Source organism: Pyrus communis, chromosome 10, assembly GCF_963583255.1.
Source record: "Pyrus communis chromosome 10, drPyrComm1.1, whole genome shotgun sequence".
In the NCBI taxonomy this organism is placed as follows: domain Eukaryota; kingdom Viridiplantae; phylum Streptophyta; class Magnoliopsida; order Rosales; family Rosaceae; genus Pyrus; species Pyrus communis.
The window spans coordinates 1-65,062 of NC_084812.1; the positions used below are offsets into that span (position 1 = coordinate 1).

At 38.2% G+C, this 65,062-nt stretch overlaps 4 protein-coding genes, 1 long non-coding RNA gene and 1 pseudogene across 9 annotated transcripts; 4 read left to right on the plus strand and 2 right to left on the minus strand.

The window, feature by feature from the left end:
* Positions 1–4,906: 4,906 nt before the first annotated feature.
* On the minus strand, positions 4,907–16,123 carry LOC137748879 (stromal processing peptidase, chloroplastic-like). 2 transcript variants are annotated; one of them, XM_068489070.1, is made up of 24 exons: positions 15,797–16,123; positions 14,832–15,075; positions 13,778–14,019; positions 13,438–13,636; positions 13,150–13,197; positions 12,813–12,920; positions 12,530–12,718; positions 12,140–12,424; positions 11,943–12,044; positions 11,327–11,461; positions 10,976–11,200; positions 9,900–10,103; positions 9,604–9,774; positions 9,195–9,344; positions 8,449–8,586; positions 8,035–8,262; positions 7,773–7,925; positions 7,561–7,687; positions 7,351–7,474; positions 6,328–6,448; positions 6,158–6,238; positions 5,905–6,006; positions 5,575–5,725; positions 4,907–5,338 (listed from the first exon to the last, which is right to left on the minus strand). In XM_068489070.1, exons 1-24 carry the CDS (start codon positions 15,973–15,975, stop codon positions 5,256–5,258), a joined length of 3,789 nt encoding a protein of 1,262 aa, XP_068345171.1. In that variant the 5' UTR covers positions 15,976–16,123; the 3' UTR covers positions 4,907–5,255. The 2 variants fall into 2 exon arrangements, with proteins under 2 accessions (XP_068345171.1, XP_068345170.1); XM_068489069.1 differs by having other exon boundaries at positions 7,351–7,480; positions 15,797–16,121.
* A 179-nt stretch (positions 16,124–16,302) lies between these two features.
* LOC137746831 (uncharacterized) lies at positions 16,303–38,349 on the plus strand (annotated as a pseudogene).
* LOC137748880 (uncharacterized) lies at positions 22,806–27,365 on the plus strand. Its single transcript, XR_011070125.1, has 8 exons — positions 22,806–23,486; positions 23,671–23,879; positions 24,494–24,594; positions 24,731–24,813; positions 24,995–25,045; positions 25,303–25,373; positions 26,165–26,352; positions 26,874–27,365. It is a non-coding gene; the product is annotated as an uncharacterized lncRNA (long non-coding RNA).
* Positions 38,350–42,343: 3,994 nt separating the features above from the next.
* LOC137748786 (uncharacterized) lies at positions 42,344–44,002 on the plus strand. 4 transcript variants are annotated; one of them, XM_068488970.1, is made up of 6 exons: positions 42,344–42,449; positions 42,637–42,720; positions 43,006–43,087; positions 43,211–43,422; positions 43,551–43,623; positions 43,738–44,002. In XM_068488970.1, the coding sequence occupies exons 1-6, from the start codon at positions 42,375–42,377 to the stop codon at positions 43,887–43,889; spliced, it is 678 nt and encodes a 225-aa protein (XP_068345071.1). In that variant the 5' UTR covers positions 42,344–42,374; the 3' UTR covers positions 43,890–44,002. The 4 variants fall into 4 exon arrangements, with proteins under 4 accessions (XP_068345071.1, XP_068345072.1, XP_068345069.1 ...); XM_068488971.1 differs by having other exon boundaries at positions 43,009–43,087; XM_068488968.1 differs by having other exon boundaries at positions 42,359–42,455.
* Positions 44,003–51,100: 7,098 nt separating this feature from the next.
* On the plus strand, positions 51,101–51,799 carry LOC137746832 (secreted RxLR effector protein 161-like). Its single transcript, XM_068486846.1, has one exon. The coding sequence runs from the start codon at positions 51,101–51,103 to the stop codon at positions 51,797–51,799; it is 699 nt and encodes a 232-aa protein (XP_068342947.1).
* Positions 51,800–55,978: 4,179 nt separating this feature from the next.
* On the minus strand, positions 55,979–61,294 carry LOC137747625 (E3 ubiquitin ligase BIG BROTHER-related-like). Its single transcript, XM_068487766.1, has 7 exons — positions 60,903–61,294; positions 57,431–57,770; positions 57,282–57,322; positions 57,121–57,162; positions 56,916–57,037; positions 56,721–56,829; positions 55,979–56,323 (listed from the first exon to the last, which is right to left on the minus strand). The coding sequence occupies exons 1-7, from the start codon at positions 61,161–61,163 to the stop codon at positions 56,276–56,278; spliced, it is 963 nt and encodes a 320-aa protein (XP_068343867.1). The 5' UTR covers positions 61,164–61,294; the 3' UTR covers positions 55,979–56,275.
* Positions 61,295–65,062: the final 3,768 nt, after the last annotated feature.

Consider the following 65,062-nt stretch of genomic DNA (forward strand, 5'->3'; position numbering starts at 1 on the left):
AAACCCTAAACCCTAAACCCTAAACCCTAAACCCTAAACCCTAAACCCTAAACCCTAAACCCTAAACCCTAAACCCTAAACCCTAAACCCTAAACCCTAAACCCTAAACCCTAAACCCTAAACCCTAAACCCTAAACCCTAAACCCTAAACCCTAAACCCTAAACCCTAAACCCTAAACCCTAAACCCTAAACCCTAAACCCTAAACCCTAAACCCTAAACCCTAAACCCTAAACCCTAAACCCTAAACCCTAAACCCTAAACCCTAAACCCTAAACCCTAAACCCTAAACCCTAAACCCTAAACCCTAAACCCTAAACCCTAAACCCTAAACCCTAAACCCTAAACCCTAAACCCTAAACCCTAAACCCTAAACCCTAAACCCTAAACCCTAAACCCTAAACCCTAAACCCTAAACCCTAAACCCTAAACCCTAAACCCTAAACCCTAAACCCTAAACCCTAAACCCTAAACCCTAAACCCTAAACCCTAAACCCTAAACCCTAAACCCTAAACCCTAAACCCTAAACCCTAAACCCTAAACCCTAAACCCTAAACCCTAAACCCTAAACCCTAAACCCTAAACCCTAAACCCTAAACCCTAAACCCTAAACCCTAAACCCTAAACCCTAAACCCTAAACCCTAAACCCTAAACCCTAAACCCTAAACCCTAAACCCTAAACCCTAAACCCTAAACCCTAAACCCTAAACCCTAAACCCTAAACCCTAAACCCTAAACCCTAAACCCTAAACCCTAAACCCTAAACCCTAAACCCTAAACCCTAAACCCTAAACCCTAAACCCTAAACCCTAAACCCTAAACCCTAAACCCTAAACCCTAAACCCTAAACCCTAAACCCTAAACCCTAAACCCTAAACCCTAAACCCTAAACCCTAAACCCTAAACCCTAAACCCTAAACCCTAAACCCTAAACCCTAAACCCTAAACCCTAAACCCTAAACCCTAAACCCTAAACCCTAAACCCTAAACCCTAAACCCTAAACCCTAAACCCTAAACCCTAAACCCTAAACCCTAAACCCTAAACCCTAAACCCTAAACCCTAAACCCTAAACCCTAAACCCTAAACCCTAAACCCTAAACCCTAAACCCTAAACCCTAAACCCTAAACCCTAAACCCTAAACCCTAAACCCTAAACCCTAAACCCTAAACCCTAAACCCTAAACCCTAAACCCTAAACCCTAAACCCTAAACCCTAAACCCTAAACCCTAAACCCTAAACCCTAAACCCTAAACCCTAAACCCTAAACCCTAAACCCTAAACCCTAAACCCTAAACCCTAAACCCTAAACCCTAAACCCTAAACCCTAAACCCTAAACCCTAAACCCTAAACCCTAAACCCTAAACCCTAAACCCTAAACCCTAAACCCTAAACCCTAAACCCTAAACCCTAAACCCTAAACCCTAAACCCTAAACCCTAAACCCTAAACCCTAAACCCTAAACCCTAAACCCTAAACCCTAAACCCTAAACCCTAAACCCTAAACCCTAAACCCTAAACCCTAAACCCTAAACCCTAAACCCTAAACCCTAAACCCTAAACCCTAAACCCTAAACCCTAAACCCTAAACCCTAAACCCTAAACCCTAAACCCTAAACCCTAAACCCTAAACCCTAAACCCTAAACCCTAAACCCTAAACCCTAAACCCTAAACCCTAAACCCTAAACCCTAAACCCTAAACCCTAAACCCTAAACCCTAAACCCTAAACCCTAAACCCTAAACCCTAAACCCTAAACCCTAAACCCTAAACCCTAAACCCTAAACCCTAAACCCTAAACCCTAAACCCTAAACCCTAAACCCTAAACCCTAAACCCTAAACCCTAAACCCTAAACCCTAAACCCTAAACCCTAAACCCTAAACCCTAAACCCTAAACCCTAAACCCTAAACCCTAAACCCTAAACCCTAAACCCTAAACCCTAAACCCTAAACCCTAAACCCTAAACCCTAAACCCTAAACCCTAAACCCTAAACCCTAAACCCTAAACCCTAAACCCTAAACCCTAAACCCTAAACCCTAAACCCTAAACCCTAAACCCTAAACCCTAAACCCTAAACCCTAAACCCTAAACCCTAAACCCTAAACCCTAAACCCTAAACCCTAAACCCTAAACCCTAAACCCTAAACCCTAAACCCTAAACCCTAAACCCTAAACCCTAAACCCTAAACCCTAAACCCTAAACCCTAAACCCTAAACCCTAAACCCTAAACCCTAAACCCTAAACCCTAAACCCTAAACCCTAAACCCTAAACCCTAAACCCTAAACCCTAAACCCTAAACCCTAAACCCTAAACCCTAAACCCTAAACCCTAAACCCTAAACCCTAAACCCTAAACCCTAAACCCTAAACCCTAAACCCTAAACCCTAAACCCTAAACCCTAAACCCTAAACCCTAAACCCTAAACCCTAAACCCTAAACCCTAAACCCTAAACCCTAAACCCTAAACCCTAAACCCTAAACCCTAAACCCTAAACCCTAAACCCTAAACCCTAAACCCTAAACCCTAAACCCTAAACCCTAAACCCTAAACCCTAAACCCTAAACCCTAAACCCTAAACCCTAAACCCTAAACCCTAAACCCTAAACCCTAAACCCTAAACCCTAAACCCTAAACCCTAAACCCTAAACCCTAAACCCTAAACCCTAAACCCTAAACCCTAAACCCTAAACCCTAAACCCTAAACCCTAAACCCTAAACCCTAAACCCTAAACCCTAAACCCTAAACCCTAAACCCTAAACCCTAAACCCTAAACCCTAAACCCTAAACCCTAAACCCTAAACCCTAAACCCTAAACCCTAAACCCTAAACCCTAAACCCTAAACCCTAAACCCTAAACCCTAAACCCTAAACCCTAAACCCTAAACCCTAAACCCTAAACCCTAAACCCTAAACCCTAAACCCTAAACCCTAAACCCTAAACCCTAAACCCTAAACCCTAAACCCTAAACCCTAAACCCTAAACCCTAAACCCTAAACCCTAAACCCTAAACCCTAAACCCTAAACCCTAAACCCTAAACCCTAAACCCTAAACCCTAAACCCTAAACCCTAAACCCTAAACCCTAAACCCTAAACCCTAAACCCTAAACCCTAAACCCTAAACCCTAAACCCTAAACCCTAAACCCTAAACCCTAAACCCTAAACCCTAAACCCTAAACCCTAAACCCTAAACCCTAAACCCTAAACCCTAAACCCTAAACCCTAAACCCTAAACCCTAAACCCTAAACCCTAAACCCTAAACCCTAAACCCTAAACCCTAAACCCTAAACCCTAAACCCTAAACCCTAAACCCTAAACCCTAAACCCTAAACCCTAAACCCCGAACCCCGAACCCTGAACCCTCAACCCTGAACCCTCAACCCTGAACCCCTAACCCTGAACCCCGAACCCTCAACCCTGAACCCTCAACCCTGAACCCCTAACCCTGAACCCCCAACCCCAAACCCTGAACCCTGAACCCTGAACCCTAAACCCTAAACCCTAAACCCTAAACCCTCAACCCTCAACCCTGAACCCCTGAACCCCTGAACCCTAAACCCTAAACCCTGAACCCCTAAACCCTAAACCCTAAACCCTAAACCCTAAACCCTAAACCCTGAACCCCTGAACCCTGAACCCTGAACCCCGAAACCCAACCCCTAACCCCCAACCCCTGAACCCTAAACCCTAAACCCTAAACCCTAAACCCTAAACCCTAAACCCTAAAACCTTAACCCTAAAACCCTAAAACCTTAAAAAAATTTCTCCCCTATATTGCGCCTATCGAAAAAATTGGGTTGCGTTCAACGCCAAAATGCGTTCACAAGTTTTTTTGATGAGTAGTAACCTAAACCCCCTAACGCTAACATTCCATTTGCATGACACGCCTTAACTTTATGATCCTTTGCAGGGTATAGCTTACCTTGGCCTCACCTTGGCATGACTTAGGAATAAATGGCTTTGATATGCCCTTGCAATCTATACTTGGCTTTTGGCATGCATGGGGGATTTCATTCTTGTTCGTGCCTTGTCTTTGTCGTGAATTTGCAAGGAATGATTTGCGTTTGGCTTGACATGCTTGTCTACGCCTTGCCCTAACCTTCGATTTTTAAGATAAGGGTTTAGGACGGTGGAATACTTCGAGGAATCTAACCGTATCCACCATCATCTCTTCCTTGTCTACCACCATAAATACCACCTCTACTACCACCTCCACCTCTATTGTCATAACTACCAAAATAAACTCTATTTGGGTTTAAGCTCAAGGGCTCCATTCTCTGGGTTCAAGAAGAGAAGAAGGAATTAGTGGTGGTTCAAATAAACCCTATTCTAAACCCTACTGCACGATCACCACCAACCCCTGAAGAAGAAGGCATGCCACACTTCCAATGACAAAGATAAAACTTGCTAAGGCATGATCGACTAAGCCTGTTCTCACTTTATCACACTTTGCCTTTGCCTCACTATGCCTTGCCACGGCATGCCTTACCCTTATGTGCCTTGCCATGGCACGAAAAGGCGCTTCCGTTGCTTATCTTGCCTTGTACACAGTTGTAATTTACCTTGGACACACAGTTGGGTTTGGGTCGCAATTGTTTTCTAATTGAATTACGTCTTTTACGCCACTTTAATCTTGTGTAAAATTGAAGGTTTAATATTCATCAAAAGTTGGGTCAAACAATGGTCACTGTTGCACTTGCATCACAAGGTAAATTTATCTGTTGCAGACAAATGTCGGGTGTTAACTGCATGGATTACACAAATTATGAAAGGCTCGTGAATTTACAATCTGAAGTGCCCAATGCTTTTTGATTTAGCCGCAACCATGTACAACACATTGATAATTATAACCGCCGTTTTAGTTCCTCATGCACATAGTTGTACAAGGAATGCAATCAGCATCAGTGGATGAGGCATTGTCACACCAGCTGCATACAATTTGTTCAGCCACAACTATGGCAATGAGGACATTTAACATCAAGTGGTCTGCAATTCTCAATTGGACCTACTGACAAATTTGTAAAGTCAAAATACAAGGGGAAATGCCATCCATTGGACTTTACTGCAACCCCCCGGCGGGATAAAATTTCAGCGCCTCAGAGAAGTGAGTACTTCGGTACTTTCCAGCGCCCTCCCCCCATAAAGGCCAGACTAGAAGAAAAATGAGAACCTCAAAAGCTTGTGAATATACCTTAGTGCTAAATATCTCTGTAATACATGCGAGACTGCGAGTATCATATAAGGTCATGTTGTAGGCCGTGTCATAGTTGATAAACCACGCCCAACAGGGAATATTCCTGGAAAGCCATCATCTGATTCCTCGACTTCTAAAGAAGCAGCATAATACAGGTTTTCATGAGATAGAGAAAGCAAGTAGAACTGATGAATGGAACTAACACTAAAATGATGAGGAAAAAGGTGAGATCTTTCGAGGTCTCATTGCCACTCTAGCTCAAGTAAAAATCATTGTTGATTGATTATATTCTACTGAATTTTTAAAAGTTTCAACTATGGTATGTGGATTGATAAGAGTAGAACAAAGTACAAAATATGTCTGACTCACCAGTTATTTCATCTACTGCTTGAGCTCCAGCAACTCCAATGCATAAGTACAAGGAATCATCACCTACTTTCAATTGATCATATGCAAGGTATATGTCCTCAATAGAAGCAACCTCATATAAATTTGTGAGATCTTTGATGCAAGATATGTCCTGGACCAAATAGCACTATGAATCAGAATATCTTCATGTACACACTGTTTATTTGATTATTGGCCATTATTTATTTGTATCTTTTGATCAACTGAACAGCCACCTATTATACAGGAAAAATATCAACTTATATTTTTTATGAGTATCATCTGTAAACACTAAAGAACCTTTCTGTTTACCTTCCTTGGAACAGAAGAAGCCTGCAAATGAGCTAACAGTCCAAGCCAATACGCATTTGACTTGATCTCAGCTTCATGCCTCATCAGAAGGGTCCGCTTTGCCTTAAATTTTGGGTAAATAAACAACAGATGTGGTCAAGAGAATCCCACTTTACTTAAAAAATGATAAAATAAAAAAATCTATTAGAATAAAAAATAAAAAAATAAAAAAAAAACCCAAAAGAAAAAAAAAAAAAAGGAAGAAGAAACTAACCCTGTCCAACTCCCTTTGGGAAATCTTGTTGCCATGTAAACCTCTAAGGACATTCTTGCATGCATCCACAGCTTTGTGAACCTGAATACTCAATAGACCTAAACATGTGAAGAGAGTGAAAAGTGACAGAACTTATTCTGCTCGAATATATACAAATAGAGCATACACACCTTTGCAGGGGTTGATGTTACAGATACGACATACCATCCAAGATTCAGCCTATCAAAAAGGTTCAACTCGAATGATACATCATATGTCAATCCAAGAGAGTCTCTGACAGTCGTAAAAAGCCTGTGCAAAACCACATAGAATATTTCACCACCAATAAAAATAACAAGAACCACACATTAGTCTTAAATAGCATCTTGAATTAATTATCAAAACCTGTCCATAAAAGAAAGGTTAGTTTCCAATTTTGTCCTTCAAAATCTGTCAATTTGGTTGTTCATTTTTTAGGTGAACGTTAACAGGCTTACGTTTTGATGTTGAGGGATTGCAAAGCTACAAAAGGCATACAACATAATATTACTGCCACATCCGTAACATGTAAAAGACAAATAATAAATTTGGTTTAGGTCAATAAATATATCCATATTTCAGCTTAGGTTGACGTATTTTAAATTACTTATAAGTTCCTAAAATGTGATGAACAAAAACAGGATTATCACCATCACCAACCCCAAAACACATCTGCCATCGTCAGTATCACCACCTCCATATCATTTCAATATCCCTCACCATCTCCAGCTTCATCCTTGCAAACATCTCCCAATTTCTTTGTAATTGGTTACAAAAGAGACTAGAACCCAACTCTCAGCCTACGCGGCTACGCCTAACCAGGGTATCTTGCGTAAGAAATTGTGCTATAATTTTGAGACTTCCATCCAAAGTAAGCTGTAATAGACAGTTGAGGACATGACATGGTGTCCACCCATTTTGTACTACTTCGGATGCTTAGAAAATTACACCTCCAAACTTATAACAGTATTCAGTACTGTTTTCAAGAAAAGTATAGAGTTCTTATTTTAACAATCATTTTGGTCAATGTGTTGTTGCCCAAGATGTGCTCCACCCAATAGAGGAAAGTAATACATTTTGCGCATAAATAGCTGACCATTCAGAAGGATGAACACATTCATAGATAAACTAGAAGTTCACACGCATGCTTTGTACCGAGCAAAAAAAAAAATTACCTAGAATTTATAATCTCAGCCAGGAGCCCCATTGTGATGCCAAAGAACAGGGGATGACCACGGAGTTTTCTTTGCACATCCTGAGTATCCTCATCCACTATAAGCAGCTCCTCCGATTTCAGTTCTGCATCTACATCAGAAATTACAGCTACAACACCTCTCTCAATAAAATGCAAATTCAAAACCTAATTCCAGATTTGATAAACTCACCATCGTGAGTTGAAATATGACTAACTGACTCAAACAGATCTTTGCCATCGACTGTAAAACCCCATCGGTTTGGTGCAGGGCCTGCAATATATGCACATGCTCTCTCATCCGTATCTTTCAAGAATACCTGCTTGGATGTAAATGAACCATGAGCACAATTCAAGGTTACAGAACTTCCGTCATCCAAAGCATCAAGCTATAAGTGTACTCACTTGCTGAGACTGCAAATCAGAAGGAGATGATCGGAATACGATAGGATTATAAGCATTCTCCATCTCATAATTTTCTTTCGATCTTACGGTTCCCAAGTAATCAAGAATACAAGACTCAACATCCTCCTCTGAGAAGTCCCCAACAATACTTACCTATACAACAAGCAGACACGGCCATATATAATGAGAAATGTTGTATATATTAAATTATTCGTCATGTGCATACTTTGTAAAACTACAACCAAATCAGCAAATTACGCACCTCCATGTTACTGCCTACAAATTGGTTCATCACTGCATCCTTCACAGATTGCAATGTCAAATTTTGCAATGACTTTGGTGTAGGCTCTACAAACCGCTCATCTCCGTCCATCATTGCTAACATGAGTTTGTGAGCAGTTGAGCGCTCCAAGCTTTTGGGAATGGACCGATAATATGACAAATACAATTGCCTTGCTCGATCAAATGCATCATCCAGCCAGACACTATGCTGCAAGTGAGAAAACATGCATTATAAATTAACCCATTACAAGGCATGCATTTCTAATGAGATGACTCCTATGGAGCAGGAACTACTACAACATTGTGCCCAAAACATGTCGACAACAACAATGACAAGAATCCCTCATGGAATCCACATACCAGAACAGAGAGACTAAAAGTTATGATGGGTTACCTCAAGTACCATATGAAGCAACTGGAAAGCCGCACGCATTCCATTATCTCTTAAAGTAAAACGGAATTCCATAGAAATAAATTCCTCGGTGGACTCCAATGAGCAGTTAATCAGGTGATTCACACAGAACAGTTCTACCTGATAAAAACAATTCGCACACATGATACATAATCTCAGCAAAATGAGGAATTAAAGATAGTGAAACGAATGGTGAGATCCTAATATTAAACAATAATTACAGACAGCATATGGATAATCTGAGTATATGATTAAGGATCTCATCTAATTAACTAAATGCAAGTCACAAATATTGCAACTCAATGACATCAGTTGGCAACAAATATGATAAGGAATAAGCTCATGAGCATGCTTCAAATTCACATTTCTTGGAGGGAGAATAAGTTTATAGTAATAAGTTACAATAACAAACATGCAGCACTCAGCTATTTACTAGATATTTATTTAACAAAGAATACAGAAGAAAACACCAGCTATTCGCTTTTCCAACAACCAGTGAAGGTGTGAATGCTTGTTTACACAATGAGCATTTATGATACCTAATTTACTTACCAAGAACCTACCTCAAATATATAATTTATAGAATTATTAAAGAGGAAACAAACTCCTATTTAAGTAGTTTAGCTATACTATAAAAATAAAAAATAAAATAAAATAAAAAAACCTCCATCCATCTGATATATGTACATATATATATATAATTGTGACAAAGAGAGGAATTGACATACCTGCTCCCTTGAGAAGTTGCCAACACGACCTCCCTCACTAAGAGTTCGTACACCCACAACAACAGAACCTCTGGACTCCGAACTTTCAGCTGCCCGTCCACCGCCAACTATAAGCCGCATTACGCCTCCCCTTGCCTCACTTTTTGAAATCTATAATGAACAAAGATTTAACTTGTTATTATTGGTAACAGTCTCCACTCTGCACAAATACACCTAAACACCATAATCATCTACAATAATGTATCTCGTGATTAAGCTCTGCTCACTTTTTCACTGATTCTCTGTCAATCTAAGATTTTACACAAAATAAGAACATGACTCACAAGACAAATGACTGACTTAAAAACATTACCAAATCTTCAATTACACATCAATGAACCCATTACCATATAAACATCAGATGAGATACCTTGTAATTTACAGAAATTCCATTTGACAGACGACATTTAGCGATCCCCGTTTCTTTGTCATAAACTTTAGTCACATTTATTTCTGGACTAAGGGGAATGAAGGATGGCATGCGCTGCTGCCTTAATTCCTGTAACTGCAATGAAGATATCAATTCCTTTGGCACCTCAAGCTGCACAAAATAGAAGAGAAAAAGAATCAGCCATAATCATAAATTTGACAGCATAGATATATATAAAAACTTAAGCCAGTAAAATTGAGAAAGCTAAGTTTATAAAAATAAAAATAAAAGGACACCTCTGGCTCAGGTTCAATGGGTTCCTCCAATCCAGCTTTCGTAGCAGCTATAATCTCATTAGAGGAAATGGTGAACTCAGTTTCACCTATTCCCTCTACATGCACTCTCTTTGGAACACAAGCAACAATCGCTGCAGGAAGAGGTGCAGTAGGATTTCCAAAATTAGAAACAAATTCCAACACCTTGGCGCCAATAGAGTTGACCTACACACAAAAATTTGAATTGTATGTGGTATAGTTCATCAATCTCAGTGCACATTGCCTCATAATATCAACTCTTTCTTTGCCTATAACCATAAGTTGGCAGGTAAAACTTGAACTCTATGAAATCTTGTCAAACTTTGAAAGGAGATTGAGTAATAAGGCTTATTAAGATTTTATCATCATGATCACTGTTTCTAGTTTTCCAACAGTGTGTGTTACCCGGATCACCACACATATACATATATGCTCAGGACCACTAAATTGACTCCAACTTTATCCTCTAATTATCTTTATGATTAAGAAAGACACAAAAAGTCATTTGTAATTCTATATTATAAAGTCTTAACCAAGAAAAGAACAAAAATATAATACACCATTACATTTATGATGAACCATAATACAAGATTCCATCAACAACGGAAAGCGGTCATTGCATTACAAGTTCTTAACCAAGAACAGACACAAAAAGTCATCTGTGTTCCACTACATATCTTTATTAATAATATATAAACTATAAATTAAATCTTATATCATATAAATGATAAATTAAACAAATTCTTACTAGATCAATCTTTCATTTTTTATATATGTCGTAAAAATATACCAAAGTGACCCTAAGTAGCACTCTAATGTGTCACGCGGTCCAAAATGGTGAACTATCCTATTTGTAACAGCTACATCTTTGCTAAATTGATATGGCATGTATTAGCATTATAAAGTACAACTTCTAAGTGTGCTTTTTTTTCTTTGGGAGAGAATCTAGTTGTCCTTTTTCTTTTCTTTGAGAGAGAATCTAGTCATGCTTATTTATGCCTTTTATGGTTAATTCAGATCAAGTAACAGAAACAAATGATAATGACTTTGAACATCACCTCTTCAAGAGTAACTGTTCCAGCAACAGCAACCAAACTCTCGTGTCCTTGCCTCTGATCCATTACTGTATGCCCCAGCGCATCACTCTCCATAATAAAATCCAAATTATCAACAGAAGACACATTATCTATCATAGCCGCCAGATGTTCACTATCTTTTAATAAGGCATCCATATAGCGAGTTAATTCACCCTTAGTAACACCAAATTCCTTGAGCCTTCTAACCTGCACCGAATAAAATATAACAAATGAGTTATGTAACATATGTAACTGACATGTAAACTACATTCAGAAAATCGTAAACAAACTTCCTTTCCAAAGTGTACGGCAGATCAAGATAGAAAGACCAACCTCTTGTACAGCAACTCTAATTGCACTTTGCCAATTTTTGGGTTCGGCAGTTACCGTAAGAGTAGTGACAGTACAACCTTCCCTTCCAGAGTCACTATGATCCAATTCAATTGAAGTAAATGGTGGATTTGAACTCTGTCATTTCTAAAGATTAGCAAACTTACAAAGAGCTGCAAGGTTTCTCAAGCAAATACGTAAATTAAGTACATGACAGGATTTTGGGTATACAAATATGAACATTTCAGATATTAGCACTTAAAAAGAAATAGATGGTAACTGATTATTAGCACTCAAAAACGACCTACAGAAATGGGATACTCAGCCTACAATATCTTCATAGAAAACTCTGGTGGTGTGCAATCTTGGCTCTTTTGTGGATTGTTTGGTTGGAAAAATAAAGTAAATTATTTTATTTTGCTTTGAAGGTGAAACTACCTTGATTTTGATGGACTTCTCCTATTTTACCTGTATCTTTTTTTTCCCTTTAATTAAGCTAATTGTTCTTAGCAATACACAAAAAAACAATAAATAAAACAGCTAAATTTTCAATAAAGCAAAGTGGTGACTTTCTTCATGATGGAAACTAGAAATTGTGCTCGTAACCCTAAAAATGCACCTTGTATCTTGTATTAATCCGGAAATGCAAAGCAGACAGAAATATTCTCTTCATTAGAACATTTCGCAAGTCACCATATGTTTGAACCCTGCTCACAGGAACCTGCAGCAGTTCCATAACAAATATTATTGAGAGAGAGAGGGGTAACTAAATCTTTAAAGCACGTAATTAATGCAACTCTACAAAACCCCTTATACCTTGCAGAACATATTAAATGAAAAATTTTGAATCAATTCATGCTGAAAAATCTGTGGAGGCTTCAAATCCATATTATTTCCAGGAAGTGACCAATTATGTTTCACAGGAGGACGAACTGTGTGCCTTTCCTTTTTAAAGATTTTAGCTTGATCAACGGAATTAGAAGAACTTCCAGTCAGCCCAACTGAAAGCTTGGGCACAAGGAAACTAGCCATTGCACCAAAAGCACTAGGAGCAGGTGCAGGAACTGTCTCATTTTCTAGGCCAGTTTGTCCAAAGACAGCCTGCAATAAAGCAACTAATTTTATTCTACTTATGACTCTAAAAGTGAACACAAATTACTCAGCTACACAGGATATAAATGATTCAATAAGTGAGCTCTTTCATACTTCAATCTGGTAAATCGTTTTTGAGATGTTATCAATATCCCCAACAATGTATAAGGTTGCATTTGCAGGGAAGTACCAACGCTCATGGAATTTCCTTATTTTATCTACATCCCACTTCTTAATCTGCTCTTCTAACCCAATCGGGAACCTTTTGCTAAGCTTGTTTTCAGAATGCAGATGTTGTAATAACTGCACCCAAGATCAAACGAGTAAAAGTTGAGATGTAGCTGAACAAAAAAATTATTAACCGGCTTAAGAAAATAATAAAATTCCCCAGTCAAACCTGGCAGTCAACGCGATAATCTATAGTATTCATCATCTGTAATTCTGACAGAATCGCACGCCGTTCTTTTTCAACACGAGAAGAAAGGAATTTCGGGTGAAAAGCAATCTGTACACATGCATGAAGCACAAGTAAATAAAACTCAAAGCTATCAACTTCCAGTTCAGTCTTTTTTATTTAATTTTATTTTTCTGTCAAATAGATGATTATACAATGGTATTCTGAAAATAACGAAGTGATGAATCGAAAACAATACAATAAGTCCATACAAATATGTACAATATATCTACACCCAGGAATATACCTAAGCCCATATAGAAAAATCAATCATCCATACCTCATTCAAGGCATCCAGTACATACGGAAGCAGATCACCATCAGAATCCTGGAGAGCAACATATAATCGTCAATATGTTTAGAGGCCTAGGTTGTAAGAGTGATAACATATTAGCTTAAGGTGAATTAGTCTTTTCTATTCTTGCAAAAACATAACAAAGTTTTGAAACAAATAGTTACATATTCATTCTCAGATCCTTAAAGCTATGTATTCGTTCTGTTTGATACATAAATCCACAAATACTTAAAATGACAAAAACTCAATAATGTTGGTGCAACGAAAAAGGACCTTTGAACTAATGGGCGAATGGATGTGAAACACTGTATGATGGAAGTCAGTGTAAGCATTAGATCGAGCCCCTGTCCCAAGAAGTTTCTCACGTTTCTTACTTCCAAGGAAAGCAACATGTTCAATCATATGTGCAATTCCTTGCTCATCGTCTTCCTCATCAATTGATCCTGCATGAACTTCCATGTGTGCTTCAAACCTAAACTCCAACAAATGTGCTCTATTGGTAAGGGATATGAGATTATCTTATAAGTAAGCTACACATGAAACCTGGCTTTTGCATTTCCAGCATAACCATAAAGCATAAACCAATTATAAGTGGTCCTGTAGGGAGGCCAACCTGTTTGGCGGAACTTTATTTGGTAAGATCAGATAGCGCAGCCCATTTTTTAGTTGCCCTCGATACAACTTTGGATGAGATGGAATTTCAGAACTTAAAAACCCCTCTAACTCTGTTTTTTCGACTCCAGGATATAATAAATCCAGCTCCTGTTTCTCCAGAATACCATCTTGCCAGGCTGTACTTGCTGCGTGTGGCTCATCTGGGCCCACGGTTGCGTATGAAACATGAGCATGTTTGCCCTAAAAATTATATGGACCACAATAAGTCAGAAAAAAAAGGCTGTATTGAAAGCAAGAGCAGAAATTTCCTATTGGAACCTTCAACTGCACCAGTAACTGTTATTTTCCTAATGAAAGTTTTTTTAAAAGTCACTGATAATTGGGCTTGTTGGGGAAGTGCTTCTAAAATGATTAAAAACACTTTTGGTGAAAATGTTTTTGGAGCCAATCCTTAGTAAAAATGCAAGTGAATCCTGAAAAAGCAGTTGAAGTGCTTCCTACAAAGAACACATAACTGGTGCTTCTTGCAGGAAGCACTTCAAGTGTTTTTGGAACCCAAAAACATTCTCTCTAAAAGCGTTTTAAACCGTTGTAAAAACATTTTGTTTTGTGAACGCAAACTTTCTTAAAAATTCACTGAAACACTTTAAGTTTCACAACTCATTTCACATCTTAAATTATTGTTGCATAAATGCAACCCACATAGAACGTGGCTCTGCAATTCAATCAAACTGAACAGTAAGTTTGCTGTTTTGAGCTGAATCATCATTGTAAATCTGTAATGTCAAACGTAAAAATAATAGTTTCTTTCTCACATTAATATTAGTATTAATAATTTCTCAACCGTTTTTGCAGGGAATTGCCCACCAGTGTACCAAACAAATGAGAATAATTTCCGAACCTCGAATATGTAATCATGAATGCACACACAATATAGACATATGGTACAAACATATCTAAACACACCAGCTAATAGTTAAACACAAGGCATAAAATGCAAGATTGAGTAACAATATGCATCAACAGAAGGAAACTCGGGGGGTTCTACTTACAGCAACTTTGCCCAGTTTAGGCTTGGATAAACAAAAAGAAGTTCTGTCATTAAAGACACTTGGTGTAGATGTCCTACAGCGACGACGACCGTTGTTTTGGCAAAAAGAGCTAGTAATGCAGTTATACTTTCCTGGAAAAAGTGCTTCAGTCACTGGCTCTCCAAGCATGGAGACACATTGTTCCCAAGCATTAATCTTCTTTCTATGTACACCTGATCTACCTGCAGCAGCTTCAAGTAGACGCCTTTCACCCACAAGAAAAGGGCCGAAAGTCAATGAGACTGATCTAGAGGGCACTGAAAATGTATAATATAGAGGAACATTCTCTAACACAAGAACAATATATTCACATCCATACTACATAATTATTAAACATGTTAAATTGGCAGTGAGCTGCATATTGCATAGTAGTCAACATGTTATCTTCGGTTTAAGTGGGTTGAACTGAAACAAACAAATTGCAAAAAAAGATTAGCCAGTCATACTTGTTCTATACACAAAGCCCTTCCATAGAGGGATTCGCTATGGAAGGGACAGCATATGTATAGCAAACAACAAACACAATCTACCTCAAAATCAAATCGCAAGTGACATGAATCACAAATGGAGTCCCTTGAAATCAAGATTGGAAGAATCAATAAATTAAGAAGATTGAAGAATTTGTCAAATGAAACAAGAACGAATGCTTAATTAAGATTGAATTATGGTGTTTTAAGCAGCAAGTATAGTAGAAGTTGTGCACTTTTTGTTTTTGTTTTAGAATCGGCGTTTATACCAAAAATTGGCAGAAACAGGGGTGCGAAAAGCAGTCTTCAATTGACATGTTGCATTTATTACGAGTCAAGAGTAATCAGCAAGAATAAATATCAAGATTAGGAATACACACAAGGACTATGAGGAAGAGAGAAAGCATAGAAACCCCTAAGGCAGAAGCTAGGATTTGAAAGAAAGAGAGATGAAATTACCTGGTTGGAGAAAGTAAAGACAGACGATTGATATGTAAAGGGGTAAGAGGGCCACGAGCACGGCGAATACAGACCACCGAATTCAGCCGCTTATTCAAATAAGTGTCGTCGTCTCTGCTTATTCTCCGGGACGGACGGATTTGGGGGACGTTTACAACAAGAGAGCTTATGGCCGCCATTGCTCTGCGATCTTAGATTCAGTTGAGACTTGAGACTTGGAGCTGATGAGATAATATGAAAGTAGAGACAGAAAGAGAGAGAGAGTTGAAGTAAACTATAATCCGCCTCCTTGTCCTCCCCCAGGGTCCTGACTCTCCGAGTCAGTCGTGCGGCAAGGGGCGTTACACACAAAGGGTCTGCGTGCCGCAAAAGGCTTTGGGTACCAGCGTGTGACTAAAATTGGATAGGAAGCCCTCCTCTTTATTAAAAAATCTTTAATCACTACTGGAGTGGGCTCCACAAGATAACTCAATGGTGTACTCGTGGAGAAAAACGGGTGGCTAATGACTTTAACGAACAAATCGACTTACGAGCGGAGAGGCCCATCCGTGACTCCGGTCCGGCTGCCTCCACTCCACCGGGCTGTTTGGCTTTGGATTGGCTCGAAACAACCTGCACCTAGGGAACAACGACGTCTCGAATGTAACCTGTAAATCAGGCTCAGCAAAGTTCAACTAACGGCGGGCTATTTCAAAACTCTTGCAATTTGCAATTTGCAATTTTGCAGCAGAGAAAAGTGGCAGAGGCAGATGCTGAAATTGTTTGACGCATATTGTCACCTGGAAGACCCAAGAATCTTTGACAAGGCACCCCAATTGATTGCAGCAACCCTTAATTCTGGCGTTGTTTGTTTTGCCGTTAATGGAGTCTCTGAGGTACGTACCGCTTCCCATCTCATACCTTTTCCCTTTTCTTATTTTAAGTTCTGAAAAATAGGTATTAATTTTTTGGATAAATTTTAGTTTACTACCATCAAGTTTCGTGGTTTTTAACATTTGGTACATGAAATTTTTTTTTTATCTCAGAGTCATACCTAAAGTGTTAATTTTGGGATAGTCTCATACATCCGTTAGTCTAGCTGTTAAGTCTTTCGTTAACTGATGACATGACGTCTATGTGAACAATGACTAGGCGTCACGTATCATTAAGAGGTTCACGTGGAAATTCAAAAAAAAAAAAAAAAAAAAAAAAAAAATTGATCTTCTTCTTCCTCTTTGTTTCTTCTTCTTCTCCCAACACATAAAGCCATGATCTCCCTTCCTCCTCCTTCGTCGGCGCCACTCCCCTCCCATCTTTCTCTCGAACCCTCACATCCAATCCCATTACCAACCCCTCTTTCTTTTCTCCCTGTCTACTCGTCCTTTGCACTCGCCACCAGTGCCAGCACCATCGGCCTAAGTTCGCGCTCGACCTGCTCGAGCTTGCCCATCAAATCGTACAATGGGCTCCTCCAAGCCGTCACGATGCCAAGGGGATCGAAGAGCACACCGAATTGGTGCCCGTCTCTGTCTTGGACATCGGCGAATTGAACCATGAGGCTATCGTCGTCGAAATTGTTTTGGGTGAGTGAAAAACGGAGGAGGTTGATGAAAAGGTAAGGGTGGTGGTTGTCGAGGAAGAGGAAAGGTTTCTCGAGAAGGATTCGCGACTTGAACGACATTGTACGATATGCAGTTAAATTTTGGGATTATTACAGATTATTGAAATTATAAGATGAATTGATGTGGAAGTTTTGAGATGATTAGGAAATTAGGATTAAGAAAATACAAATTATGGTTTTGGGGGGAGGGAAGGGCGAGCAGCTAGAGTGGGCACAATGCAGATTAGGGTTTGGTGGGTTAGATGGGTGGAGTCGATGATGGAGGGGGAAGGGTGGATGTATGACGAGTCGAAGAGGAGAAGAGAGGAGAGGAGGGGTTTGGTGGGTTGGTGCAGAGGAGAGAATGGAGGGATAAGGGAGGAAGGGAAGGTGGGGGAGGTAGAAGACGACCAAAAAAAAAAAAATTTGAATTTTGAATTTCCACGTGGATTCCTTGATGACACATGGCGCCAGTCATTGTTCACATGGACGCCACGTCATCAGTTAACCGAAGACGTAATAGCCGGACTAACGGATGTATGAGACTGTCCCCAAAAATAACACTTTAGTTATGATTCTGTGACGAAAAAAAAGTTCATGTACCAAATGTTGAAAACCACAAAACTTGAGGGTAATAAACTGAGATTTACCCTAATTTTTTTCTAGCAAACGATATTATCTAAATTAAAAGGGGTGATGGGGTTAGCCTCACAAGCTCGTTAAAAATTATCACCGATTTCTTCCCTATAAGATTTAAAACTATTCTACCTCATTTTCATGAGTTTGTATTTTCAGCTAATAATTTAGTGACCACATTATGCGTATAACAACATTCTCATTCTAATATTCTCTTTCAGAGAGATTGGAACTTGGTCAAGCAGCTTAGTGAGTCCTATCCTTGCGCAATTCCCTGCATCGGTCTCCATACCTGGTAAATCTCTCTCTCTCTCTCCCCCCCTCCCTCCCTCCCTCTCGGGTCGAGAATCGAGATTCACGTTTTCAATTGCATTGTTCTTTGACCTTTCCTTTTCTTGCATATCTGTAGGTATGTTGCACAGAGGACAACCATTAGCTCAACACTCTAAAACAATTCTTCGAGTCTACACCCTCTGCTGCAGTTGGAGAGGTTGGCTTTGAAGATTTATCTTTTCTTCTTCTTTAGTTTAGTTATGTACCTTCTGTTTAGCTGTATGCAAATGTACAATTCGGGTTTTAATCAATAACTTCAAGTGAGGAGCTCCATTCTGATAATCCCTATCCCTCCATACTTTTATGCTTCAAAACCTAGCTTGATTTCATTGGAAAACACGAAACATTTCACTGGACTTGGATAATTTCACGGAACCCTTAAATTACTTTCATAGCATTTTCCCTGATTAACAAGGATTCAGAGTAGCTAAGGTAACGAAGATGTATGTTACTTGGCTCTTGGGTTGAACAACTTGAACTTCTAGCTTTAAGGTCATATCTAACCGAAGGGGCTATGTTTAGCCCACTGTCCCTGCAAGAAATTATTTTTTAATGAACAATATTGGATCATATTTATATATCATTTCCAACCCAATAGGGTTATTTTTTAGCCCCTGAATAATTTATTATTTTAAATTTATTCTTCAGTTTTATTGGTTAATTGAATTAAACAACTTTTTTTTTTTTTTTAATTAAGCGATACTGTCAGTTAGGTAGATGTTAGATTACTCACCGATGGGGTTCGAACCCACGCCATCATGTAAGGGCACAACACATTTCCACCACTGTGGTAAAGAGCCACTTGCAAAAAACTACCATATTAAAATAAGGTTTCCGAACATATTTTGTGTGCCACTTGAAGATGTGGCCATTTGAAAATATTGAAAAAATTAAAAGAAGGATTATTGGAAGAAGTAAGAGAGGGGTGTGTATGGAAAGAGTGTTTGAGGTGAATAAATGGTGAATAATTAAAACAAAATGAGGTAAGATAATATGGAAGTGTGAGAAGAATGTGAGAAATGGTGTAGAAATGTCCTAGATATTTATAGGACAAAAATTAGAATGTTTTTTTTTTAATTTCGTCTTAAAAAATAATACAGCTGGGCCCAACTGAAAGGGTTGGCTGGCTGACTAAAGATGGCCAACCCGCTGGCCATACAACTAGATTTTGGCTCGGTGGGTCTTAGGATTTTTTGACCCAGACCTCTATTGGAGATGGGTTTTGTGTCAAAAAATGGCTATCATTTGGCCTATGGTGTCACGACCCAATCTCGACATACGTATAGGATCGACACGCGACGTCACAAAGTACTCGTATATCTAACATACCCCACCTCCGGGACTCAAGCTTCGAATTGCGCAGTGATCTTTCGTTTACTCTATGACTGCATTTAACCTCTTTGTTAGACTGTCTACGTACCCTCCAACAGGATCAAGCTATTCGTAATTCATCACTTGTTAAACTCTGAACTTTTCGTAAAACACTTCCTAGCAGAAAACATAGAGTACCACACTACACGCCAACCATAAGCCAAACAAAAGTTGTCATCTTGGCATTCACACACACATATACTTTCCAACACCATTCCACAATCACATCAATTAATAACTCATATAATACACCAAAATGCAAGGCTAGAGCGACAACAGTTTGGCCGAAGCCTACATCTCTGAAGCTTTCTCATTTTAGATCGAATCAACAAAGTCAATGATGTGATTTCGGACCACTCAACGAAGTCTAACAACATTGGGTTTTTGACCACTCAACGGAACCAAAATATCAAGCGGGATTCCAGACCACTCAACGGAATCAAAACCAGGATACGATTCCGAACCACTCAAAGGAATTGCGAAGTAGAAGGGATTTCAGACCTCTCAACAGAATCCGAGTGGATATGGTTCCGAACCACTCAACGGAATCACTGAGTTCAATGGATATCGGACCAGTCAATGAAATCCAAAGCAGGATACAAGTTCGGACAATCAATGGAACCGAGCGGAAGTCCAAGAAACATAACAACGGCTCGAAGAAACAAGACATGAATCGAGTTACTCAATTCATGAAGGGCGAACGAAATGAAACAAGTACAAGCACTAAATTTAGAATGGATCAATGAAGCAAGAAATGAAACGATATCGAAGCAACAAATCCCCATGACAATGGGTAAACGGTCCACTGCTAGCCTTCATATTTAACAAACAATCCAACATGCATTTCAAATCACATTTCACAAATATTCCCAATGCACAAATCAAATCACATTTCATAATAATAGGTCAATGGCTAATTATTTAAAATCACATTTTAATAGAAAACACATTTATAAAACCAAGTCATATCCACAAAGGTTACTACATACGAAATCAGGGTAATAACCATATCACATGTATTAAAGTCACTCATGAACCAATGTAGACCCACTAGACTTCACTTAGTTTTTAGTAGTACTAATTTTAGTATTTAAGAACGATTCGAGACATGTGCCAAAAGTCAACTCTCTGTCAACGGTAAGGTCCACAACCTTGCGTAATTCAATCTGAAACATCCTCATGCGGATTTTCAATCCGTAATTTCCCAAGAGCCTCATTAATCTTCTAGAATAATATCCTAAAATTTTGGAATAATCCAAAGGTCGGATCTCTGCCAATCGCTAAAATTAAGAGGTGGTCAATGTTGGGTTTTACAAACTTAGAAGTTCAATTCAGGAAGATCCATACGTTGGATTACCGATCCGTAAGTTCCTAAGGTCCTCAAATATTACGTACTATAACGCATTAAAGTTTGGTGACGATCCAACAGTCAAATCGTCAATGGTTATAATGATCAAGTTGCGGATCCTAACGAATATATGTTCGAACGATGGGATTTCGTCCATTGGATGTCACATATGAAATTAGGGTATCAAATTTAGCCAAGAAGGGTCAAGTAGGTCCCCGGACCACGCGCCCCGCATGCAGCTGCCGGTTACCCCGACTTGCCGGAAACTTCACCTAACCCCAAAAATTACCAAATTTAACAAAATTGTAGAACACAACAAGGGAAGAACTTTTATACCTGGGCCGAAGTCCAATTTGACCGGGAAACACCTAAAAATGCCCTTGATCCGTAAAAAACCCTAGGAATTAGTGTTCTCGATTCGACCCCAAGACAAACTCTGACGCCTCAACCACTGCTTGAGCTTTGTTCCTGAGGTTGAGTGGAGTCTATTGGTGATGGTGGTTGATGGAGTTAGCTTCTGGTTTGGTGAATCACCGCCAAGAACCCGTCTCATCCACTGTGCTGTTTTTCACAAAATCAAGACCAAATTCCGTTGGTTTTTGAGTGGAAATGGAAGAGGAAAGGATGCTAGGTTGATACCAGGGGGTGAATAGCTTCAATTCACCAAAAAATCATCATGAAAAGCATCGTTGGGTCGGGTTGCGGGTCGAAGGCAAGGGACCGGGTCTACCGGTTCCCTCCTGTCTTTTTCCCTCATTTCCCCTCCTTTCCTTCCCTCCTGATTGGCCCGTCTCTCCCTCATTTCCCTCATTTCTCTCCTTATCTCTCCATCCTAGCCACACGCGTGGCACCAAATCAGTGTTCCAGCAAATCTGGAGCCTTCCCAATAATGGTCAAATGACCATTTCACCCCTGCCTTTGCTCGTTTATATCTCATTAATATAACTCTGTTTGGCGAACGGTTTTTGCCTAAGCACTCGTGAGGTCGAGCTCTATCCAAATATGTAAATAAAAGTGACAAAACATGTAGGAATTAAATACATCATCGAAAAGTCCGTTTAGTTCATTAAGGGCGTTTTCATCCTTTTACTTATCGAAAAAAAAAAACTATACGTCGTAATTATAAACGCGTCGAAACTAAGAATATGAAATATGTAATTTTAAAGAGTGAAATTTGGGGACGGAATTTCACATATGGCCCTATGGCCGGTTCGATTGGAAATGGCCTAACATTCACCCCATTTGAAGGTTTTCCTTGCTATCTAATAAGGACGTTTATGAGTAAAGCTTTTGATGTGTCATCAATTATTTAGATCACATTATCTATTCTAAAATTGAGGAGCAATTGACTGTTCATTGGGCTACAGTCAATTGTTTGCCTCTTGATTTCATCTTATTTAGAATAAAACCATGAGAATTGGGTTGGGTTTGAAGGGTATTATTTGAACTGATAAGGGTGATTTTGTCCGGAGGGTTTAGGACGAATTACCCCTTCATTTCACCTTATTTGCAAGAAACCCATTATATGTGGACTAGGTTGGAAGGACAATTTTGTCCTCTCGGTTTTGAGTGAATTAAGGGGTTGCCGTGTAGGGTTGCATTTGCTTCCCTTCACTGATGGTTTCGGGGAATTGAAGCTCTCACAGAGAGCGGAAGAAACAGAGAGAGACAGAGAGACAGAGAGAGAAAGAGAGAGAGAGAGACAGACAGAGAGAGAGATGCCGATGGGAAGACAGCGCAGGGGAGAGGTATAGGTGATGGATTTCGAAAGTGGGAAAATGGGTTTTGTCTTCTCGGTTTTGACTGAATTCGAGGGTTTTGTGTACAGTTTCATTTGCTGTCCTTGAATGAGGGTTTCGGGGGGATGGAGACTCTGACAGAGAGCGGAAGAAAGAGAGAGAGAGAGATGACGATGGAAAGAGCGAAGGGGAGAGGTATGAGTCATGGATTTCAGAAGTGGGAGAGTGGGGATGGTCAGAGAAAACCATACGGTTTATCCGGATCTACCGCTGCATGCCTGGATTTCGAAAGATAAGTGCTTTTTAAATTTTTTTTTTTTTTCTATCAGCTTAGATTGTCATGTTTCTGCCTTTTTGTTGTGGATTATTTTCGAATTTGTTAGTGTGTTAGGTCAGATTTTGGGGGAATCATCAGAGATATTAATTTCCCTTATTAGTTTTCTTTTCTCTCATTTTGCACATTCATCTCCATCAAACCCTAGAAATCGTTTCGTTTTTGGGTATCCGGATGGCACCTCCTTATTTCTCCCTGCTCTTTGCTTCCCCGAACCCTAGAATCCTCTCCATTTCCTCTGAACGAGAAATCCGAAACCCACAGCCCAAAACTCACTCATACGTCGCCCCTCTCCTTGGTTTGCCACTTTCCTCATCAATGGTTCGTTCTCTCCATTCGATTCAATTTCGGTGAGTTCTTTCTCTGCTCTTGGGGATTTTAGGGGATTTTATTCTCTTCCTGGTTGTTCTGATAGAAAATCATGATTGCCTGATTTTTTTTTATTACGACAGTATACTTTCTCTCTTACTCGATCTACTTTTAAGTGATTGAAAATTGGGTTAGTCATTTTCCATGGTTCGAATTGAAATGCAGCTGAATCTGTCTCCCTTCGGCAGTGTTTTGGCGAATCCGTTTGTGTTCAATGGCGATTTGAGCGAGGGCAGTTAGAGCTCTGGGGTTTCGTTTTTGGTCCCCTATTAAGGGGGTGCGATGGATTTGTCAAAGGTCGGCGAGAAGATTCTGAGCTCCTTTAGGTGTGCCAGATTGCTCGGCCTTCTTCCTTCTGCTTCTGATCGCCCGAGGTGTTTGAAATTTCAGTTTTTGCACGTAATGCTGCTCTTAAGCCCTCAAATTCGATGCGTTTCGTGTTTAGTTGTGTGAAATTTGATTGTGTCGGAGTAAAATCGAGTTGAAATTGCATAATTAGATCTTATAATTTGAAATGTTTGTTCCAAGTGTTTGTAATTTGCTTTATATACTGAATAACAGTTTGGTTTGGGTGATTATCTGCGGTTTCATGTTAATTAAGAAGAAGGTTAAGTTTAATAAGTATCATTTTAAGAGCAATGCTTATTTATCCGGCAGTGGTAGATAGTTAATTCACTGTTAAGTAGGGAATGAAAATGTTGTGCTAACTGCGAAATTTAGCTGATTGGTGCAGGGTTAACATAAACGTTTATTTTCTATCCTAAATGTATTCACGTGTTGTTTACCTAATATATGGAAGCAGACATCGTGGTCAAAAAGTGGAGGAGATAGAAGAAGAATTCTATGAAGAGTTGCTACTGTATAATTATTATTATTTTTTTTAATACATTTTCATTTGGATTTTCACAAAACATAACACATGAGTAAGTATGTTGGTTTTTTATTTTAGTTGTAGAAATTAACGAACATATATTACATACCTTTTCAGGTGATGACATCGACAGTGTTGAAATCATGGACATGGGGTTGTGGTTTGTCAACTATTTCCAGGCCAATAGTTTATAACTATTGCCCATCTGTTCTGTTGAGGTATTTTTCAATTTTTTTTGTTGTTTAAATTTATATGTTATTCATCTTTTGTGAGCATTCGTTCCAGGATTTTACGAAATTCTTAAAATTTTATTTAATTGAATTTATGGTCGTTCGGTAATTTTTTTATTTCCAGAATCTTCTAATCCTATTGATGCAACGAGTCGTAGGGGAGCCACAAGTTCACCGAAGCTTTCAAATTTTGCCCACTCACTCATTGTAATCTCCATTTTTCTCCCTTTCTCCCTCTCTCCCTCTCCCCTGTTTTTCTATCCTATGGCATTTGGGTTTTCCCCTATTTCTCTTTCTGTTGATCTAATTTGAGGTGAAGTTTGAATTTTGGTTGAATTGGAATGTGGTTTAATGGGTTTCCTTTCGGTTGTCGATTCGACTTTGGTAGGATTGGCATGTGGTTTTTCAAGCTTTTGCAACCACTTTGGGTCTGGCAAAGGTAATAGTCTTACTCTTCATTCCATAAGCTTCATTTTGTATGCCCAAAAAAATTTGGAATGGAAAACATGATGGGAGTTTTAGGAAATGCCCATGTTCTGTAATTTTCCCCATTTGTTGTTTTTTGCAATTTCTTTGATGATATTAGCCATATAAGCATGTTTTCCTCTCTTCATTACATTCCGAATCTTTAAAATCCTTGCTGATTCGTGTAATTTCTCATATATGTTTCTATGTTTGTTTGATCTTGGTTTCTAGGTTATTATCTTAATCGACAAGATGCAAAACGAGGAGTCAATCATCACCGAGCTCTACATCCCGAGAAAATGGTATTCAATCGAATCTAATCAGTGAACGTATACGTGAGAGTTAACATCGTTGTTTATTTGCAAATACCACTGCTGACCTTATTCACGAACCATTTTAACATAATAGGTTCTATTTGGATGATTAGAGTTTTGAACCTTTTCTTTCCCCCAATTCCACATGAACTGAGTTTTATTGCTGAACAGACCTTGGTAAATATTTATAGCCAACTAAAAGTGTTTTCTTTTGATTATTTTCCAAAATATTTTTTAGCCAATTGACAACCCTAAAAGATTTACTTACACACACATCAAATCTGTGTTTGATAAATATACCGAAGATGTAATGCTAGATATTTTTTTTATAGTTTCTTCTGCTATATTCTATGCTGGATAATACTATTTTTCTGTATATTGTAGATCATTAAAATTCTGCCATGTTTGTGAAATTGAGATTTTTAAATCGAAGAACTTAACAAAGAAAATTGTACATATTTTTTTGGATAAATAATATTATCCACGTCTCATGTTATATAAAAAAAAAATTTAAAGTACTATCTCTGTGTGCATGAATTTGAAACTTTTTATATTTTCTAGAAAGAGAGACAATACAATTGCGTTTTATTGTTAGAGAAAGATGTGTCATTCTGGATTTGCTTAAAAATGCTTAAATAATTTGTCGTTGTGCAAACAAGTCCATTGTGGGTATGAAGGGAATGTGTGAATATCTCTTACATGAATGACTTTTATCATTTCCAGAACAATGTGATTTCACTCGATTGAACCAAATTGATTTGTTATTTTCCCATTTGAAGTTGAAGAGTCGGATTGGTGGGAAGCAATTTAGAGGCACTTATCATCTTCTAACTGGGTCAGCTGCAAATCACTACCAACAAATAACTACGTCGTCGTCTTCTTTCTTCACTTATGAGCTTTTGGGGTAAAAGGAGTCATCTACTTCTAGGATTTCGGGGCTATATTTGTGCGTTCGTCCAAGGATTTGGTATAATTCCCCTTTTTTAATTTATTTTTTTTGAAATTCTTGATGGATATTTCTATTGTTTTCTTCGATTATTTAATTGGATTTTGTTTTTTATCTTTGCCATTTTTGTTTTCGCTTTTAATTTTTTATGTTAAAAGATGTCGTATTTTGTTTTCGTACCAAGTTATCCTTATTTGTATCTCTCACCAAAATATATATATGTAAAATCGAAGGAGACTGTAGTGTAACTCATTATAAAGTGACAAGCCCTATATACATTGATGCAATAAAATATAAACGATATCAATCCCTTGCAAATAAATGTTATTATGTTAACAAAAGTAACTTCAATTCTTAATCGTTAGTTCAATTACGTTTTTTCCATTCTATCTAGAATCTTAAATAGGGAATTTCATGTGTCTTAACAAATAATTCCTGGAGTTTTATTAAATTGTTTCATCTAATGTATCTAATATTTTAATAATTGCTTATTCCTTTTGTTTGGTTAAGGTTTTGTTCCATTTGTTTTCTGTATTGCCTAGCATGTTGTTCCATCGCATCAAAGAGGGCTTCTTCAAGCTTGGGTTTCTTGGCAGTGGCTTTCTCCATTGACCTCTACACCTGCGTCTCTCCTCGCTTTCCCACTTCCTCCGGTGCAATCTCTTTTTCTTTCTAATCTCTTTTGAGTTTCTTTCAATATGTCACTTTATATAATTTATTCTTTAATGTCAGATTTGGTGAGTTTGATTTGGGTTTGTGAATGTCTTCCTGGCTTTTCCACTTTGGATTCACATAATAAGTTCAATGGTTGTAAACAGAACAGAATACTGACTTGCGAACAAGGCAATTCAAAGCTTGAAAATTTGTATGTTATGCATGAGCTGACTAATATTTTTTTGTGCACTTTATTCATGCCTGTTGTGGATAATAGCTTGAAAATTTGTATGTATTGCATGAGCTGACTAATACTTTGTAGTGCACCTTTCTATGCAAATTATTCATGCCTGTTGTGGATAATAGTTCCAAAACCCATAGCGAAGTGCGGGCAATTTTTCTAGTGAAGTTCTATTCTTTGTGATAGCGGAATTTATATGTTTCACAGACCAGGTTTTTATCATTCCAAACCAATTCTTTAATTGCTCATATATGTTGGTCATTTCTACTCATCTGAACTAATGTTGGATGATATGTAGCTGCTTGCTTTCTGTTTATTAAATTGTGGATATATTGACCACTTGTGTAATCTTATTGCCATAAGCAAAAAAATTTCGTTTCTTTCTCCAAATAAAATAATAATAATTATATGCAACACACCGGGAAAAATATATGAAAAAAGGATTTTCAGGGCATTAATGAACTTCTTATAAAACGGAAGTAAAGAGTAAAAATAACAATTATTTAACTTGGAACCTTTATTTCAAGGGAACGAAAGTGTAGTAGCAAAATTCTATACAAACTTTAAGGGAATAAGATAGTTTGTAAATCAAAACGCGATAAAATCACAAAACATTATTTTCCTTTAAACTCTAAATTTAGGTCCACCAAAGCTTGTCCCATGCTCGCTGCCATCGTCTAGTCCCATCCTGAAATTGAAATCAGGCAGAACCTTCTGCACAATGTATGATATCGTACACAAAACATTTCTATATCTACCCCAAAACACTCAAGATAAAACTCTAAGTCATAACAACCATCAGACAGCAGATATTATGAGCATTCTCATACTTAAGTGAGATATTAAATTAGTACTACCAAGTAACACTTAGTTAACAGTTTATTAATAAGAGAAATTAGGTTATCATCCCTCCTTTTGCTACTCCATTGATTAAAACCTTATTACTTTTCAATGTTTGATCAAGGTCCTTGGGTATTAATAATATCATTAATTATTTTAATAAGAAAATATTTTTATTTTTAAATATATTCATTTAGTGCTAAAAATGTTACAATTAGTATATTTATATTTATGGCTAAATTTTTTATCATATATTTTTATTTTTAGTTTGTGCCTATTTTTAATTTGCAAACCTTTTTTTAATTTGTACCAATTTTCTTTTCAATTTTAATTTGTACCCATATATTAATTTCTTTTTGTGCCCATATTTTTTAAAGTTTTATTTCTATTTGTGCCCATGTGTTTACCATTACGTGACATTGTATAATTAATCAATAATAGAAAAATTACATATGGTATATTTATGTTTTATGGCTAAATTTTGTATTATATATTTATATTTTTAATTTGTACCCACTTTTAATTTGCAACTTTTTTTAAAAAAAAAATTGTAGTATTTTCTTTTTAGTTTTAATTTGTACCCATTGCGCCCATATTTTTTAAAATTTCATTTGTAATTTTTTTATCTTTTATTTGTACCCTAATCTATTTATAATGTACCCATTCTTCCTTATCAATGTACCACTTTGTTATAAGTGAAATGTACCATTTTTTTTTTTTTTTGTAAAATGTACCAATTTTTTTAATACTATGGATACATTCTTTTGCCATTTATTATTTCTTATTGTTATGTTTGAATTTTTTTATTGTAGCCGTTTCTAATAGTATTATAATGAGGAAACTTTAAATTTATAGAATTATAAATCTCATAAAATATCAAACAATTAATGTCAAAATTATAAAAATATAAATATTAATAGTAAATGAGGTGTACAAAGTCAATGGACTTTGATCAAACTTTGAATACCATTAAGATTTTAGTCAAAGAATGTTAGGGACTAGAGACCGCATCCAAAGTATCTATTATTAATATTTGATAGCAATATAAACATGAACCATCAAAACATCACACCACAAGATTTGTGTCCGGAAAACCCCTAACTGGGTAAAAAACCGGCAGAACTCCAGAGAGCTCTATCCACTAGCAGAAAATCAAGTTCATACAAGAATCATTCACGTAGATAAGCTTAATCCCTAAACTATGCTAAAGGAGCAGCTTGTACCTCTTGTGCAACTTGAAATTCCTCAAGGGGATCAGTGCAAGGTCTTCACAACAGTGGCAACTCACGCTCTAGCTTCACTTGTGGCATCAATGAGAAATGAATGCATTTTAAATGATATGCAAATGAAGATTCAAAAATAGCACAAACCTCTCCAAATAGAACATCAACAGATTAAGAGAGTTTGAAATGAATCTGGATCTAAGATTCTAAAGTTATATGCAAAAATGAGTTAAGAGCTCTTCTCAGATGATTATGGACATGTACTATGCTAGGGTTTTCTAAGAGCTGCGGGGAAGAAGCATGATGGCGACTGAGACCTAACATCCACACACACACGCACACACATATACACACACACACGCGCGCGCACACACGATAAAACCTAAAATGAATAAGCTCATCAGTACCACACAAAAATTCCACCTCAGAGAGGATATTTTCATGTATACCATTAGCAGTCGCCAGCTCATAGTCATGGCACCTATCAACTGGTGATAGGACACGAGCATGCTGTGTCTTAGTATATTCAGTCCCAGTCACAGGTCACGTCAAGAGTATGAACAAATAGTTGTCTGGGCAGAAATCACTGGACAAAGATATGCAATTATGCAGATGCTTATGCAATGGATGTTCCAAACCTGTATTATGAGATGATCTTGGGTCTTCATCGTCTTTGTTGCAATACTTCCACGTTGAGTGACTTAAACCTAATGATTGACTGATTGAGCTTCGTATGATAATAAGAATTTATAAATTACATAACTGTACAAGGAAAGACAAACCTGTCTAAGTTTTGGACTTAAACACATCGCTCACCTGAAACGCACAAAGGGAAAACTTTAAAGAGTAAAATTTAGTAAGTGGCCATCAAACAAACACTCACACCAAGAAAGAAATAAAGGTCAACAAAAAGTAAAACACAATTTATGCACACACCATGCCATAACAATAAGAATGACCAAAACCAATGCATACATTGAGAAAATCCTTTATTTGTATAGCCTTCTTTAAAATCTTTGTAAAATAGAGTAAAAGTATATTTTGAGGAAGTGATTTTCTTCTATTGATACCAAGACATTTATACAAAGAAGAACTCTAGACAGAGAAGTAAACTATCCTACATTCTAGGTATACAACAGGAAAATAAATCTATACAAATCAATTACAAATTTATTTCCTAAACTAAGCCAAGATATCAGGAATGATATCATTGACTTCTCTACACTCCCCCTCAAGTTGGAGAGTGGATGTCAAGAACTCTCAACTTGTGTATAATACTCGAGAAAGTGTCCTTCCCCAATGCTTTTGTGAATACATATGCAAGTTGGTGTGAAGAGGGAACAAATCGTGTGACAACGGAACCATCTTGTATCTTATCTCGAATAAAGTGGCAATCCATCTCTATATGTCTAGTACGTTTATGGAAAACTGGATTAGCAGCAATATGAAGGGCTGCTTTGTTGTCACAATACAATAAGGCCGGTTTTGGATGCAACAAACCCAAGTCCCTTAGAAGATATCGAAGCCACGATGGTTCACAACAGGTTCCAGTCATGACTCTATATTTGGCCTCAGCTGATGACAAAGATACGGTCTTTTGTCTCTTTGATCTCCAAGAGATCAATGAAGAGCCCAAAAAAACACAATACAATGTAATTGATCTTCGTGTCGTAAGGCATCCTGCCCAATCTGAATCACAATATGCACTCAAGGTCAAGTCATTTTTAGAAGAGAAAAACAAACCTTGTCCAGGAGAACTCTTTATATATTTCAAAACTAGGAAAGCTGCTTCCATGTGTGGATGGCGAGGTTCATGCATAAATCTACTTAACACATGCACTGAATATGTTATGTTTGGCCTAGTAATTGTTAAATAGATCAATCAGCCCACCAACCTCCTATACTGTGCCGGATCTTTAAGCAACTCACCATTGTCTGAAAGCTTAAGGTTTTGTTCCATGGGAAACTCAACTGGGCGAGCTCCCAAGAGACCACCATCCTTCAAAATCTCTAAAGCATACTTACGTTGGGAAATGAAAACCCCATTCTTCAACATGACACTTCAATGCCCAGAAAGTATTTCAAGTCACCAAGGTCTTTGATCATGAAATGATTATTAAGGAATGTTTTGAGAGCCTCAATTGCATTAGGGTCATTGCCAGTGATCAAAATATCATCAACATAAATTAAGATGGCTATAAAAGACTTGCCTTGCTGCCGTGTGAACAAAGAATAATCAGCCCTTGATTGGACATAACCAGCAGATTGAATAGCTTCGAAAACTTTGCAAACCATTGACAAGATGTTTGCTTCAATCCATATAAAGATTTGTTAAGGTGACAAACTAAATTCTCCCCCTGTCGCCGGAGACCCGGAGGAGGAAGCATATATATTTCTTCATGAAGATCACCATGAAGAAACGCATTATTGACGTCAAGTTGATGGAGGGACTAGTGACGAGATGCAGCAAGAGCTAAGAGGCAGCGAACAATGATCATTTTGGCGGTGGGAGAGAAAGTATCATGAAAGTCAATACCTTCAAGCTGTGTATAACCCTTGGCAAAAAAACGAGCTTTATAACGTTCAATGGAGCAATCTAAACAATGCTTGATTTTGTAGACCCAACAACAACCAATAGGAGATTTGCCAACGGGAAGAGGGGTGAAAGTCCAGGTATTGTTAGCTTCCAATGCCTGTAATTCAGAAGCCATGGCAGCCTGCCAATGAGAAAAAGCATCAGCTTTGAAATAAGTCTGAGGTTTAACCTGTTGAGTAATAGTTGCAAGAAAAGATTGTTGTGTGAATGAGAAATGATGATAAGTAAGATAATTAGCAAGTGGGGATAACGTGTACGTGTGGTGTGACTAGACGATGAAGATAACGGAGAAACTGGTTAGGTAAGCTTGAGAGTAGGACAATCGTAGTCCCGTAACTTTAGAGGCGGAGATGAGTGACGGCTAGAGCGACGAAGCACTAGTGTAGGAGAGGCACGAACAGTGCAGAAATGGACTCTAAATGCAGTGCAATACGAAGTGAAGAAGGCACGGCAGGGACATGAGAATCTGGAAAAGACTTGGGCTGAAGGATGGCAGAAGGAGAATCACGAGACTCAGTTGGTGGAGAATGAGGTGGAGGTGAAGAAGGGCACGGTAAAGTGGGGTTTGGAAGTAAGGATGGCTGAGGATGATGCAGGTGTTGGTGCAGTGATGGGTAAGGTATAAGATAAAGAATAATGGTAAGGGAAAATATGTTCATGAAAAACAACATCTTGGCTAGTAAAAAAATTTGTGAATGGTAAGATTGTTTTGACCAATAGGGTACCCTAGGAAGACACATCTGTGAGCTCGGGGGGAGGGGGTGCAAATTATATGGGTATCGGTTGCATAAGCAAGACAACCAAAGACTTTAAGATGGGAAAAATAAGGTGGTTTAGAGTAAAGCCGTTCAAAAGGTGTTTGATGGGAAAAGAGTAGGGTAGGGAGACGATTAATGAGATGGACATCCGTTAGCACACATTCACCCTAAAAATGAAGGGGAAGAGGGGAAGATTAGCTTGGAAACGCAAGGCACGAGCAATTTCAAGTATGTGACGATGCTTGCGCTCAACTACCCCATTTTGTTGAGGCGTATAGACACAAGAGTGTTGATAAATTACTCTATGGTCTTGAAAGAAACTACGAAGTGAAAAAAATTCTCCACCATTGTCTACTCTTATTTGGCAAATGGATGTATTAACCTGAGTGTGAACAAAAGAGAAAAAATCTTTGAGGATATGTTGTGTTTCTGATTTATGTTGCATGGGAAAAATCCATGTGAAACGGGAATAATCATCCACTATAGTTAAGAAATATTTTGCTCCAAAAGTAAAAGCAATTTTATAAGGACCCAAAATATCGCAATGGATCAAATCAAACGGTTTTGTAGTTGTAATGGAACTGACACCAAAAGGTAAACGACTTTGCTTGGCTAAAGGACAAACATCACAAGCATTATTTGACTTAAAAGGAAAATGCAACAGGTGTTTCAACATGAAATCTAGTCTAAAGGATAAGTGACCCAGACGCTGATGCCACTACTCTGTAGGGGAGAGAACAAGGTTGCAAACTCGGTGTAGACTACCAGATGTTGTGGCAGTCAATGCCACTAAATAATAAAGCCCTCCACGTTGCTTACCCAAACCAATCACCGTCTTCGTTGTCAAGTCCTGCATAATACACCACGAAGGAAAAAAAGTTACGAAACAATGTAATCAATTTGTAATTCGACTCATAGACATCAAACTACTTTGAAAGTGGGCACACACAACACATCTTGCAACAAAAAAGTAGAACTCAAAGGGACATTCCCAGTGGAGACTACGCGAGCTTGCTCTCCACTTGGTAATAAAACTGGTGACAAATAGGTGTTTTTGACACCATCAATGAGTAAATATGATGAGGAGGTTATATGATCCGTCGCACCACTGTCGATTATCCATCGATGTAAGGGCAAAATGGATGTCAACAAACCTGTCTTCATGGCAGCGACATTAGCTTTTGGAGGAACGAATGCATCGCCTCATTTATTATTCATTATGTGAAGGATTTGCTGAAATTGGGTGTCAGATAACCCAGACATCACCGACTTCATCTCCTCCAAAGTGGCACCTTCAGAAACTTGATTTGCTGAAGAAGAAGAGCCGTCTTCCTTTTTTAGGCTTGACTTTGTGAAGACGATGCCCCGGTGGATATTCGTGAAGTTGGTAATAAGTATCAATTGTGTGATAATCATGATCACAATGAGTACAGTGCGGGGGCTTACGATTGAAGAACTCAGATAATCGCAAACCACCTTGTTGAACAGCCATAGTTGATGTCTCAGTGACTCCACATGAAGCAGTAAGAGATCTTTGCTTCTCTTCCTGGGAAATTGAAGCATAGGCCTGACGAACAGTGGGTAAAGGATTCATTAGTAAGACTTGTCCTCGAATGGCACCATAGAACTCATTGAGGCCTTGTTTGGACCCAAAATTACACAATCGGCCCGAATGATCGAGGCTATTGAGTGAATGAAGTTCTAAGCCATTAGGTGTCTGAGTCAGGATAATTTTAGTTATTGTTAAGGAATAATGTTGTGATTTTTATCATAATAATTATCTCTTAATAATATATTGAATTATCTAGAGCACAGTTGGGTGATAAAGTCATGGTGATCTGATATGATGCCGTGTGAATTGATACTAGTGCAATCTCGTGGATAGATGGCATGATTATCATGAATGAAGTTAGGAGTATGCCAGATTATCTTCCATGCATTTATAAAAATACAATGGAGATAAAGATGAGATCGTATTATCATTGGAATTTGATCAAAGTTAGCTGGCTTAGATAAAGATGATCTGATAACCATTGTTGATTGGTCAACAAGGTGGAGGAAATTGGGTTACTCATCCAGCACGGGGTAACTTGCCTAGATAATTAGCCAATAAAGGTGCTGTTTATTTTATGAACCCATGCACGTGGAAATATGGGATAAAAGATGGCATATGCCATTTTATCCAGTTGTGATTTCACCTAATGGCGCGGTAATTGAGATTGGGATAAAAGATGGTTGTGATTTAATCAAAGATGGTTGGATGTTCACGGCTTGGATTCTACAACACGTCTAAGAGTTTAAGTTGCAATTGAATTCTACAAATACCATCAGGTTGTGAGCAGAGACTTCACTATAAATACAAGAGGTCGTGCAACATAGAAGGGACCTCCAATTCAACACACAACTGCCCTGCGCAAAACCTCTCAAACATCTTGAGATTTTTTTTTCTTTTTTTTCGCCGACACATCTTCAGTTTGGATAAACAGCACTATGAAGACAACCGGCGAACATCTTCAGTTTGGATAAACAACACTGTTGCCGTAGAATCAGCCATTCCCGAAGCACCTTCAATTTGGATAAACAGCACTGCGTCGAGGCCGACTGGTTATCTATCCAAGTCTCGGTCGAGAAGGATTTTCAAATCCTTATTGGCAGAGGTCATCTCATTAGCCTTCTCGGCGAAGTGAGGTGTTACCAGGTTACTACATTCGGCACCTGGAGAGCCGAATTTGATATTGAACTTCGTAGAACTAGCAGTCTTGTCTTCAGGCTCGAGAATCCAAAGGCCGAGATTTGTTCCTTCCTCGGCCGCAGTCGCAAGATAAAGAAGTCAGCAACGTCCTCAACACAACATCAACAAATTTTACTCCTCGGCCGAGCTCAGCCGACGAGTTAGCACACCCTGCATTCAACCGAATGACGTAGTTAGTTTATTAGTTACTCGGCCTGCGCGCCACGTAGGCTTTGTAATTTTTAGGGTCAACAGGCCCATAAAAAACTGCATCAACTTGTTCCTTTCATTCTACGCTCCGCACATACAGGAAGTGGAGTCACTGTAAGACGCCAATTCATCCCACAATTTCTTCAACTTCGTGTAGTACGCAGCAACTGAAAGTTGGTCTTGAGTAAGAGAAGCGATGTTCCGTTGTAACTGGAAAATCCGAGGAGCATTGCTTTGTAAATAACACTCTCACAATTCCTCCCAAATTGCATAAACATCAGTCATGTAGAGGATACTATCAGAAATTTCTGAATCAATGGAGTTGATAATCCACGCAACGATCATGTCATTACATCTCTGCCATGTAGCATGGTCATCCGGTTTGATCTTCTCAGAAGGTTGTGTGACAGTACCATCAACAAAGCCGAGCTTGTTTTTGGCACTCAGGGAGATCCTCATCGCATGTGACCAAGTAGAGTAATTGTCCCCATTAACCGGCTTCGAAACCAACATCATAGACGGGTGATCTGAATGATGGATAAACAATGATTTGAAACATCAGCCTTAGCATCAGCCGCGGCTCCTTTGGAAAGGTTGTTAGTGGCCATGACTGTCGACGGAAAAAGCTATTAAAAAATAGCAAAAAAGGGGCAACGGCAAGAACTAGGATTTTGACCTAGTTCTTGATACCATGTAAAATAGAGTAAAAGTATATTTTGCAGAAGTGATTTTCTTCTATTGATACCAAGACATTTATACAAAGAAGAACTCTTGACAGAGAAGTAAACTATCCTACATTCTAGGTATACAACAGGAAAATAAATCTATACAAATCAATTACAAATTTATTTCCTAAACTAAGCCAAGATATCAGGAATGATATCGTTGACTTCTCTACAATCTTGTTATGACATATAATCCTTTTTGCGGTAGCGACTCGATACTTAGCCTGGAAGCATCCCTGTAGCCTTTTCATAACCTATTCATGAGAGCGGGAGGGTGGCGCTTGCCCTACAAGCGACTATTAACCTTCTCATAATCGACCCCCTTTCAGGCCACTGGTATCTTAATGGCTGATTAGAATTATTTTTTTCCCTCCTAAATAGGATAATTTTCTCTCTCAAAGAATGATCAAGTAATTCCTTAAAATTGTTGATGTGTAACCGTGTAAGGTTTCCGCTGCAGGTTAATGTATTCAGGCAACAAATTGAACTTGCAAAAGAGTTAAAATAGCCAGCATCCATCCATTGAGTCCGTGCTTTTGGTGACCTTCTTCAGATAATGAAGTATACAGATGCTGCTGTTCTCTCTATTATGTTAATCGTAGCTTGTAATTTATGGGGTTCATCCAAAGTAAAGCATCTATGAATGCCTCATGTATATTGGTTTATTTAATGTTTTCTTGTCAGACCTTCAGGGCCTTTTCCTGCTGGCGTGATTCTTCATTCTTACCTAGGTTCTGCTGATGGTTCCTGAATTTGCCATCTTGGTGCTTACTTTTCATTCTCTGGATTTCTCATGTCCACGAAAGTAAACAAGGCAAAGTGGAAGCTGAAGATGGTAGTTCCATATTTAGATTGGGGCGTCCGTGTGTGTGTGTGTGTGTGTGTGTGTGTGTGTGTGTGTCTGTAAACGTTAGACAGCATTAGATGCAATTTCTTTTTAAATTGTTCTTTTCTAGGTGCCTTCTGAAAAGATATTACTGAAGATAGATGCACTGTGGAAATTTTCAGGTCGACGGGCCGAGGGCTCATTCCAACAACACCGATACTGTCCCCACTTAACCACCTGCACAATCCTCAGGTGTGGGGTTTTATCACAAAAGGCCTCGGTGTTAATTAGAGAGGGGTATTTCTATTTAAAGCACTCTTCTCTTCTCCCTCTGTCCGATGTGGGACTGGGGGTTCCAACACTCCCCCGCACGTGAGACCCCACTTATGGGTCACACGTGAATTTCCACACATCGGCAACCACGTGGAGCCATGTCGGGACTCACCCAATCACGCGGGGCCAATGGGGACCCACCCAAACACGTGGCATCTTTGGCCTACGTGGACAATCACGCGGGGCCAATGGGGACCCACCCAATCACGTGGCAGTACGGGCCCGTCCCCTGGCTCTGATACCATGTGGAAATTTTCAGGTCGACGGGCCGAGGGCCCACTCCAACAACACCGATACTGTCCCCACTTAACCATCTGCACAATCCTCAGGTGTGGAGTTTTATCACAAAAGGCCTCGGTGTTAATTAGAGAGGGGTATTTCTATTTAAAGCACTCTTCTCTTCTCCCTCTGTCCGATGTGGGACTGGGGGTTCCAACATGCACCTAATGCATTACAAAAATCTGATATAGGTTCTCTGCATCTGATTGAAGGAGATGCTTCCCTCCTTGAAGAGCTTCAGTTGCAAGAAATTTCTTCAGCTCCGACGGCTAGTGCAAGAGACACTTCAACGCTTACAAAAGCAGCACTAAATCACCCGGCAAGTATTCGCAACATGTGTGTTTTACAACTCGAATCTTGCACATTATCTGTTTTAAATATGGTCGTTATAGTTGTCATTGTAGTTTCTACGGCCGTCATTCAAACCCTAAACCCTTGTGATTAAATCTTTTTACATGAATCTCTTGGACCCGTGGGTGTGTGTTTTGATACTTGTACCATATGGTTAGGATGTATACAAACTGGTAGTGTATTTCATTTACTTTTAATGTTGAACATCCTTTCTCAATGGCAGGTACTCATCTATGTCGCATCTATGCTAGAAATGACCAAAGAAGGACTTTCTGAAATAAGTTACCACAATGCATTGCGCTTATTCCCTTACTATGTACGAACCTAAGATTACCTGGTAGTTTGGATTTCTGTGGCGGGCTATTGTTACAAATTCTTATGTACAAAGTAAGCAGATAAAAACCATGTTTGTAATATTATCCAGTTACTTGTTTCTGATATGAATGTCCTCTAAATTTAAATATAAAAAAAAAAAAAAAAATTGACTGTCAAAAGTTTTAACCCAACGGTCGAGACAAAATGATACACTTGTGTTTTAAAGAGGTTCTCTTGTAAATCAATGACGTGAGAGTGCCCGCACTCAAATGAATAAGCAGTGCAGCCCTGAGAATGTCAATACAATTAACTAAGCATCCTTCAAAAGATAACAGCATGCCTGCTCCAGGATCACTTTGTATTGGTTTTGTACTGAAGTACTTTTATAAAAAGTGGGTATAAAAAAAAAATTGAGCTCAAAAAGGTGTTTGGTAAACACTTAAAAACAGCTTATTTTCACAGTTTTGGGTGAAAAAAAGCTGAAAACATGAAGCAGCAAAAATGAGCTTATTCTCACAGCACATCAGAAACAGTTTTTTTTCAAAGCACAGCAATTGTTCTCGCTTAAATTTTTGAACCATAGTGTACCATATGGCAACTGTTCCCGCTTAAATTTTTGAACCATACCTGCATCAGGATGACAACCCAGAGTGCAAAATGCATTTTTATATTGAAACAAAAAGGTCTGTACTGGAACAACTAATAAAAACTACGATTCCATAGATGACCTTTGTACTGCAAAATGCATTCAAAGCATAGCAAGATAGTTATGATGTATAAGAATTTGAACTGAAAACGTTCATTAATAATAAATTCAAAGTTGGTACAAGTAATCACTTATCATCTTCCCCACTTGGAGACACAAATTATCTTGGGTTTTACCCCATTATTATCACATCACATCAGAGTAGCCTGAAGTTTCACACAACATTAAATACATAAAAATGCAGTGCTATGCATAATCCAAAGTACCATCATGCCATTATTACAACACAGATAAAAATGCAGTAAATGAACCATCACCCAAAATCCAAAGGATGAACAAGCCCACTTGTCACTAAGTGTTCTCCTTACTCTTGTTGCACCCTGAAGGGGTCGATAAAACAAAACGTAAGTATTCCAGTTTTATCATAGTTATAAAATCATCATTCAACATAATAACCCCTGTTTTGAAAACATTTATAGTGAAAACTATATAATAGTATACACTACCATAATAGTAAGAATCTCAATAATCGAAAACATTCAATTCAAGTTCAGAATCATACCTTTACTCAATCAATCATACTAGCATCCACTAGCATAAGTATAGCAAGCAAAATATGCTAGTGTCAACTAACTAAACTCAATACCGGTAATAATCAATAATCATAGCGTCTACTAGGATAAAATATCACCTGCAAATAATCTATGGCCGAAGATAGCTATACAACATATATAGAAGATCATGAGGTGAAAATAAATCACCAATGATCCAAAGATATAGTCAAATATCATCCTTAGTCACATCAGAGACCAACATATTAATATGCATCCGCATATATATATATATATATATATATATATATATATATAGTTAGTTAGTTAGTTTTCGAAGGGATGCACTCACAGGTAAGCAGAGCGTCCTTCGTCACTAGGCTCCTTGCCTATATCCTTTCTATCCTTTAATAACCCTGTGATAGTCAATATAAGCTAAGTCAGGCTTTAATCATCAATTCATAGGATATTGCCCAAAACTACCATTTAGGTATTGAATTTGCACAAATGGAGGGTACCACTTGATTTAGAACATCGAAAAACCTTGGGTTAGGGCTCTGGTTCGTCACGCACTGCCATGCTCCGACCACACGCCGAGAAACACGCTGCCGTGGGCCGTCGTTGCCAATGAACACGCCGTCACCAGCAAACACGTCGTTGTACTCACGGCCACGGTTCGGCGAGTAAACGCCACACTCGCCGTCGCTTGAGCCACACGTTGGTGCGGTGAAGGCTTAATAAAGGTTAATAGAATATACCTTTGCCGTTGGAAAATTCCGTTAGAGTTAACGGAATCTCAGGTTCTGCCGTTAGAATTAACGATGACCGTCGCTGGCTGCTGTCTACCGTCATCGGACTCTCACCGGAAACTGTAGAAAAAATTCCAGAACACGGTCAAGGCTCCCTGAGCTCGATTTCAACTTATTTCCTAGTGAAAATCACCAATTTAAGTCCCAAAAAGGGTTTAGAGACTTACCCAAACTCAAATTTGGAGGAGGAGAGGTCGAATCCACCTTGGATTCGACGAGTGGAGCTTAGCAAGGTTCGCCGGATTCTGGAAATGGATACCGAGAGCATGCATGTCAGTCCTATAGTGATTTTCCATCAATTTTTACATGCAGAGAGGTATTTAAGTACCTAGGGTTCATTCGAGTAGAGTATGAAATCCAAAGCTCACAAACTCGCCGGAGTTTGCACGGTGGAAATGACCGGAAACTGAAAAAAATGCACAGAGAAAATGCAGGGGTTAAATCCCTTGTTTCGAATTGGAAATCACCAAAAATCCCGTCCCAAACAATAATAAAACACAATGAAACAAGATTTGCATAAAGAAACCCTCATGGGTTCGAGTTTCAGAGCTTGAAGCTCTCGGCTTCAATGGTGCCGAGGTCCACACTGCATCGATCTCACATGCAAGACCATATTTGTGTTCCTTGAGTATCAAGGATGTCGAATATGAGATTTTGAGGTTTGATTTGTGAGGGAACTGGGGTGAGAGCTAGGGCGAAGCTTTCGGAGCTTACGGAGCTTAGAGAGAGAGAGAGAGAGAGAGAGAGAGAGAGAGAGAGAGAGAGCGCTCGAGACTTAGAGAGAGTGTGTTTTCAGCCGAGGGAAAGAGCGAGGCCGAGAGTTATGTAATCCCACTTAAACCCATTTAAATAAAATTACAAAATTGCCCTCTAATTATTTTTAATTACAATTAGACCCTCGAGGTCTTGATTCGTAATTCATTTTCGACGTAAAACTAACCTACGAAAATTAAAGTTAAAAAACTGAAGAAACTACGAGGATTGACTTTCGAGTCGAGGCTCAATCAATTATTTAAGACACTCACTTAGGGGTAAAATAGTTATTTCACATGTCTTAGGACTAAAAAACAATTTCAAAGTACAGGTCGTAACGAACGATGACAGTAGTGAATAACAATTTGAACCCTCATCTATTGCAGCATCATTTTCGAGACCCACACTCTTTAGTTTTCTATTTATAAATTCATTGGATAATATTTATTATAATCAAATCCAATGATAAAACGGCTAAAGTAATTAAAAAAAATCTTTTATATGTTTCATATTCTTTCATAGCCTCCGCAAGTTTTATGGTGTCGGTTTAGTAATTTTTCAATATTTATCAGAATCTAAATATTTAGGTAAAAATGTTCATAAAATTAAATTATGATAGTATACATAATTTTTTTTTTTTAAGTTACTTTAAGAAAAAAATTATCCTAAATTTATTTTTAATAATCTCAGGCTAAAAATTTTACGCATAACGATTGGAGGAGAAAATTTGTTTCTGGGTTAAAATCTAAATTTTCTGAGTTAAAAATTTTAGGTTTTAACCAAAGATTAGAGATGGTCTTGGGGAAGGATGTGGAGTTTTATCTTAAGAAAAACTCAATGCATTTGTATATAAAATTATAAATTGTAATTTATTTTGAGACCATTTTTAAATTAGCGGCCTTGAATAATAGAAAAGCCTAATGTATATCGGGCCACTAAGAAAATGAGGGTAAGGCCCAAAAGGCCGAACGTCCAAAATAAGCAGCGAATTTGGAAGTCGAGATTCGTTAGAGAGCGAGATGAGGGAAAATGGAAGAGCTTCAATCTCAGCCATTCGTTAAATGATAGGCCATCATTATCTGTCGTCCTACTATTCCTAGTCCAAGAGAAGATGGTTTTATTTCAGTGGCTTGCTTTTGCGAATGAAGCTCCAAATTAACCACCAAGCAAGCATGGCTTCGGCTATTCTTTCTCTGGCCAAACCATCTCCTCTGCAGGTTCAGGTTCATGGTTTTGTTGTTCAATTGTATGCTATATAAATATATATATATATATATATATATATATATATATATATATATATGCTTGCTAGCGTTTGCTAATTAACTAGAATCAATGTGTTATGTATTACTGGATGATACATGCATAAGCATTGCTTGATGAGAAATATTTCAATGTCGACAGCCAAATGGAAAACATTTTGCAGAATTCTCAGCTCTCCCGAAGCCATCAGCCAGCCTGCCTTTTGGCAGAAAGACCTCAAATGATGTGAGTACCGCTATTCCTGGTCGTCTCTTACCATTAAACAAACTTATGTATTTACAAAAACTTGCCGAAGTTGTATGTGTGAGAGGTTAGATATATATATATATGTATATAGGAATCATAAGATTGATTTTTATCTGAAAAGTAGTGTGTAGAAATCATTTCCCATCGCTTATAGGCTTAGCTTTGAGACCAAATAAACCTAACAAAAAGGAGGCAAAAACATAACACAATTTCAAATATCTTGCATCCTTTTTTCTCATGGACGTTATGTTTCATCTGCTTTAGCAGCAAATGATGAAAAGTAAAGTGGTAGCATCTCAAAGAAATATTGCGTGCTTTGCTTTGCAAGAATCATCTACTTCCACTGGTGAGTTGCTCTATTTTCACAATGTATGGCAGGGATTCATTGCCTTGTGATTATATCTGACACATATTATAGTAGGGCAGCATTGGTAAAAAGTGAACTCTTTTTGCCCCTTTTACGTACTAGCTGATGCTGCTGCTGCTGCTGATACAAGTACAAAGGAGGTTAAAACAGCTGATCAAAAAGCAGCAGCTCCAGCAAAGCCTAAAGTTGCTGCAAAAGCCCCAATGAAGGCGTTACCTCAAATGATGGTGGAGGACGTTATCCCGCCGTTGAAAGCAATACTCGAAACTCAAGATGAACTCTCTGATATCGAGCTATGTTTTCAAGACAACAGGGTCAGCTACCTATATATACTAATTGTATTTGAACTTTCGTTTGTTCGTTCCTAGCATTTTCATATTATAATAATTGATACTACGTACTCTGGTTTGATTGAAAAATGAATACATATATATATATACAGCTGGAAGGTTCCTTTATAAAGAAGGGCAATTTCTATTCGTTTTGGGCCTTCTTCCCCAGTGGAGTCCTCACAGGTACCTCTTGCATCTTGCCTTGTCAAGTCTTCAATTCATTGATTGATGTTTGTGCACAATTTAATGAATGAATTTACAGAAAAGTGACATTAACAGAATATGGTACACGTGCAGGTCCAAAGGGGTTTTCTCTGTCTTCGTATGGCTCAGGAGTGAGCACTGTTGAGCCATTTCTCATTGATGAGAAGAAAATAACGGCAAAACATATTGTCTTTTGGGTTGAAAAGCGTTTGGCCGCTCAAGGAATCATTCCTGTCTGGAATTAGACTAGTTCTCCTTTCCGCAAATCTTTCATTTCATTCCCCACTATATATAATATTCATTGTAAATTAAACGAACAATGCATTACTTTAATTTTGGATTTTAATCACTCTGATCTGATTTAGCCATCTTGTTGACTAAGCAATTAACAGAATTGGGCACCAAGTGCAAGTTGGTTGGGTCGCCCAGGAGCTAAACCCTATGAACATGATTTATTTATTAAACCCGAGTCGGATTGAATTTTGATCTTGTTCCTTTTAATTTGATACATTAATTATTAATTGTTATTAATATACACATTACCTGATTCGGATTATGTGCCTAAAATACCATACCTAGTATAGTCAAAGTATTGAAATAGTTTTCTCTTTGGAGTTTGGGTGCATTTGTTGTGCCGGACTATCTCAAACCGGACTAGCTTCAGGAACTAAGGTCATCTCCAACCAGCCTTCTGGCCTTCCAAGAAATTAATATTGTAATGAACAGTGCATTACCATATTTCTTACCATTTCCAACCAAGGGTCATAGGGCCAAACATAATTTATTATTTAAATTTAAAAACTACAACAACTTAAATTTAAAAACTACAACTTAAATTTATAGGACAAAATAATAATTTTTTAATATTTTTTTTCAAATTTTGGCCCAAAAAAAAAATTTCAAATCCAACGGTAACTGAAGTCAGCTAGCCGTTGGATTTGAATTTTTTTTGGCCTATAAATAGGGTGGATATTGGGCTATACCTTTGAATTCAATCTCTTTCAATTCAAGTTTGCCATGAATTCCAACTTTGGATCCTCTTCGGATTCTAACTGGGGGTCCTCATCCAATTCCGAATTGGAAGAAAAATGGGCGCAGATGAGATGAGAAGACGAGGAGTTTGATGAAGAAGATGAAGCATGGCGCAACACACAATATATGGCAACCATGGTTGCGGCCATGGTATGTTAGCCAACTGAGGAACAACTACTTCAACCCCAACTCGGTGTACATGTGAGGAAGAGGTCCCTAAAATAATTCACTACAATCGAATCCACCCTACTAGGGTCAGTACACTAGATACCCTGCTCATCCTCCAATCCCATGATTTTATTACATCGGCGACGTTTCGCCGTTTGAGCATGAAAAAATTTAGTATTCTTATCCCCCACCTAGATCCTTTGAGTCCAAGGTTTGAGCTTCCAATACATTTCTTCCTCTTTAACCCGAGCCTTTAACTACCTTTCCATTCCCCGCACCTCATCATTCACAAAAGTTGAAGACTTATAGACATTTCAAAGGTCATTCTTCAAGGATTGAATATGTACCTTCAAATTACCACCTTTAGTTCGCCGCTAATTTTGCAAACCCTTATGTACCCATTTTAACTTTTCCACCGCTTGAAAAGCACAGGAGCCCACAAAACCATGCCTCCAATTTTCCTCCACAATGCTGTGACATTCCTTCTCCTTATTCCATCGTGGGTCATAAATAAACTGTCTCCATCGTTTTAATGACATAACGTCCATATCCAAAATAAGTATAGCATGATCGGACCCTTTTAACACTTCATGTAGAACTTTCACCTCCGAGTACACGCTAATCCATCCACTTGTTGCTAAACCACGGTCCAGACGTTGTTGTATAGGCCCCTCATCCCTTTGATTCCTCCAAGTGAAAACCAATCCCAAGTCAAGCAACCTATTATCAACAATAAACCCACTGAAATCCCTTCTACTAGCCACATACCTATAATTCCCCACCTTCCTTCTCCGAATCATCCAGAATGTCATTAAAGTCACCAATGACCAAGCATTTATCCTTATCTACCTCAAGCTGTTGAGACAACAACCTCCATTGATCTCTCCTCTTCTTGTCATCAGTACTTGCATAAACCGCAAACAACCTCCACTTCTCATTTTTTTTTATTCCATCATAAATGCTCACCTTAATAAAGAAATCTGCATACTTAACAAGTAACATTTGATCATAGTTCTTCCAAAAAATACACATACCACCGACAATTCCTTTTGGCTCAACAACATGCATGAACTCCATCCCAAGCATTCTTTTCAAATAAACATAGGGATTGCTTCAATTTTTTGTCTCCAATAAGATCACTATGTCAGGGGTGTAGAGCCTATTTTGCTCCATCAAATCGTTAACTGTCAGGTCACCCCCAATACCTTGACAGTCCCAGTAGATTAGCTTTATGGGAACTTAGGAGACCCCTTAAGGCTGGTCTCCTCCACCTTAGATAAATACATCTTTCATGGTCGGTTGGTTTTTGGTTCAACACACATCACAAGCTCCATATACTCCACCTCCTGAAAAGAACGTTTTCCCTTTTGACTCATTCATGATAGCCTCAATAATGGTTGCCAAGCCAAAAGGATCATGATCCAACATTTCATGTCCTCCACCAAGTTCGTCTTCCAACCACATGTCTTTCATATCCCCAACACTCCCATCAGGTAAATGCACCTCCACATTCAAGTAGATTTCCTTGCCATTTCCTGTGATACATGTAAGAATATGAACATGAGTATTTGGTGAACTAGCATCAGCTATTTGGTCCGATTAATATAAGAAAGCCTTATAGGAAGATGAATGTGAGTTCTTGTTGATAGAGGAATCTGTCATGGAGAAGAACTGATATAGGCTAGGAAACATGAGTTGTTTCCTAAGTGGATTGTAATAGGAAATCCTCATTGGATTAGGAGAGGTGTATGTATATATATATGCTGTAATCTCTGCTCTCGGAGACACACGCTCAGTCAAGAACTAAGCCCTATTCTTAGTTAGAGCATTAAGAGTTCTGCCAGAGAGGAGAAGAGTTGCAGCATACAGAATCTGGACATCCGCTGCAATGGCATTTTCCAATGGAGGTTCATCAGGTTAGTGTGATTATGATTGTTCATGTCTAAACAGTTTTGTGTTTTCTTGATTGTGTTTATTGTGGCTTTAATCTGGATCTTGGCTATGTCAATCTTACATGTGGTATCAGAGCCTTAGATTTAAGTTCTTAAAATCAATCAAGCACGGGTCAATGAAAATCACCATGATCAGGTTTCGAAACCGGTTTTGAATCTCAAAACAATTCCTTTTAAAACGGCGCGTTTTAATAAAATTAGGTTAATTTAATATGACTATTGGTATTCGAAATCGATGCGACTTTCAGTTGGGGGTTTTCTGAGTTTTGTTCTTCTGCAAAAGAGAACTCTAACTCGTCCCTCTCATTCTGACCCACTTATTTGCAATCTGGATAAATCAAATCTTGTTACTGAGTGTTCAATACATGTCCAAAATTGTTTCCGCTGCTGTGTATTGATGGTTGTCTCTTTAAAAGGTATGTAATCTTCAAAACTCGGATCAGAAATATGAATATTTAAGAATCTTGTATGGAGATTTGTATAATAATTTTAATGAACATGAAAGAAGTCGTTCTTAGCATATGATTTAGTCTCTGAAATATTGCATCTTAAATGATCTGTGTAATGAAAGAAGTCATTCGTAAGATGATTATATCTAGTTAAATTTATTGTCTCTAATCAGATCATAAACTGAGATGTATGGAACAAATCAGTGTGATGGTTGGTTCTGAATATATGGTGATCAGTTTATGATCTACTCTAAAATCAATAATCCTATATGCGCCTATCAACTGGTTGTTGTTAAGATTGTATATATGGATATTGGTTATAAAGCTTTGATGTGCAATAGACTGTGAAACGAAATCAGAACTTTGAATGTTCATTTGGTGATTTCAGGTTCATCGATGTCTGCAATATCAATGAAGACCTTAAACTTGGCAAATATTCCGATCCTCACAGGCGGTAGTAATTACAAGAAGTGGAGGAGGGATATCAACTTGCTATTGACTCTCAATGAGTTTGATATAGCAATTGAAAATCCCAAGCCTGTTATGAGTGATCAAAGCACCAGAGCTGAGAAGTCAGATTTTGAGAGGTGGTCAAGAGCTAATAAGGTAGCACTTTCCATCATAGAAGCTGGAATGACTGACACTATCAGAGGGGGAATTAAGAAACCAGATCTTGCTGTGGACTATTTGGCTGCAATTGAAATGAAATTTAAGGAGTCCGAGAAGGCAGAAGTAAGCCAGTATATGTCGGTGTTGACTCAATACAAGATTGAAGGTACTGGTTCAATAAGGGACCATATAATGAAAATGTTAGATGCTGCCGAGAAGCTAAACTCTATGGACATTAACATTGGTGAAAAGCAGCTTGTATTCATGATCCTTCAAGCCCTCCCTACCAAGTATAATCAGTTAAAGGTCTCTTACAACACTCAGGACAAGAACTGGGGAATAGATGAATTGATTGCACAATGTGTACAAGAGGAAACTCGGCAGAAGCAAGAGAAAGGCAAGGAGATCGAAGAAGCAAACTATGTGCAATCTGGTCGAGAGAAGAGAGCATTCAATAATGGCAGCTCTTCAGGTCCTGGTAAGAATTCTAAATTCACTAAGAATTCTAACAAATTCAATATGTCTGCTAAAGTAAATAACTCCCCTAGAAAATCTATCAACTTTAAACCTAGACCTAAAGATGTGTCTAAACTAAAATGTTTTTGGTGCAAGACTAAAGGGCATTTAAAAGTCAACTGTGAAATTTTCAAAGATTATGTGAAGAGTAAAGAAAAGGAACAAGTACTTGTCTGTGTTGAATCAAACCTTTGTGAAGTACCTGTTGATTCTTGGTGGTTTGACACTGGATGCTCAGTACATATAACTAACTCTTTAAATGGTTTACAAAAACAAAAGGAAGTTGATGATACTTTATACAATGTCTATGTAGGGGAAGGGACAAGGGTTACAGTTCATTCGATAGGGATTGTGAATTTAAAGTTAACTTCTGGTTTTGTTTTAAAATTAAAAGATGTGCTCTATGTGCCAAAGATGAGAAGAAACTTAATTTCTGCCTCTAAAATTGTCAAAGACGGTTTTGCTTTCTTTGTTGATGATGAGTGTTTAAAAATCTTTAAAAAGAACTGTCTAGATTCTGTTTTAGGTACTGCCCTTCTATTTGACAATCTGTGGAGTTTAGAATGTTCTATAGAGTCAAGTAATCACTCAATTTTGAATGTTGGTTTCAAAAGAATGCTAGGAACTGACACTTCTTATATTCTTTGGCATAAGAGGCTAGGGCACATCTCTAAAGAAAGGATTCTTCAACTTTGCAAAGCTGAACTAATTCCCAAACTAGATTCTGCCACTGTAACAGAATGTGTTGATTGTTTGAAAGGAAAAATGACAAACTTTAGAAAACTAGATGCCAAAAGAAGCAAAGGGTTGCTTGAAATCATACACACTGACATTTGTGGTCCTTTTCCAGTCAAAACCATATGTGGAAACAAGTATTTTGTTAACTTTATCGATGATTTCTCTAGACTGGGTTATACTTTTCTGATTAGTGAAAAATCAGATGCCCTTAAATGTTTTATTGTTTACAAAACTGAGGTTGAAAAACAGTTAGGTAAAGTTATTAAAATTGTTAGATCGGATAGGGGAGAAGAATATTTTGGCAGGTACACTGAATCAGGACAACAGAAGGGACCTTTTGCAATCTATTTAGAGCAAAACGGCATTGTAGCTCAGTATACAACACCTGGGACACCTCAACAAAATGGAGTCTCGGAACGAAGGAATAGAACTCTCATAGGTATGGTGAGGAGCATGATGTCTAGATCCAAATTGCCTGGTTTCTTGTGGGGGGAAGCATTGAAGACAGCAAATTACATTTTGAACAGAGTGCCGAGCAAATCTGTTATTTCCACACCTTTTGAGTTATGGCATGGTAGAACACCTAATTTTGAATACTTTCACGTTTGGGGTTGCAAATCAGAAGCAAGGTTCTACAATCCAAATGAAAGAAAATTAGATTCAAGGACTCAATCTTGTTACTTCATAGGATATCCTGAAAAGTCAAAAGGCTACAGATTCTACATTCCTCAACATCACACTCGGATCCAAGAAACGCACAATGCAGTATTCTTGGAGGATCAAGATGTTACAGATTTATCACGGGAAACTTTCATTTTTGAAGAGGTGGATCAGTTACAAGACATCCAAGAACCCCTCAATTACACTCAGGTCCCTTTATTCAGTCAGCCGTCAAGTAATGAAAGAGAAAGAACACTTGCAGATTTGGATCCTCTCACTGACCAAACTATGGAAATTGATGATCAACTTTCTGCACCTGCATCTGCTTCAAATTCTGAACAACCAGTGTCAATTGAATCCAGAAAGTCTACAAGAGTCAGGAAATCAACTGCTATGAGTGATTATGTTTACTTGCAAGAAGCAGATTTTGACATTGGTGATTTGGATGATCCGATTTCATACTCTCAGGCCATTGAAAGTTCACAGTCAACTCTATGGCAGGATGATATGAAAGAGGAACTAGAATCAATGTATAAAAATAATGTGTGGACACTTGTGGAATCTAGCCCTCAAATCAAGCCTATAGGTTGTAAGTGGGTGTACAAGACCAAAAGAGATGCTCTTGGTAAAATTGAGAGACACAAAGCAAGATTAGTTGCAAAAGGCTCCACTCAACGAGAAGGCATTGATTACAACGATACTTTTTCCCCAGTTTCTTCTAAAGATTCAATGCGAGTTGTCATGGCATTGGTTGCATATTTTGACTTAGAGCTGCATCAAATGGATGTCAAAACAGCTTTTCTTAATGGCAACTTAGAGGAATGCATCTATATGAAACAACCACCTGGATTTGTTGAAAGGGGGAAGGAAAACATGGTTTGCCAGCTCAATAAGTCCATCTATGGGTTAAAACAGGCCTCTAGGCAATGGTATTTAAAGTTCGATCAGATTGTCTCTTCTCAGGGATTTGAAGAAAACAAATTGGACGATTGCATTTATCTGAAAATTTCTGGTTCTCAGTTCATCTTTCTGGTACTTTACGTTGATGATATTCTTCTAGCAAGTTCCTGTCCACAGTTATTACAGAAAACTAAGAAGATGCTCAGTGAAAGTTTTGATATGAAGGATCTAGGAGAGGCACACTATGTATTAGGGATTGAGATTGTACGGAATAGACAGAAAAGATTACTTGGCTTATCACAAAGAGGGTACATTGATAGAGTATTACACAGGTTCAATATGGAGAATTGTAGTTGTGGATAAGTTCCCGTTCATAAAGGGGATAAGTTCTCCAAGAGTCAATGTCCGAGGACTGACTTGGAGACAGAGAAAATGCAGGGTAAACCTTATGCTTCTCTGGTGGGAAGTCTCATGTATGCAACCATATGTACACGGCCTGACCTTGCTTTTATAACTGGAATGCTGGGAAGGTTTCAATCAAATCCAGGTGAAGCACATTGGATATCTGCCAAAAAGGTTCTAAGATATTTACAGAGAACCAAGAATTTCATGTTGGTTTATGGAAAGGGCGAATCCTTAGAACTTGAAGGATACACTGACTCTGATCTGGCTGGTGATATAGATGATAGAAAATCAACCGGTGGTTACATATTCATGTTAAATGGTGGTGCGGTTTCTTGGAAGAGTGCTAAGCAAACTGTGATAGCCACATCCACTATGGAGGCTGAGTTCGTAGCCTGTTTTGAAGGAATGAAACAAGCTGTGTGGTTGAAGAATTTTTTGACTGATTTAAAAATTGTGAATTCGGTTCAGAAACCAGTAAGGATGTTTTGTGATAATAACTCTGCTGTGTTCTTTGCGAAAAATAATAGAAGAACTTCTGCCTCAAGGTTAATGGATGTAAAATTCCTTAAAGTGAGAGAGGAAGTGAAGAAGGGGATGATTGAAGTTCAGCACATCAGCACGGTTTTAATGGTTGCAGATCCTTTAACTAAAGCGCTACCCATTGGAGAATTTCAGAAACATGTATCTCGGATGGGAGTGTTGGAAACTTTAGATCAGTGGGAGTAATTGATCTGTTTCAGAAACATTGAAGGTTGCTGCTATGTGAGTAATTCAGTTTGGGATTGTGTTTACATTTTGTCTTGATCTAGCATACTGAGATATTTTGTTAGATTGTTTTATGTTTTAATAAGAGTCTTTGTTTCGAAACTTAAGGTTTCCGTTTTGGAATGCTGAGGTTCGGATGTTAGACTTGTTAGAATCATATGATGCTTTGCAAAAACAATTTGTTTGTTTTAAAAGTTGTATGTTTCATAAATTATTCAGTTATTGAAATGCTGTTTTCATTGAAGATTGATATAGATTGTAATCTTTTGAAAAGTGGGAGCATATTCTGGATTGGTATTGTTAATCATGAGTCATAATTGCAGATTGGATACATGTGAGTCTTGAATCAATGATTGTTTTGGGTAGCAATCAGAGATTCTTGGCTTCTGTGTTTTAAAATGCAATGGGACATTGGTCATGATGATAAAATCTTGAATAAAGGCTATGTGATCACTTATTATAATTGGTAATGGCTGTGCTCGTTCAATGTCTCATGTTCAAGTGGGAGAATGTAAGAATATGAACATGAGTATTTGGTGAACTAGCATCAGCTATTTGGTCCGATTAATATAAGAAAGCCTTATAGGAAGATGAATGTGAGTTCTTGTTGATAGAGGAATCTGTCATGGAGAAGAACTGATATAGGCTAGGAAACATGAGTTGTTTCCTAAGTGGATTGTAATAGGAAATCCTCATTGGATTAGGAGAGGTGTATGTATATATATATGCTGTAATCTCTGCTCTCGGAGACACACGCTCAGTCAAGAACTAAGCCCTATTCTTAGTTAGAGCATTAAGAGTTCTGCCAGAGAGGAGAAGAGTTGCAGCATACAGAATCTGGACATCCGCTGCAATGGCATTTTCCAATGGAGGTTTATCAGGTTAGTGTGATTATGATTGTTCATGTCTAAACAGTTTTGTGTTTTCTTGATTGTGTTTATTGTGGCTTTAATCTGGATCTTGGCTATGTCAATCTTACAATACACACACCCCATGCACCCGTTCATCCCCTTCAGGCAACTCCTTAAGCATAACATTTACTGCCGCATCCGCAACCACACCTCCCGGGCCAATTAACCCGGCATTATAGGCCACCTCCTTATCCTTCATCGCCATCTCTTCTTCCTCTTTCTGACGTCGAATTTTATTAGCAAGAGAAGTACCCTCCGGGCTATACTTGGTAAACCACTTGCATCAGACATTTCGTTATCCTCCCTAGCAGCACTATGGCCACCGTTTGACGAACCCTCCCTCTCATAGTCGCCATCTCTCCTCATCCCTACCACCATTGAATCCTCAGTCCTACCACCAATGAAGGACGCAAACCTCTCCATGTCTCATCTCGCTCATCACTCATCATCCTCCTCCATCTCCTTGGACTACGCCGATATATTGAAACCCATCCCCGTACGATCAGCCACCAACACAAGATCACTCTTAAAGGTCTAAGGCTGATCTGCCTCCATCACCTTTTGCAAATCGCCATGTCCAACAAACCTTGCTAGGAACCTACGATTCCCAAGGTCACGAATGGATACACCCTCTCGTCCCCGCCAAAACGACATAAAACAATCAATGAAGGCTTTGCCATGCACGTCTTTAGAAGTAAACACTTCCGTAACCAAAGTATATTGAAACCCTAGCAAAACCCCTTCCACAACCTTCCTATCAATTGTAATCCCCTCCCTCTCCTTTTCAGTCAACCGCAATTTCGAGTCAAACTTAGACCCTAATTCCTCCAAGTTTTTCCGCACACGGTCCGCCACCATCCCAACAGACAAACACCCCAGCGCACTCGCACCACACTCACAGTAGCCCTTGATTTGCACTACCATACTCGCACCAAATCCAAACCCTCTCACTCGGTGTAGCACAGCCTAAAAATATTGCAGAAACACCACACCGCCGAAAAAATTTACAAAAACCCTAACCCTAAGTCGCACCGAAAACCCTCCTTTCGAGGAACATGTATCGATGACACATCCATACATATGTATTTCATTATAGGGTTAATCTCAGTTGACTGAAGTTATTTAGTTTTCAACATTTGGTACATAAAGTTTTTTTATCCCAAAATAATACCCGGAGTCATAATTTTAAAACACTTTCATACATCATTACCTCTGGTTCCTTCCCTATGTCTTGCATCCCGACACCTTACATTCCTCAATTTATTTGCTTTCTCCTCTATCCCCGAAAGTCTTCTTTTTCCGTTTCCGAATATTCCCGTTCAAGTAAAACCTCAAGCTTCTTTTTCTCAACCTCTGCACTTCCTCATCAGCTTCATAACCGCATCATTATCATCTCCTCCAACTCCCCACTTCATCTCCTGCAACAACTTTTCGTATCTCTCGTTTGCAACATTTCGCTTTATCCACAACTTTGAGCATTTCCAACTGATCAAACTGGTGTTGTTCTTCCAACTTTGCATTCTTGTTCTTCAGCTCTTTAATCTCCCTCTGCAGCTTAACCTCACGAGCTACTAAATTCTCTTCAGCTCGGTCAAAATCCCTAGACAAAAAGGTCACCCGCAGGTTAGGTTTCTATTCACACATGGGTCAATCGGTTTCTGTTCTCACATGGATGAAATTTGAACCAAAATGAGTAAAAGTGTCAACGTCTTTTAAGAAAGATAGGATATCATCAAAGTGTTGCCCGAGTTGCATTCCTTGATGTATAAGAGCACTTCCAGTGTGGAAAGGCCCCCATGGCAATTAGCAATTGAATCTCATTCACTTAGTAGTAACCGTCTTTAATTAATAGTAATTGTCTTTTGCATCTTCACCCCTAAACTGAATAACCATGGCAATAGACAATAAAATATTAATATTTTTTTTTTATTTTATAAAATAATAAAAAATCATTTTATTTGTAATTTCGGATAGGATTTTGAACCAGTCTCGTTACGCCACGTGTCATTATCCGAAAGTACAATTTTTTTGTGATAGTTTTCGATAAGATTTTTATCCAATTCTGTCGCGGCACGTGTCATTACCTTTTTAGAATCGTTGAGGAAAATATGAAAGTGTGGTGTAAGGTGGAAAATAATAATAAGGTATTTATAAAAAAAAAATATATATATATATATATATATATATATTTTTTTTTTAATAAAAAAAATTCGGATTTTATATTAATTTTTAACATTTTTTAAATTTTTTATTAACTTAATTAATTTCTACCGTTGGATTACAGAAAATTTGAAATCCAACCCTCCGGATTGTAACACGTGGCATAATGGTAACATATTAGATTTTTTTTCTTTTTTTATTTTTTTTATTTTATTTTTAAAGTCGAAAAACATGGACTGTTGATCTGGAATTGAACGACTCAAATTGTGCCACATCATCTAGTAGTTGGGGGATTTTTGAAATTTTTTTTTTTACCATTGGAAATCGAACAGTCTAGAAAAAAAGGGCCTTTGAAATCTAGCGGCCAAGAGGGTGCCACGTTGCACCCAGTAACGGCTAATACACAATGTGAACTGTGGCCCCACCGCCTGAAATCTTGTCGGTAACGCACCCCCATGCGCACGTGTTATGCACATGCCTAACGCAAAACTTTTTTTAACGTGGCTAACATCAACCTTACATCAATGCCCCTCGGCGCACAGGCCTTGGACTCCCACCTGCCCTCTCCCACGAGCTCCTCTTTAGCCCATTTGCCCAAATAGGCTGAAGCTAGTTTGGGAAGAGATTGGGTTGCAAATGTTCCCTGTCCACCGGGCTAAAGAGCACGCTGGAAGTGCTCTAAAAGCGGACACTCAAACTCAAAAGAGTAGGATAATGCTTGTTCAACAAAATCAGCAAAATAATGAAAACACGAGATGAGTTTGAACAAAGAAAAAGTAGGAAATCCAAAAGACTTTGTGTAAAAATATGTAGGACGACATCCTGCTTCATAACATGACAGACTGAGAGGCAGATATTGACACTTTATTTTCTAAAGGGTAAATTTAGTAATAAGCTAATTCAATTACATAGCTCATTTGATATGGTATCCACCATCCAATGTGGCACATTCAATTCAATTTCATTTTATTTGGATTCATAATGATGAACTCAACTCGCAACTACTATCAATGCATACATACAAACAAATAGACAAGCATGCCCGTAAAAAAAGGGTGGGGAATCCAGAAAACTTACAGGCTTACAAATTTCAATATCAAATAGAAAAGTACTGGGGAAATTAATTGACCATCATGTTGTATCATAAGGGTAATCCAGAAAACTAACAAGTAACCAAAACCTGACCACAATGTTTGTCATATAATACAAGCATTGTAATCTAATCTTGATGGTTGGATAGAACATTTTCGTAAGTGAAGGAGACCGCAATATGAATAACAATACAAGGGCTCTACTCTAACCGTTGTGCACCGACTTGTACAAATGGTCGTTTAGATTTGCAAGTAAAGATGGTCCACAAATTCTGCTAGCTGTTTCCAGATGTGGAAACTTCAGCGCTGCAAACAGGGCAGACCTGCAGTAACATAGCAAGTGAATGTCCGTTTTGTTTTTTGTCTCTATCCACAAGCACACATGCAAACACAATTTCAACACGGCTACTCTAATAAGAAATCACCAATGCCTCAACTAAAAGCAAAAAAATTATGGAAAATTTCAATATACAACCAAAAACCGTGAATACAACATCATACAAATTTTGACCATAGCCACACCTACTGCCATATGCATATTAATATCACAATATTTTAACTGGTTTAAGTTTTGATGTCAGAGCATGTGAAAAAAGAACATGATAAGTAATAACTTATTTTGGAAAGAATGAAGAAATTATAAACTACATGAACAGATTATAACAGAGTAAGCAACATTGAATTGCCAGTGAAAAGAAACATGAAATTTCAAAATCGTACCTTGTTTATTGTCAACCAATTATTTATGCACTCAGAATGATAGGAATGTTTGCAGGATAGTATTGTCAAATTCTCACCATCCTCGAAGTCCAACCGACAAATGACACACCTGAAACAGAAGTAAAACTTTAAAATAAACCTCACACACAACACTCAATAAAGTACATAAAACTAAGGAATTTGTTATGTGCTTACGACTCATTGCTCCCATTCTGACTGCTTCCTGTCTTGTAGCTTACTGAAGGCAATGAGGCGATAGTATCAGCTGAGAGCCCTCTGCTCTCAGTTCCAACTACTTCGCCCAATGCAAGTAACTCCTGATATAGTTATATAAAAGTCATGGAAACAAACCCAAAGGTAAATGCACTACTGGAAGCATTAGAATTTAGAGCCACCTTACCTCATATGAAAGTTCATCTGGGTCAATCTCCTCCCATGTATCCTACAAACCAAAAGTAGATGAGAAAAAAAGGTTGACGCAGAGGACAGCAAACTGCTACTGCCTTCTAGAAGAGTCTCAATCATCATACTAATCTCAGCATACAAGCAACAAATTGTTACCTGAGAGTTACCACCATGTTCCTCTGTGTCCTCTACTTCACCTGAAACGAAAATAAGATACCAGAAACATTAAATATTGCATAATTTCAAGGACTTCAAAATGAGATGATATAAAAATACGACAACTCTAAACAGTCACAAGCACTCACGGTCATTGATCCCAGAAAGTGCCATCAGTCTAGCTGCCATCTCTCTGTCTTCAGCATCCTGCAGGGCTCTTGCATAGGCCTCATCACTTGAAAAAACAGCCGGACCATATTCGACAATGGGGTTATCATCCTCTCCAGCATCATCATGAGCATGCAAATCAAATGCATCTTCATCATTGTCAACCTCGGTTCCATCATATTGCTCCTCATCATCATTATCATCAGCATCGTCGTCAAATTCATTGAAATCATCATCATCCTCATGCACATAACTTCCAGCTTCCCAACTTCCATAATCACTACCTTCATTGTTCATTCGTAGCATCATGTATGCCCTTTCCTACTCAATAGACAAACAACGGCAATAAGATTACATGAACAACAAGATCAAACAAAACCTCTCCAAAAACAACCACGACCACTTATTGTTATAGATAAGATTGACAATGAACAGCATTCACATTAAGATCGAATGATGCAATACCTATAGCTTGATAGAAAATATCCTTCTGTGAAAATACAAGACTAAAATCCCACTGGGCCAAAAATCTAATGATAAGTCCTTTCTGGTCTAAAATGAAATGTCAATAATTGTCTAAGAGTCGGTCAATACGAAATAGAAAAATAAACATATAAGTCAAGCACACAATCTAAGAGTTGATAACCTTTGCCACACCCAAAAAAAGACAGGAAAAAAAAAAAAAATCAAAGAGTTGATAATAAGCTGCTTCTCTTTTTGAGCAAGTATGAAGCTTTATTGCGAGTATTTATTTGGCTCCTAGCAAAATTACAATATTTTACTATTTAATATCTTTTGTATATGATGGGTCTTTTTTTATTTGTGTAATATCTAATGAAGTATTTTTGCGGTTTTAATGGCCTTTTTGCTATGTTTAGAAGTTATTAAAAGTCCTATTTGAAGCCTATAAACAAGGCTATTTGTAAGCCAAAAGGAGATTTGAAATCACAATGAAGGATTTGTTGAAGGCTTGGGGAAACTGTTTTTGCCCTCTTTCTCCTCTACATTCTTCTCCATCTATCTACTTGCTCTATCTTACAACAACCCTAGATCGTTTCCTTCTCTATACCTCTCTTGATTAACAAAATTTCTGCCGTCTAAAACCCACCACGTCCCAAAGCAACACTTACCTTGTATGTCCTGCATCAATTTGGTACCTGAACAACATAACCTCCTTTTCCTTCTAAATTCTTTTTGTTTAATCAATTATAATGGTTATAAATGCAGAACATTCAAGGAGAGTTGAAGCTTTGAGTCAAGATTACAAAAGCAATAAGGAAGGCAATTGATGAGTATTTAGCAAAGGTCAAATCCTCGGAAACCAACATTCAAATCTTTGTTTGTGATTAGGAAAAACATAATAGAAGGGAAATTGTAAACATGGATTTTTCATCCTCAACCCCTAGGCAAGAACCTGAAAGGAATACAAAGCAGAAGAATTGCAGAGGACCATCATTTTCAAAGATGTGGTTCAATGTAATGATCAAGGGAACAATTTTAGTACTCCCTTTTTGTACTTCTGCACTCCCTAAGTTCAGGCTAGCTTGTTCAAAAGGTTCCGCCACCACCATAGCTCACCACCTTATCCATCCATAGACACAACCTCCTAAACCCAACGACGGGCCTGTTTGAGATTGCTTCTGGAATGTGCTTCCTACATAAGAAGTCCCAAGCGAACCCTACTATTACAACCCCAGAAAATCAGGGTCTTCAAAATGCAGTGTCATGCACACAAGAATTTGGGCACTAGTCTGCAAGGGAGTTTAAAGCTAATGAGAGAACCACTCAGCAATCAAGTTTTGCTAAATGTTGAACCCTTTGATTCTTCAAAAGGAAGTGAGTGTGTACTTTGATGAGATCGGATAGAGAGGAAAGGGCATATATAATCATCGTCAGATATGTAATGCTAAACAATTGAAGTCTATATATATACATACATATATATATATATATATATATATGTCAAAAGTGGAAAGAAGCAGAAACAACAGAAAGGGTGGTCAAGCAAACCACCCCAAACAGAAATAAGAAAAGAAAAAGACAACTCCAGTGCCCTGAAGAACACCCTAACACAAACTAAAAGGAAGCGGCCTTGCAAAATGATTTGGGTAGATGTAAACAATTGAACTCCCACAGAAAAAATATTAAAAACTTTTCAATGAAAAAGAAAAGCAAACCACCAGAAGGCTTTCACAAAGAACCAATTGATTCCCTGCAAACCAAATTCAATCCCAATTTCCTTGACCAATTGTCTTCTTTAATCTTTGGAACAGACTCTAAGAAAAGACTAGAGTACTTGGATCTAACAGAAGACGTGACACAGAACTGAGCGCGATGGCGTTCTAGGATTCATATAGCCGACCCCACTTAGTGGGAAAGGGCTTTGGTGTTGTTGTTGTTGTAGTCGTCTCCTTTAATCCCAACTAAGAGCTAGTTTGGTATTGATGTGCTTTGAAAAAAAACTGTTTCTGCTGTGCTGTGAGAATAAGCAGCTGTGAAATAAAGCAGCTGTGAAATAAAGCAGCAGAGTGTGGTAAACTTTTTTGTAAAAGTGCTTTTGAAAAAAAAAACACTTTTATAGTGTTTGGTAAACTTTTATGTAAAACAAATATAAAAAAAAAAAAAGCCAGTTTTTCAAAGCTGGGTTTTGCAGCTTCTTGTTTTTTGCTTTATTTTCACCCAAAACTGTGAAAAAAAGCTGAAGCTGAATGTTTACCAAACACAAAAACAGAACCCAACTTTTTTTTATACCAACTTTTTTCAGAATCACCTCAATACCAAACCAGGCCTAACTCTTCATCAACCCACTCATTATCTCACTACCCCACATGATGCTATCAACATCAAAGCCTCTAAGTTGCCGATTGCAAGGCACATTAGGACAATGCCTTGTGTGCTTTTCAAGCCTGGACCTCACTCTTTTAGTAGAAAGAAATTCATAAGTGACACTTGGGTTAATGATGATGTCGGTGGAGGTGCCAGTGGAGATTTAGGTGAGCGGACCTGAAGTGAGTGGTCTGAAATTCGGAAAAAAATGGTTTCTTCGAACAAAAATTGAGATAACAAAAATGGTACGAAAACTATAAATTATGTCTTAGGTTGTATTTTACCTTCTAAATATCACATAACAATCTTAAAATTTATAATGGAAACCAAAACACAAGTTGTTCATTGAATGGAGATTGATGATCGGAATCAATCCGCAATGGAATTTCCGTTGGTCACTGAGTGAACGAAAGAGGAAACAAAATCGGAGGGGGTATCAAACAAGTACCGAGATAACATTCTAAGGCCAAGTTCGGTTGCTAAGGAAGAAAAAATGAGTGGAACATGAATCCTTTGTTTACAACCATAACATAACAAATGAAAAAACAAGTAAGAAATCATGTTTGAACTTTCAGACTTCGTCAAATAATAAGCAAGCAAAGCAATATGCAACGAGAAATTGAATACCTGTTCTTGGAGGGTTCGAGCAAGGGCTAGGTCGGCATCGACCTGACTGAGATTACTGAAGGGAGTTCTTGAAGGCAGGGGAACAGGAGGTGAGGAGGAGGAGGGATCCACCTCCTGTTCCTGCGAAGGCTCACTATTTACTTCTTCTCCTCGTTCTTCGCATTCATTCAAACATGGGTTTTGTTCTTGTTCGCGGACGTTGTCATTGTTGTCGGATTTGAGTCCGCCGGCAGACCCCAATTTGACGTCATCATTCTCCATGGATTATGGACTGTGGAGAGAGAACCCAAATAAACTGGGATTAATTGGACAGAGATCGAAATTGATTAAGAGTGGGAAAGAGAGGAGAGGGAGATCAATCACAGAATATTTCAAGAATGTCAAATAGCCAGATAATCGAGGTCAATGGGTCGTGGATGTTGAAGGGTATAAAAAAGTTTAAATAAAAAACTATAGGAAATGACTTTATTATTGTGAAATAAATAGTGGTTTGTTTATGTTATATTTAAAATATGAATGTGATTGTGTAAATTCTAATGTATTTAGAGATATCTTGAAATATTCATTTTAGTATGTATTATCATATTAGAGTTGTAATCATATTAGTGTAAAGATTTAACCTATCCTACTAGGATAAATAAAGGCACAATGAAATGAAATAACACACACCTCACAATTAAATCTCTCTCCTCTCTCTTATTGCCACCGGCCTCCCCCTCTCTATTTCCTTAGAATAGTTTAGTCAATTAGACATACAACACGTTATCATCACGCTATTGCCAAAAGCTAAGAAACTGAAGGATTGTAAGATGAGGCTTTCTTCTACAAAATTCAAAAGTTTTTATTTGTTTTCTGTCAATCAAGTACGCTTAAAATAAAGTAAAATATTTGAAACGTCCACGAAGCATGAAAACATTCATGCATGAACCCCCTATATTTATATTTTTCTTCTAATGTATGTGTGTGTGTGTTTATATATATATATATATATATATATATATATATATATATATATATATTGTATATGATTCATATATTTGTCAATATATACACGTTTCATGCATTAGGCAATTATTATTTTGTTACGTGGAATTTGTGAGTCAAAGCATATAAATAAATTGCAATCAATTTGGGTTTTTCACAAACGCTAGAAAGTCGGAAAAAAAAATTTGGGAATTATGCGGCATAGATGCGGCTCGCCGCCATGCCAACGATGGCACCATCGCCGACCACCACAGTTGGCTTACAGCCCAACCGCGTGGAGCACGCCACCAAGACGATGTCGTCTTAACGTCTAGACCATGGCAACAGCCCTTTGGGCTTTGCTGGTCCTACATGGACACGACAGGCCTTCGGCCTGGTAGGGTTACACAGGCCCACAGCCCAACCCAACTCCTAAGAAGGTCTATAGCTCTTCTTGGACCCATCTGCGTGTCCCCGGCCCAACCTACCAGTAGCCTTATGCTGCTGAGCTTTTTCCCGTGCCACATGCCTACCAGCAACAAGCGCATGTCGCTTGATAGGCTTCGCCTCCCTTCGACCCAACTCGTCAGCAACCTTTGCGCTGCTGGGCTTGACCTGCCTGACCTAAACACCCAGGAGCCAGCCTCAGCTGGGCCACCCCGCACTAACCTGCAAGCCAATCTTGGGCTGGGCTTGCCCCGTGCCTTTTTTTTTTGCCCAAACCAGCAGCTTTTACTATTAGGCTCACCCAGACCACACGGCCTAGAGGCCTGCAGCCATGCTGCAGGGCCCGTTCCCACATCGCAGCCAACCCACTTTTGGCTGGGCCTAGTTATTTTTTCGACCCAATGCCAACTTTTGGCACCCCTGCGTTCTAAATCATGCACATAGGTACTTTGATTTACGCTAATTAATTATAATTTAATTATCACTTAATTTATCACCAACCGAAGCTAATATGATTCATCTGTGATTATTTTGCTTCCACAATTGACCATGTTTGGTCTCGATCTATTGAATTAATTAAAAGTGACTAGCAGTCCATTAATCTGATAATTAATCTAAAATGATTGACCTGAATATCACTTTTGGACATTAACGATTTAATAATTTATTTTTATACTTTGAACCGTTGACATCCTTTCGTTGTTCCGAAACTCTCACACTTGAGTTCCCGAATCAACTCAAATCCATTACACTTCAATCAGTATATTGCATTCTGTGTTCTTACAGGAACCTCTCTTTTATGAACTAATCGTTCATAAAACTAAATTGAACCTGTAGTTTCATGTTTAGTGCCTTTGAAGCCCAAAGTTTTCATTCAAAACTTACCACACGAAACCTGTAGCTTTCATGCTTAAATTAAACTTATACATGTCTATAAAACCCGAATGCTCTACGATGTATGTCTATGGCTTTCCATATGACTAACCACATTTTTGTACCCTCTGTTTTAGGGACATGTCGAACTTGAACAAGCTCGATTTCACCGCTCTGGAAGAAACTACCTAAAGTGGGTTCAAGATGTAAAGCTTTATCTAACCGTAAAAGGTATTAGAGCCATCATTGAGGAACCTATCAACGATGAACCCATCGACGAAGTTGAGAAAACTAGTGTTATGATCTTCATTCGAAGGCACATCCATGATGCATTACAAACCAAGTACCTCTGACACGCCCCGATCTCATTGTCCAGGGGACATCGGGATGGTCACATGTTGGCTGACACCCGAGGGTGACGTAAGCCATTTAATGAATGCATGCATATGTTGAGAACATGTAAAACATGCATATAAATTTCGTTCAAACTACATAAAATAATATACTAATATTCAACACATATCGTTGGAAAAAAAAACTACTAGGGTATGATGTAATGTTTATGAATTGCAGCAAAATAATAAGAAGTGACTATTCATTTATGCGTGAAGATAGTAATAGTGCATGACATGTTCAGAGCATACATCTAATTCAGAATACAATGGAAGATGTTATTACAATGATGTCAAAGCAGAGATGATGGCCCGATATCATTGGTAGGGGAAAGCCTCGTTCCTATGTCCTGAAGGGGCGCAAAACAAACATGAGTGGACCAAGTTGATATATATATATATATAATATTGAAACAGTTATCAACATACTAACCCCTAAAGTTTTATGAAAACTCAATAGCATAATATGTAAAAGGTTTTCCGAAAACCCTAGCATGCCATAAAACCTTTCATGAAACATATCTCGTATGTAATGTGCTAACTGGTGGTATCAATATCAGTATTTCTCGGTCCGAAGCCATCTACATATATCTCCCTCAGCCCGAAGCCATATATCTCCCTCACCCATAGGCAAAACAGTGACCACTAGATACGCACAAAATCATTTAACACAGTCTTTCCAAACAGAGGTACATATATCTCAAAACATCTTCATAGCATATAGTCATCCATCATATACGCTATAAAGAAGTGTAAAAACATGTTCATAAATAGTATATAGTCATCCATCATATATACTACAAAGAACATAATTTGGATAAAGTATGGTATTCCAAAATATTCTCAGTAAGCATGATAATCATATAATGTAAATCTAATTTACTCATAAAATGTTTCATAAATGTAACCATTAAATCATGCTTTTCATGTATGTATTTCTATTATTAAAACATGCATGTAGATGGGGTCCATTCATTGATACTCCATTGTCGAAGAGCCGTACGAAATAGGAAGAACGGAAACGCCGCTAATAATTGCACCTAAGCACATAAAGGATCCAATTAATAAAACTATACTCAAACGATTGAATTTCAAAAAACGAACGTCATAAACTGATTCAGGACATCGGAAAACATAGAGGGAGACCTCGGGTACCCCCACGCACCCTCACGAGCTGCCGTAAAGTGGCAGCTCCAGTGGGCACGTACAGCTATGGGTCGTCGAAAAATTCTTAACCCCCCGTGGATGGTGGTATGTGTGCTCCACGCACCGGCCACACGTAAGTTCACGCGGGCTGGGCTGTTGAGTTGGATCGGATTTGGGCCTGGTTTCTTGGGCTTGGGTCCAATAGGTTTAGGCCTGGGTTCTTGGGCTTAGGCTTTGGGTTAATGGGTTGGTAACCCGGCCCAAGGGAAAAGGGTTTTGGGTTCAATGGGCCAAGGGCCCTGGGTTGCATATAAAGGGCTTGGGCTTGAAAGCTCGACC

What these genes read in the sequence shown, in the direction of transcription:
- LOC137746832 (XM_068486846.1), top strand. Translation starts at nt 51,101, where the DNA reads ATGCAGGGTAAACCTTATGCTTCTCTGGTGGGAAGTCTCATGTATGCA.
- LOC137747625 (XM_068487766.1), bottom strand. Translation starts at nt 61,163, where the DNA reads ATGGAGAATGATGACGTCAAATTGGGGTCTGCCGGCGGACTCAAATCC. An exon ending in AACATGGTGGTAACTCTCAG is followed by an intron (nt 57,163 to 57,281) that starts GTAACAATTTGT and finishes TTTGGTTTGTAG; the next exon opens with GATACATGGGAGGAGATTGA. An exon ending in CAGAATGGGAGCAATGAGTC is followed by an intron (nt 56,830 to 56,915) that starts GTAAGCACATAA and finishes CTTCTGTTTCAG; the next exon opens with GTGTGTCATTTGTCGGTTGG.
- LOC137748786 (XM_068488968.1), top strand. Translation starts at nt 42,375, where the DNA reads ATGAAGCTCCAAATTAACCACCAAGCAAGCATGGCTTCGGCTATTCTT. An exon ending in AGAATCATCTACTTCCACTG is followed by an intron (nt 43,088 to 43,210) that starts GTGAGTTGCTCT and finishes TTTACGTACTAG; the next exon opens with CTGATGCTGCTGCTGCTGCT. An exon ending in CCCCAGTGGAGTCCTCACAG is followed by an intron (nt 43,624 to 43,737) that starts GTACCTCTTGCA and finishes GTACACGTGCAG; the next exon opens with GTCCAAAGGGGTTTTCTCTG.
- LOC137748879 (XM_068489069.1), bottom strand. Translation starts at nt 15,975, where the DNA reads ATGGCGGCCATAAGCTCTCTTGTTGTAAACGTCCCCCAAATCCGTCCG. An exon ending in GGATTAATACAAGATACAAG is followed by an intron (nt 11,462 to 11,942) that starts GTGCATTTTTAG and finishes TAGAAATGACAG; the next exon opens with AGTTCAAATCCACCATTTAC. An exon ending in TTGTAGGCAGTAACATGGAG is followed by an intron (nt 7,926 to 8,034) that starts GTGCGTAATTTG and finishes CTTGTTGTATAG; the next exon opens with GTAAGTATTGTTGGGGACTT.